Source organism: Camellia sinensis, chromosome 5 (genome assembly GCF_055761805.1).
Source record: "Camellia sinensis isolate YWXY chromosome 5, ASM5576180v1, whole genome shotgun sequence".
NCBI classification, from domain to species: domain Eukaryota; kingdom Viridiplantae; phylum Streptophyta; class Magnoliopsida; order Ericales; family Theaceae; genus Camellia; species Camellia sinensis.
Genome location: NC_138965.1, coordinates 182551929 through 182624017, shown reverse-complemented (window position 1 = coordinate 182624017; position 72089 = coordinate 182551929). Strand labels below are relative to the sequence as shown.

The 72089-nt window shown below is 37.9% G+C and overlaps 1 protein-coding gene across 3 annotated transcripts; it reads right to left on the bottom strand.

Annotated features, from left to right (window-relative positions):
* Window positions 1-32342: 32342 nt before the first annotated feature.
* On the bottom strand, window positions 32343-44226 carry LOC114311521 (mediator of RNA polymerase II transcription subunit 23-like). 3 transcript variants are annotated; one of them, XM_082870653.1, is made up of 12 exons: window positions 44126-44226; window positions 43800-44045; window positions 41834-41983; window positions 41087-41256; window positions 40838-40951; window positions 40634-40759; window positions 38123-38271; window positions 36192-36432; window positions 35334-36102; window positions 34243-34424; window positions 32840-32943; window positions 32343-32725 (listed from the first exon to the last, which is right to left on the bottom strand). In XM_082870653.1, exons 4-12 carry the CDS (start codon window positions 41162-41164, stop codon window positions 32524-32526), a joined length of 1965 nt encoding a protein of 654 aa, XP_082726779.1. In that variant the 5' UTR covers window positions 41165-41256; window positions 41834-41983; window positions 43800-44045; window positions 44126-44226; the 3' UTR covers window positions 32343-32523. The 3 variants fall into 3 exon arrangements, with proteins under 3 accessions (XP_082726779.1, XP_082726781.1, XP_082726780.1); XM_082870655.1 differs by having other exon boundaries at window positions 41834-41887; XM_082870654.1 differs by lacking the exon at window positions 41834-41983.
* Between the last annotated feature and the right edge of the window lie 27863 nt (window positions 44227-72089).

The window sequence follows — 72089 nt, the reverse complement described above, 5'->3', positions numbered from 1 at the left end:
TCTTGACTATTATTAGTCATTATGAAGATTAGTTCTTCATCTGAACTTTCTTCATCACTAGAAATTTCATATAAGATTTCTTCTTCATCATAAATTTCTTCTCCATATATTATTTCAAAATCTTGTTCTTCAAAGACTTTGATCATTTTCTTTGCACTTTTTCCCTTTTTTGAGCATTCGGGTGCATAGTGACCTTCTTCGTTACAAATGTAACATTTACAAGTTTTGTTTTTTGAAACACTTGTTGGTTTCTTTTTTCTAATATACTTTTTCTTTTTTGAAAAAGTTTTGTTCTTCTTCCAAGGTTTCCATTTATATTTTCTACGTTTTTTTGGAAAATCCTTTCCTTTTAGGAAATGTATTCCAACCAATTTTTCAATTTTCTTTTAAAATTTTATCACAACATTTTTGACCGTATTGTGAGTTGGAAATTTGATTTTTTATTTGTTTTTTCGCCTTTGCTTCTAGACACCGATCTGCTATCAGTCTTATAACATAATTAATGCGAAAACCAAGATTATCATATTCTTCCTTCCCTATTTTTTTAAGAAAATCTGGATATGTTTTAATACATTACTCATCCCATGGATTAGGGACAGTTGGTCTCAACTACTGGAATTTGCAAGGGTAAGATATGAAGCAATAACTTATAATGCCCAAAGCTGCCATACACTTCTGTATGCATTTGGTGCCTATTCTAATTGTTTTCATCTGCTCACATCCACCTGACGGATGAATAATCTCTCCTTGAACCACTGGCCCCATGCTGGCGCACTCCTACATACATAGGTCCATAAGTGGCTAGGAAATAGGAGCTGATCCCTGTCTATGTGCACATGTGCGCCTCGCATTTCTTCCCTGATCTATATCTCTAGTCCAGTGCAGCCTTTCCAAAGAGGGAACTTACGATAGGAACAATACTTGTGGTCTGGCTCCCCTATCAATTGGATTCTAATCAAAATATAGTTTTACAACTTTTTTCTAAACATTGGAATTGTTGTGTAAAGTACTGAATTTGGTCGACATCTTGAAATGGTTTTTTAAAGGGTAATTAAAATAACCATATAATATTCTTACTTCGGACCTAGGACAACCACATTTTCTGGTCGCACCTCTACCCTTGGGCTTCGCGGAAAGGAAGGAACATACATACCCTAGCAGTCACATTCGCACTACGGCACCTCCTCCACAGTACATTGTCCAAACCCTAGTTGTGGACTTCGCTGGCAATGCATCATACCTGGAGATAGCAGTACAGATTACCGAACGAGAGTTTTGGGGTTATGATCACGGTATTCTTGTCTACATGGTCCGGGTAGTATGGCGTTGCTTTGGAGTAGAGCTCAGTGGGTGAGAGTTTGAGCCCCTCATGCAGAGTGAGTTCACGGGGTTATTTCATGAGCCTGTTTCCCAGAGCCAATTCTTATGGTGGCCTAATGGTCCCTTCTAAACATCTGACCAGGAGATTTTTGTGACCTGACCATGATTAGTCTAATCCTTCTGTTTCTGTATTAATAGGATTAGACACTAACTCTTGACTGTAGTTTAAGTACGTTGTACTAATACATTTTCTTTTACATAAGTAAAAATGATATATGTACTGTTATAGTATCTTGTGCATCATAGATATGATATTGTGATATGTACTATTATAGTATCTTGTGAATCATAGATAATTAAATGTATACTGAGTGGTCCAAAAAAAAAATAGGAGTCCACTAACCGTTTTCACCTTGTAGTAATGGCTAATGATGGAAATGGAACCAGATTGTCGGTCAACAGTACCGACCCAATGGAGAAAATCATGGAAAGAGCAGTTACCAGTTTTCTGCGAGCCCTACAAACCAACATTAATAGCGAATTGCCTGAACGACGAGAAGAACCAACTACAATAAAACAGTTCCATGACTTAAAACCCACTATATTTACCGGTAGTACGAATCCACTGGTGGTAGAAGCTTGGGTCAGAGATATGGAGAAAATTTTCCGCGCGCTATCTTGCACAGAAAGACAGAAGGTGACTTTCGCCACATCTACCTTCAAAAACGATGCACAAGAATGGTGGCTTCTTACCCTGGAGAAAGAAAATATTTGGACTTGGGCAAGATTCTTGGAGGTATTCTATGAAAAATACTTTCCAGATTCGTTGCAAGAACAAAAGGCAATAGAATTCATACACCTAAGGCAAGGAACCATGACGGTGGCCGAATATGGGAGCAAGTTCACGCAACTGGCTCGATTTGCGACATACATCATCTCCACCAAAGCTCGAAAAGCCAAGAAATTCGAAGCAGGATTGGATACTGAAATCATGGACAGGCTAGAGGTTTTGAAACTACCAACCTATGCAGAGGTGGTGGATCAAGCATGCATTGCAGAAAAATGGATTAAAGCTTTGCGCTTCGAGGAACCAAGCTAAAGAAAACAATTTTGGAAAATAGATAATAGAAGACTCGATGTCAAGCCTCCTAAGAGGGTAAATACGGGCACAACTAGTTCAACTAGTTCAAGCAATCAAGGTCCTACCAATCCCTGAGGTGGCACCATTCCAACTTGCTCTACTTGTGGAATAACTCATTAGGGACAATGTTGTTGAGACACAGGAGCATGCTTTAGATGTAGCTAAGTTGGCCACTTACTGAGAGATTGTCCAAAGCTTGCCAATCCTATAGCCGGTCCCTCTGAACCAATCTGAAAACCCGCGAGTGTGGAAGGACCAAAAATGCCAAGGAAAGGCTTTTGCCCTGGTGCCTGGAAACCCAGAAGTTACTGAGAATGTTGTGTCAGGTACACTTTCTGTTTATGGTCACTTAGCTCATGTTCTCTTTGACTTTGGTTCCACTCATTATTTTGTTGCACCAGACTTTACTTCCAAGTTAATATTAACACCCGAACCCTTAGCATATGTATTGTCTATATCTTTTCCTTCTGGTAATTTTGCCCTTAGTGCTGATGTGTACAAATCTTTTACTGTATCCTTAAAAGGTGAAACCTTACGTGTAGACTTGATTCCCCTCTGCATTAGTACCTTTGATGTAATCTTAGGAATGGATTGGTTAGCTGCTAACCATGCCTTTATTAATTGTGAAGCCAAAAAGGTCTTCCTCCAGTCACCAAGCCAACTCGAGCTTGTATTTGACGGAACTGGAGTCTCTCTCCCTCCATGTGTTATATCCTTCATGACAGCTCGACGGCATCTATGAAAAGGTTGTTGTAGTTGTATTTGTTATGTGATCGATACTCAACAGGAAGCCCCCATACTTGATGTAATCCCTGTGGTTCAAGAATTCCCGGATGTATTTCCTGAAGTCCTACCTGGTACCTTGGTTGAGCGAGAAATCGAATTCACCATTGAAACCCAACCTGGTACACAACTAATCTCAAAAGTCCCTTACCGCATGTCCATGACAGAATTAAAGAAGCTGAAGACTCAACTCTAGGAACTACTGGACAAAGGTTTCATTCGGCCTAGTACCTTACCTTGGGGAGCTCCCGTACTATTCGTAAAGAAAAAGGATGGCACGATGAGATTATACATTGATTACCGAGAGCTGAACAAAGTCACCATAAAAAATTGGTACCCTCTGCCACGAATCGATGACTTGTTTGATCAATTGCAAGGCGCCCAAGTATTCTGAAAAATTGACTTGCGTTCTAGCTACTATCAACTAAAATTCAAAACGAAAAGCATCGAAAGGATTGCCTTCAAAACCAGTTACGGGCACTACGAGTTTCTCGTCATGCCATTTGGTGTCACTAATGCTCCAGCGGCCTTCATGGACCTTATGAATCGAGTGTTCAAACCCTATCTTGACAAGTTCATTATTGTCTTCTTTGACGACATTTTCATATACTCCAAATCGCCAAAAGATTATAAACACCACTTGTGAAGAGTTCTACAGACACTACGTAATCACAAGCTTTATGCCAAGTTAAAGAAATACGAATTTTGGATCATTAGTATACACATCTTCAGTCACGTTATTAACAAAGATGGCATCTCAGTTGACTCCCAAAAGGTTGCAACAATCGTGGATTGGCCACGACCCACAAACATATCCTAGATTTGAAGCTTTTTGGGTCTAGCCGACTATTACCGGCGCTTCGTGGAAGACTTCTCGAAGATAGCATTACCCTTGACCCAGCTAACTCAGAAAAACACACCCTTTGAATAGACGAACAAGCAGGAACGTTGCTTCCAAGAACTGAAAAACAGACTCGTGACGGCTTCTATACTAACACTCCCCACAGAAACAGAAGAGTTCGTAATTTATAGCGATACCTCATATAATGGTTTGGGTTGCGTTCTTATGCAAAATGGGAAAGTCATTGCTTATGCCTCCGGCCAACTAACCACAATCTGGAATTAGTCGCATTAATCTTTGCCCTTAAAATATGGCGTCATTATCTCTACGGAGTAACCTGCGAAATTTACATAGATCACAAGAGTCTCAAATATCTGTTTACACAGAAGGAACTGAATATAAGGCGACGACACTGGCTAGAATTTATGAAGGACGACGATGTGGAGATCCATCACCATCCAGGCAAAGCTAACGTGGTAACAGACGCATTGAGTCGAAAGACGACCAGAAATTTGGCATGTACCCTCGTTCCCCACAGGATCAATGGACTGCTCGCTAACATAATCGTAGAACCCGCGTTGATTGAAGAAATTAAAGTCTACTAATGTGAAGATAAACTTTTGAAGAATAAGTACGAGGAGCAAGGAAGCATGCCCGATCCTGACTTCACGATAAGTAATAAGATGCTAAAATTTCAGAATCGAATCTATATACCCGACATTCCGGAACTCAAGATGAAAATATTGAAAGAAACTTATAGCTCAAGGTTTGCGGTCCACCCTAGCAATACAAAGATGTATCACAATCTAAAGGAACGCTTCTGGTGGACAAGAATGAAGAAAAACATAGCAAGCAACGTCTTCAAATGTTTGCATTGTCAACGGGTTAAAGCAGAACATCAGAGACTTGCAGAAATGTTGCAACCACTCCCTATTCTTGAATGGAAATGGGAGCACATTACTATAGACTTCGTGGTCGGGCTACCATAATCAGTCTTGAAGAATGATGCAATATGGGTTATCGTAGACCGATTGACAAAGTCAGCGCATTTTTTACCAATCAGAATCACGTATTCCCTTACTAAGTTCGCCACTCTATATATTAAGGAAATAATTCGTTTGCACGGCACCCCAGTTTTAATCATATTGATAGAGACCCCCGCTTCGTGTCTCACTTTTGGAACAAATTGCAAGAAGCTTTGAGAACCACTCTGAAGTTTAGCATGACTTATCACCCGCAAACTGATGGGCAATTCGAAAGAATAATCCAGATTTTGGAAGATATATTACGTATGTGTGTGCGCTAGACCTCAAAGGTGATTGGGACGATCACCTATCTTTGGTGGAGTTTGCCTATAATAATAGCTATCATGCAAGCATCAGTATTGCACCATACGAGGCACTGTATGGAAGAAGATGTCGATCACCTCTATGCTGGATGGAAGTTGGAGACAGGAAACTGCTAGGACCCGAGATCATGCAAATAACAAGTGATAAGGTTCAGCTCATCCAACAGTGAATTCGCACTACTCAGAGCTGCCAGAAAAGCTTTGCAGATATACGGAGACGGGACTTAGAATTTCAAATAGGCGATCATGTGTTCCTGAAGATCTCACTAACAAGAGGGGTTATCCGATTTGGAAAATGGGAAAAGTTAAACCCACATTACATCAGGCCATTCGAGATACTCGAAAGGATTGGTCTTGTTGCATATCGCTTTGCGCTTCCACCCGAACTGTCCAATGTCCACAACATGTTTCACGTTTCGATGCTTCGTTAATATCTTTGAGATCCAAAACATGTTGTCGATTATAAGAACCTGGGGGTTCAAGAAGACCTCTCTTATGAAGAACAACCTGTGCAGATTATTGATCGTCATGATCAGATCCTTCGAAACAAGACTATACCTCTTGTGAAAGTCTTATGGAGAAACCATCGTGTCGAAGAAGCAACATGGGAAACTTAAAGCCAAATGCGAGCCAAATACCCACACCTTTTCAAAAACCAAGGTACGTCAAGTTTGGGGACAAACTTCTTTTGAGAAGAGGAGAAATGTGACACCTGAATTTTTAAACGAGGTCGACCTGCAAATAGACGGGTCGCCCCATGAGTCGATCAACTGTCGGGTGAGCTGCCTGACAAGACTCTTTGAATCACCCCAGCCTTCTAATAGGTTCGAGATAAGATGATCTCTTGGGGACTCAAAACAAAATAACTCCATAAGGTTTGTCATTTCGTACAACACAGGAAAACTTAGCCCAGAAATATTTATAACACTGTTTACTTATATTAGACAATTTAATTTTTTTTTTTTTTTTGGGGAAAACACATACCATAATATCAAATAATAATATGAAGTTAAATTTATTAGTAGTATTCTTATATATTTTTTTGGTCACAAATAATTATTTCAAATAATGTGAAGAATTGTACAGAACAAGTTAGAAAAATATACTAATTTCATTTTGATAAAAAAATCATTGCTTTGATACCACATTGTCACAATCCAAACTCGGTACCCAAAAGTTTGGTGTCGCAACAAAATAAAAATAAAATAATTCTCAAATTCCAGTAATAGTAACGTAACGGATAAATTAAATAAATTAAAATAAAATAATTGGGTACCAAAAGTTTATTAAAAAGAAACAAAAATAGTCATTTGCGCTTTTATTTTATTACAAAAGTCCAGTAAAAAATACAGATAGTACACAAAAAAAAGAAGAAGAGAAAACACTGTGATTTATCCCTCATCTTGATTATGCTAAATCTCGTCATCTGAAAGGGGTAACAGTTATAAACACATAGCAGAGTGAGAAATATCACATTGTGAGTATAGAGGCACAAAATAGCCATATTTTATGCTAAAACATTAACATAATTTAAGTTGAATAAACAAATCATTTACGTGGCAGAAACCGAAATATAGAAATTACGTAAATGAATATAACCACAGTACAGAATAGAACATAACAGGGGTCACTGGAGTGACAATCAGAACATGGGTCAATGGATCCATGACAAACAGAGGACCACAAAGTGACCAAACAGAGACCAATGGTTATTTAAGTCCCCCAAAACATGAGACTCCCGTGGTGGTACTTACAAAAAATAATTATTTACAAGATCTTCGTCAAATACTTTCTAAAATTTAAATAACATATCCATAGGTTTTAATTTATGCAAATAGGGATCAGAAAATAATCTACATAATTGAAACATTAATATAAGTACAAAACATAAATTATATAAAAATAAATTATGGTAACTCAAAATATTTGTCAAATATATTATAATGACTCAAGACATATAAAAAATATATTATAATAATTCAAGATATAATATAACTTATCTTAATTTTTAACCCTTACTAAAAAAAAAAATTTCCCGATCCCTCCAAGTTTCACCCTGAACGTTTACTTTCTTTCCTTTTTGTTTTGTTTCTAATGCCCTTGCTCCTACGTTTTTCACCTCTTCCCCTTTATACTTGGCTCATGTGCTTGCCCTACAAGCAAAATCTCCCCTACTTAATTACTATACAGATGTCATCATTCCAATTTCCACAGGTGGCATTCTCAAGTGCCTTAAATCCCATCTCCCTAACACGTGGCTTAATACGCCATTGTGCCACCAGTAAGTCTATAAATTAGATACTATCCTTTGCTATTTTCGCACATATATTTTTATACTTGCTTTGAATTAGCCCCTAATAATATTATGTTTTGGTTGCAACCATACCTTTAATGTAGATTTCATTTTGATACGTAAAATTATAGAATCAAATGTTTTATTTTAATTAATTTTTATTTATTTATTATTATTTTGTTTCAATTCTAAAGGCTATGATTTCTAAAATTACATATAATTATATGTTAAGTTCACATCTAAAAATCTCACCACTCAATTATAAAATATCACTCACCGCTTACTGATTTTATTTTATTTTTTTTATATAACAAGGAATTTGCAGTATTGAATTAAATTTAAAAATTCGAGTCCAGGACAAGAGTATTATATATTATACAAGATACTTAAATGAAATACTGTACTACGAAGTGCACAAATAAATCAGTCCCATATATATTTATGGGTAAATTACAAACACACCTCTTAAGGTTTACTTAAATTACAAATTACCTCTTTTAGTTTTAGAAATTACATTATGCCTCCTAAAGTTTCTAATTTCATAACAAATAGGTTATTTTATTAATAAATTATCAAATTAATTAACAATTTTTAATAATGTTAAAATTTTATTTCAATTAATAATTCAGATAATTTTATTATTGTATAGGTGAACAGTTACAAATTTTACTTTTTCAATCAATTCTGTTAAATAAAAAATTATGATAGGGAGGTATTTATAATTTTTCAAATCATAAAAAATAATTTATATTTTAAACAAATTTCAAGAGATATATTTATAATTTATCTTATATTTATTGATGTAGACTGCATTATTTTATACTTAAAAATAAAATTATATATAGACCCTTTGCAAACGATCCAAGTGAACATAGCCAACTCGAAATTATGACTGATGTGTACAACCACTATATACTGTAGCCAACTCGAAATTATGGCTGCTCACATGCTGATGTGTACAACCAGATAGTGTTAGTAGCCAATCACAAGACACATATACAATCATTGATAGCATAAAAGTACACGCACATCAAAGGGGATTTACATCCCAAGCCTCTTTGGATAATTCAAGTCATTTATATTGTAAAATTCATCAAATAGATTAATCATGTAAAAAATTACGTTGATTGGATATCTGTAACCCTATAACAAAAACATATTTATTTTTATAAAAATTAACTGTTAAAATAACTTTTATAAATTTTTAAAAGCAATTATGACCTAATCATAAGGTTATAAATATCTGATTATTGATTTTTTATATGAATAATATTTTTGACAAATTTTACAATATGAACAATTTAAATAATCAAAAAACACTTTGAACGACGTTCCACAAAGAGACAGCTAGCAGCATGCCAGATCCCATCAAAGAGGTGTTTTAGATGGCATTTTTTGGTTTTTTTTTTATTATTTTATTTTAGACTTTAGTGTATTTGTTTAAAAAAAAATCAAAAAGTTTTAGATTTTTAAATTCAGTTTGACAAGATGAACTGGAAAATTATAATTTTTTTTTTAAAAATCCAAAAAAATAGAAAAGACAAAAGTAAAACAAAATAAACAATTTTTGGGGCTTATTTTTGTCTTGAGTGATTTTTTTTTAAAAAAAATATATACTTTTTAAGATTCATGACGGACAAGAAAATTAAATTTTTTTACATAATTTTGAATAAAAATCACTAAAGACAAAAATAGGAGGAGGTCTTTCTTTTTGTTTTTGCGCCTGGTCCAAAGCCTACATGCAATTCACTTGTGACCCTCCCAAAAATTGGGAAATGTATGTATGGGAAAGTTACGAAAGAAGAAGAATTCTTTTTGGTCCAAGCAAATCAATAAGTGCTATTATGGTCCATATTGGACATTACTATATAATGTCCCCTTGAGCGGCCATAATTTCATGAATAATATTAGAGATCATGAAAAAAATATTATGAAAATGATGATGAAAGATTCTCTACTTTTAGATTATACATACAATATGTTAGGTTTTATTCTTGACAATCCCGTTTGACAAAACTCCTTTCAGTTGTATTTCTTTTCGCACTTTTATTTCAGTAAGGCTATGAGTGTTTAGATGCGAATCCAACCCGAATTGTGCCATTCAGAGAAGTTTGTGATGCTAATGCTTTCAAGATTGCCACTTCGCTGATTATGACGGGGATCGAGCTGCCCGGTCAGCTCGCGGGGGTCTAGGGGGCAGCGCCCCTTGGCGGGTCCGGGGAAGCGCCACGGCGGGGTCAAGGGGCAGCGCCCCCGAAGCAAAATGCAAAAATGCATTCAAAATTGTCTGTCCGCTCGAGCGGACATACCCGCGCTCGAGCGGAGAATCCCTGGTTCCAGCAGTTTGTCAGGTCTGTATAAATATTGGAAGGTGTGATTTCGCGCTCGAGCGGGCTTTCTGGCGCTCGAGCGGATCTCTGTTATATCACGCGCATATTTTGCTGAAGCCGCTCGAGCGAGCTGTTGGGCGCTCGAGCGGAGATCGCGGGACAGATTCTATAAATTCGCGTGTTGGGTCAGATTTTAGGATTACTACTCCAGATCTACTTTTTGGGTTCTAGGGTTTATATCTGGGGATACTTTGGGAGTTTTCTTTGATGTTTTTGAGAAGAGTTCTTCAACTCATGGTTTAAAGAGAGTACATCAAAGGTTTTGTTTTCTATACAAAATAGAGAGTTGTTCTTCGGTGGATTCTAAAGAATTCGAGCCTGAAGCTTTGGTGGATTCCGGGGTGGCTCATCGTAAAGACAATTCCGAGGTGAAGACGGGTTGGAAGAGGCACATAGAGGTTGGTTCAATTAGGCGTGGATTCGCTAGGTAATTGAGAGTATACCTGTGTAATTCCTTTAAATCTTCTTAGTGGATTGTTTTGTGACTGTTGCCCGTGGTTTTTTGATCACAGTTGGAGGTGTCCAATTGTGGTTTTTTTCCACGTAAAATCGTTGTGTCTCTTTGTCTTGATTGTTTGATTGTTTGATTGAGATTGTTATATTCTGCTTAAAATTGATACATAATCACAAATCAACATCTAGGAGATTTCTAGATTTTTCACAATAAAACACCACACACTAATTAAAGGATGAAAAATCTTCATAATACATTTCATAATATTTTTTTCATAATCTCTAATATTATTCTAATTCCATGGCAAATCCAACCATGAATTCGACGAATGAATGGTCTTCTGGCCTCTTCGACTGCTTTTCCGATGCTTCCTCGTGTATGTTCATATTTTATTCCATAGTGAAACACTAATTTATGTATTCTCTGCTTATTGAGGTTCATATCTTAGTGTTTGGTTAGCATCATCAGATGTTTCTGTTTTGTTTTACATCAATTAATTGGTTGGTAGTTTACTAATGAAAATGGACTATTTTGTGAAAATGGTTATAATCAAAGCTGATTGCTTATAAGTTGCTTTTTGTGAGAAAGGAAAGTGGGTCATAATCTGGGAAGTGGATTACAACCCACTTCCAAAAACTCCTAATAAAATTGTTTATGTCTCTAACAATTTAAAAAATAAAAATAAAAAGAAGAAGAAGAAGAGAGAGAGAGAGAGAGTGAGTGAGAGAGAGAGAGAGATAGAGACAACATGCTACTCTTATGATGAATCTTGTACAAGTTGTCTGACAATTTGGTGTCCATGCGTTACTTTTGGACGGATTGCTAAAATCGTAGACGAGGGTGAAACTTGTAAGTTTGCTTCTAGTTGTAACAATTTTGTGTTAATAGGGAAGTGCAAAGAGTGAGCTCAAGGTGTTGTGTTGGTGTCTCATGTTTATTTATTTTAATTTTACAGTATGTTGTGCAAGTGGAGCAGGTTATCTACTACTCTATGGTTGGGCACACATTTGTGCACCCCTCTATTCTTGTGGATATCGATTCAATTGTGAAAAATACGCCTTATGCCAAGAATACCGTGAGTTTCAAAATCATGGATTCGACATATCAACTGGTTAAACAATCCCTTCTCTCTCTCTCTCAAACAATTTTTTTAATATAATCATTTATCAAACCTGTTTGATACAATAACTTATTTCAAATTAAAAGTTGATAAAGCACAAGTTAAAAACACCAATTTCTCTACTTTTAAACAGTCAACTTTTTTAGCTTATTATTTAAGTTATTTTTATCTTTATAAATTATAAGCAAAAAATATACTAAATAGTCTTGTACAAATTTCAAAAAAAAAAAGAAAGAATAAGCTATTAGCAACCTCATAAGCTGCACTAAACATGACCATCTACCGAATCTCTTGAATTTGTTATATTAGGATGGAAAGGAAATGTGCAGAAACAAACTCGTGGAGTAGCAATGACACCCACTGTGGAGGGAGACATGAAGGGCTAGCTTCACAAACAAACCTACTCATATCACTATGATTATCAATAGATGTCTTGAACTCTGGATGATGATTTGAAGTCTATTTTTTTAAGGCAATGAGTGAAAGTACTAGCATATATAGATGTAATTTATCTTAGTGGTTGTGTAGTTCTGCACTGTGTTCGTGAATGATGGAACAATGTATGCTTGTTATCTTCTACTTCGTATTGATTTATTGTATTTTTCTTCTGTGCTATGATGCTGTTTCGTTCCATGTGTTTTTGGTATTGATGTATGACTTTGATGTACTATTCCATTGTTTTCATTAATACAAGTTTGTTTTGCTGATTAAAAAAAATGTAGAATTGTGCCTGTCTCTTTTGTTGCTTGCTTTATTTATGGTATAGATTTTTGGAGAATTTACGTGTAGGTCCTAATAAGTGGACTTATTGTCCAATATGTCTTATGATAATTAGTGACATTTTTCATTAAACACTATTAAAAAAACGTCACTAATTGTTAATTTTCAGTGACAATATGAAAATTGTCACAAAAAATGTAACAAATTATAAGTTTTAGCGACAGTTTAAAAAAATCGTCACAAAAAATGTCATTAATTCACAACTTTTAGTGGCAATTTAAAAAATTTGTTAGAGAAAAAAGTCACTAATTGTAAGTTTTAGCGACAATTTATAAAAATCATGACAAAAAAAATCACTAATTGTTAATTTTTAGCGACATATGTAAAAAATAATTACAAAAAAATTATTTTTAGCAATGATTTTACCAAGACTTATTTTCAATAGGACTTGATGAGAATTAAATCCAATTATTAAGATCTATTGGTAGTTTACCTTAGATTTTTATGTTTTCTACATTACCTTGATACCAAATAAAGACATTTTTCTAAGGTTGGTCCAACACCCTTTGTCCAAGAAATTCAGTGTAATGCATTTTCAGACTGTGTGTGGACCTTAGGGAAACTTAAAACATCAAAAGAAACAAAATTTTGTTCAGCCTTAATGATACTGTGTTAAGGAAAATGCCACTTTGCACCTACAAAAATATCTCAAAGAAAACCTTTTTCATGTGGACATTTTCTCCCAAGATAGAGGATGAACAGAGAGGGCAAGCACCAATTTTGATTTGTTAAAATTGAAGGACCCGAACCGATTCATCACATTATGGGTGATTTTGATAATTCAAGTAAATGGATGTGGATACATTTTTCATAGTCTGACTAAGTTCGGAAGAATGGTAAATGGGAGGTCACCTAACCAAACCTAATCCACAAACACCTATTGTTTGGTAAAGATGTGGTGATAAACTTCTAGTCAAAAAAATGAATGGCAATATATTGACAGTTTTTTTTTTTTTTTAAATTTTTTTAAAGGGGGAATTATTTAACAGTGGAGCAGATAAAAAAAAATTCAAAAGCATGGAAGGTGCAAGTGATTTTGTGATCGGTGTGAGTGAAAAGCTCTATGTTTGTGTAATTTCTTTTTTTCTTTTTTTTTTTCCAGTCTTATTGATAAGTAATTCTTTAAACATGACAAATTGCTTATTATTATTATTTTTTTTGGTTAACATATTACAAAATCATGTTAGGAAATTCTACTATACACATCTCCCATCGTAAGCTTTATACTTTGTGTTAAAATAATGACATTTTATTAATTAATAATTACAGTTATTTATGAAATACTAAAATTCAGCCTTATTTTTATCATAAAAATGAAGAAAAAAAAATTAGGCCCAAATTAATATATATTTTATAGATTTAACAATATATTTATCAGATGGACACACATCCACTAGTTTAATTTATGTTTGGCTGGACACAAATTTAATAATGGATGTAAATTTAGTTTTGTAAAGGGGTAAAAAAATTAAATCATATTTTCTCTCAATATTATTACGGGTGATTCTACTTACACCACTATTTAACCTCTTTACACTCTCCATCTCATTATACCATTAAAAAAAATTGTAATTCTCATTACACCTCCAATATATTACCAAAACTAATCCTAAATTAACTATTTTATCTCTTTACACCACTAATTTTGGTAACACAGTGTTAAATAATTTACATTATTCCGGTGTTTTGCTGCGGAAAAAATAAAATTTCTCCAACATTTTGTTGCTATACATTTACAGAGCCACTTTCTTTCAAAAAATGATTTTTTAATTTGTGGTGGGCCTGTTCGGTAATACAACGCTAATTAATTTGAATTATTTCAGTACCATGTTACCGGAAAATATTTTTTTCCCAGCATTATGTTGCCATCCAATTAGATGATAACAAGAAATTCATTTGGGCCACTTGTGAAGTGTCTGTTCAATGATACATTGTTATACAAATGAGATTACTCTAGTGTCATGTTGCCAAACTACAATAGAATTGTCTAGGCCCCTGTTGTTGTACATTGAAAGATTTACGTTTTCCTTGAAACATCAATAAAAAAAATTCATGAATCAAATACGTATCCATAAAGTCATACATAAAAAGTATTCATAAAATTATTTATAAAAACATCAAGTGTACGAATATCCATAAATTATCCATAAAATCTATCATTATTTGCATCCATCAATCAAACATGTTATCACAATTCGTTTTGGTAATTTGTAGGTAATTTTTACCCCTTAATAGAAATAGACATCCACACTTTTTAGAACATGTCAACCTCAATCGTTCCCCATTAATCTTCTTGTTATCTCTATAATAACCACTTTTTTCACAAGCAAGTGTAAGTATTAGTTTTCTACCATTACCTCTCGCATCTGATGTCTTTATAACAATGACAAATCTAGTCTTTTTCCCAACATCAGAAGCCCATTTAATTAATACTTCACGACTACTAAAAATCTAAAGATAATAAATACATTTATACGTCAAATTATTAATAAAACTCAATACAAATTAAAAATAAGAAAAAATCATATTCATAAAAAAAATTTAACAAATCTCTTCTGTAATGAATTCATGATTAGAGTGTACTAATATTGTAGTATTTGTGTTGTTGCAATGAGTATAATCCTACCAGGCAAAAAAATATAAAAATATAAAAAAAAATAAAACTGAAAATATATGGTAATGAAAAACCGAACAAATTAAAAAAATTCGGTTTGGGATTATTGAAAATGTATCTTTTATTCAGTAGTTGGTTACCAGACTTATATTTTTTGTTCGGCAATGTGATGCCGGACTATTTTATTTTGTTCAATTTCGAACCACTGAACGAAATTCGAACACCAATCTAGAAAAACGAAACAAAAACCTACCAAATAAATTAAAAAAACTCACAATTTCACTTTTTTGATGGTTCTTCACCACCGTTTCTTCATCCATTGCTTTCTTTAATGACCAAAATACTATGATCCTCACTTTTTGAAAAGAGAAGTGTAAGAGAAAAGAAAAATTAAGAAAAGAAAAGAGGAGTAGGGATTGAAGACCAAGGGGTGTAAAGAGATAACAAAATATATTTAATTTTAGTGTTTTGTCCTTAAAGGTAATTTCAAACATAGATAAAATTGGGAAGAAAAAAAAAACTCATATGAAGAGTGTAAAGAAATAAAGTAGTGGTGTAAATAGAATCATCATTTCCTAAATATTCCAATGGTCCACCAAATTTAGGGACTGGCAACTAGACTAAACTACACTTTTGGGTAATTGCCTGCACAAGAGAAATATATATATATATATATATACCAGTGTAAAAAGACCCGTGCAAGACATGAGCTATTATAACAGTATGATTAATAGGGCTATTCAAAAATCCGTTCAAACCAGTAATCCAGACCGAACCAGACCGAATTGTACAATTTGGTTTGATTCTATTAAGAATTGGTTCGGTTTCGGTTTAAGAAATATGAAAATCGTAAAAACGGTTCAGTTAATGAATTTTATGAAAAAACCACGGTTCAAACCGAACCGAACTAAATTTTAAAAGATATCTATATAATATCAAGTTTTATTTTTATTAATTGATTTTTTGTAATTTTAATGATATTATGATGATATAGATATGTAATGTTGAGTAATGCCTCAATATTATTAGTTTTTATCATGAGTTAATTGTAATTAGTTTGAGTAATTATTTTGCTAATATTAACAATTTATTCTTGTAAATAGAAATTTTTGGAACCGTGAATCAAAGCGAAACCGAACCGCTATTTCGATTTGGTTTTGGTCCGGTTTTACAAGTGTAATGGTCTAGTCTGGTTCTCAAAATCACGAAACCGTTAGGATTGGTTCGGTTCTTGGATTTTCTCAAAACCAAACCAATCTGGACCGTTTACACCCCTACCAATCTGGACCGTTTACACCCCTATTGATTAAGTTTTATGTTTTGATAATTTTTTAAAAATTAGAATATTATTATATGAAATTAAATAGAATAAATCATTAGATATATGATAGAATTATGTGGTATGATATGTATCATTTTTGATTTGTTATACATCTAATGATACAAACTCCAATTCTATTACCATAACATTTTGGATGAATTATGAGTCTTTAACATTTCTTCTGAATTTACAAAAAAAAAAAAAAAAAAAAAATTGTATATATTCTTTCTCAATAGATAAATATAAAACAAATACTAAGATAATTCTCCCATCTGAAAAAAAACTATTAAGATAATTCACTGAACTAATAAAGAAACAGAAGAAAATACATAAATATATACAAATAACTAATTTTATTAATATATAAATCATACTCGCATAACAAATAATCAATTTTTTTAATAAGTAAATCAACAATTTTTAATGATATGAAAAATACTTTTCAGTTAACAATTTTGTTAATAAATAAATCATTAAGTCAATTAATAATTTTTAATGATATGAGAAATATTTTTCAATAAATAATGTTGATACTTTACTATGGCATAGGAGAATAGTTTTTTTTTTTTCTCCCTAAGTATTGTGTTAAATTAAAATTTATAACAAACAATAGTTGTAATTTTTAATATTATAGGACCGATTCATATTTTAAACAAATCTTATGGGTGTATTTGTAATTTGTGAAAAATAAAAGATTCATATTTCATAATGAGTGTTGCTATTAACACCTCATAAATTATTTTGGACCCTCCAATTTTTAGCCTTTTTTTTATTACAACAATAACCTCAAATAAAATTACTATAAATGACATTATTAGTTTTGGGACATCCCATCTCACAATTAAACCTACAAACCCACTACATCATGAATTAGAATTTATAAGAACACCCACTTCCATCACCACTCATCCATCTTTCCCAGATCCCCTCTTCAAAACCTATCCACTCTCAAAACTTTGAAAATCCTTTGGCGACAATATTTCGATGGTAACGGTAGCATCCATTTGATTACCTACACTTTTCCGACCATGACAATGAGTTGAAATTTTTCTAACAACCACAATGCCATAAAACGAGAGGAATACAACAATAAAAGCTTAGAGGAGGTTCATTGCTTTGATGTTGTTTTTAACTCAGAGGAAATTGACATTTACAAGGATAAATTTCTTGAAAAAAATGACAAAAATAATAAATAGGTTCGTCATTTTTTTGGGACTGAACTCATGAACATATGACCGAAATTCAAAAATACAAACTCAAACATTGTTTATTTGTTCAGGAACCAGTAACCGAACATTGATTTTGAACTTTTTGTGATCTGGAATGAGCCCAGAATGAAGAAAATTCACAGAACTGAACCATTTTAAGAACTGAGAATCGGAGATTTTAATCTACGAGAAGTGATTGTATAATAAGTTAAGATAAGTAAAGTTGGTGACAACCAAAGACAAGTTTTGTATTGAAACGTCCCCCGAAAGATTATTATGGCTTAAATCAAGAGTTTGGATTTGAGAACAATGAAAAATATCATATAAGAAGTTAGTTAAACTGGTAGAGACAATATTTTTTTTTTTCTTCTTTTTCTTCTTCTTCTTCTTCATGAATTTTGAAAAGGATGAAACTTTTTGTTAGGTTTTATTTCTTGGCAATCCCGTTTGACAAAACTCCTTTGAGTTGTAATTTTATTCGCATTTTTTTTTATTTCAGTGAGGCTATGAGTTTATTAGATGCGAATCCAACCCGAATTGTGCCGTTCAGAGAAGTTTGTGGTGTTAATGCTTTCAAGATTGCCACTTCGCTGATTATTACGGGGGTCGAGTTGCCCGGTCAGCTCGCGGCCGAAGCAAATTGCAAAATTGCATTCAAAATTGCATGTCCGCCCATGTTTGCTCGAGCCAAGGTTTTCTCGCTCGAGCCAAGGAGTTCTAGCTCGAGCCAAGGATTGCGTCCATACAAAAACCTGAAAGAGTGTATTTCTCGCTCGAGCCAAGGATCCGTCGCTCGAGCCAAGGCACTAGTAGAAATCATGAAAAATACACTACTCGCTCGAGCCAGCAAAGCTTCGCTCGAGCGAGACTATAGCGATCCCGGTTCTTTCTCCTTTGGTTGTAGTATCTGGACTTAGTTCCGTGGATTTCGGTTGTTGTTTTGAACTTGTTTCTGTCCTTCAATTCTTTAAATTTGAGTTATAGAATGTTTTGGACTTGTTCGTTCCAGGTTGGGTGTGATTGGGAGCAGGTGGTTGCTGCCCAGGTTTTTAGTCCTTCGCTCGAGCGAGCTGTTTGTCGCTCGAGCGAGCGTGGAGTTTTGTGTCTGGTGGGTCGAGCCAGGGTGGATTCGCTCGAGCGAGCATTGCATCTGGAACTAGGACCTGAACACTGGAATTCTTGGCTCGAGCGAGCTTGTCTTCGCTCGAGCGAGTCTATCGTATTTCAGTAGGCAGCAGCGGGGAAAAAGATCATTTTTCTCCCTCTTTCATTCTTGAAACCCTAGCAGCCGAGAGTCTCTCTCTCTAAACTTATTATCTCTCTAAATTTCATCTCCTTCTAGTATGAATCCATCCTAGGTCCTTTGTTAAAACGGTAGAGGGTGTCGAGGGCTTCGTCTTAATCGGAAAAATTGAGGATTTGGAGCACTTTGATTTCGGGTCATCATCTCCTTTTGAGTTCTCCTTTGAGGTAGGGATTCTCCTTGGTCTTTTTCAATACTACGTCTATAGATAGACATGTGGTAATTTTTGTATTGCATGAAAACCATTTCTTGTTGGATTTTGGTATAAATTCATGAGGTTGAACTTTGGGTAAATTGTTGGATTTAGATCTATTATCAATAGATATGTTTTGGGGCTAATTGGGTATTAATTAGCATGTTGTTGTTGTAAGGAGAGGAAACCCTAATATTTATTTGGTTTAATAACTCAATAGAGGGGTTTTGATCATTGGGTAAATACTTGGGTATTTTGGGTTTTGAATGAAGCCATTGTCGTTCGTTGTAGATGATTAAACCTTTTTATCAATATTGGGAGAAGGGGAGGGAAATCCTATTTTAGTGATTATGATTTAATTTGTATAATTAAATTGGAATGGCTTGGAGATGAATGTAGTAGATTAAAACGAGCTTTGGCTTTATTGTCCTTAGATTTGATTTTGTGAAAAACAAAAGGAATAAAACCGGTTTTGAAAAATAAAGAGAGTTGGTTTTGTGAAATGGGAAAGGTACTTGAAATGAGTATGAATGTTGGATTGTTGTATCTTATACTACTATGTTAGTATTGGTGATAAGTTGATGATCTCATGATATTTGAGTCTGTTAATAGATGTACAATATACATGCATCTAGAGGTTCTGTCCTTGGTCATCGGTGAAGGATGACATGGTTGTGTCGAATTGTTGTGTATACATTACACCTATGTGTTTATCTACTTCAACTTGATGTTAGATTCTTGTTGGTTATGTATATGCATTATACATGTTGGATATGCCTTGTTGCATGGTTGTTGTTGGCGTTATATGCCGCGCTTATAATCAAAGGTACCGTTACCTTCCAGCTGGCGCCTGGAGAACTGTATGCGCTAATAATAGAAGGCACCATACCCTTCCAGCTAGCGCCTGGTAAACTGGTATTTTGGCTTACTACGCACATAGCTAGTAGAGCGAAGTTGGTTGTAGTTATTTCAGTATATCTTTGGCTTACTAAGCGCATAGCTAGTTGAGCTGGGTGGAATTGTTGTTGTTTAGTTGTAACTGAAAATATCATAGATTTGATGGGTTCCAGTTCGGAGAACCGAGTTACTCCATTGATTGATTGTATACATGTGGGTGGGTTGTAAATCTATATATTTACAAGGTTATGCATGTATAGGTTTAATAGTAGTGGAAAGGAACCAAAGTGTCTTTTGGTCTTTTGGGAAGTGTGAAGGAGGATGAATGTTTTAACGATAAACATGATTTGAAAAGGTACATCTGTGTATGTATAGGAAGTGGAAGAGAGTATTGGGCTTAGTGAGATTATTTTCCTAAGTAATTGTTAATGTTATGAAAGAATGGGAATGGGGATTAATGAAAAGAATAAGGAAAGATGAATCGCTTATAGCGTTGAATGAAACGGTTGTTTTCAAGGAAAGTTTATATATATATATTTTGTATGAACTGTCATATTACTATTCTAGTACGAGAATGAGTGTGCATGATCATAGCTATCTGTAAGTTGTTATTGTTGAGGATCATGTTGAGATCCCTACTGGACTTTATGTTCATCCCACGTTGTTGAATCTTTTTCAGGTGTTTAGCAGGTTGTACTACAGGAATTGGATTTTCTTATTTGTTGGCCATGGGGCCTCTTGTTGTTGGCGGACACCATATGTGTAAAGGGTTACACCCCTTCATTTGTTTACTTAAAGGTTGTAAGCCCAAGGGCAATTTATTGAGTATGTTCATGTAACATTTACTTTGCATACGAATGAGAGTATTTAAATTCATTTCTACGGATTGAATGTATGAGTTTATTTCCGCATGTTATCTCTGGAATTGAATTAAGTTAATGAATTTGGTAATGGTTTCGAGTATTAAAAAGTGGGGCGTGACAACTTGGTATCAGAGCTGCCGGGTTTGAATACCTTGAGCTCGTGGGAAGTGGTTTTTACCACAGTGGGTTTACTACGTGTAGTGCGGACGTTGCATATAGATACCATGAGAATTAGGACTTATGTGTTGCATTTATGTGAGCATGGGATTCAGTCTCCTGGATAGTATTCATAGCCGGTGAACTTGCTTTGAGGTCCTTTTGGAAACACGCCTGATCAACGTGGTTTCTGATAGGAATTCCTTGAGAGTTCCGGGATGAGTGGCTATCTTTGTGGACTTAATTCGATTATGTGTTTACATGTTTAGATGATAATATGCAGTAGAGATGTAAATTTTGAGACTAAGTGTGTCTTGTGACTTAACAGTAGTGGAGTGTGCCTCGGAGAAGGCTATAGTGTTTTGCACTAAGTGTAATTTACTTTGTGCTTTATAGGATGTCTACACGAGGGAGTAGAGGACGGTTGAGTAGTAGGAACGCCGGGAGAGGCACAGCAGTTCCTTTAGTACCTGCCGTTGCAGCATCGGCTGTCGGTGAGGATGTCGCACGTGAGATTGTGAGAGCAATGCAAGACGCCCTAGCTCGTACTGAGGGCGGCAGCGGGCATGCTCTCAAGCTTACTAAGGAGTTCTTTCGCTCCGGTCCACCTGAGTTTGTGGGGGAGGCTAAACCGCTGGAGGCAGAGAGTTGGTTGGAACAAATTACCAAGACTCTTGATATGCTCAGAGTCGAAGATGAGGAGTTAAGGGTTTCTTTGGCGACCTTTCAGTTGAAGAGTGATGCGAGTTATTGGTGGAAGAATGCTAAGAATAATGTGGGTAGCACGTGGGTTGCTTTTACCGAGGCCTTTTGGGCCAAATATTTCCCTCCTTCTGCTCGGGAAAGGTTGAGGGATCAGTTTTTGGAGTTGCGTCAGGATGACACTCCTGTGGCACAGTTTGAGATGCGGTTTGATAGTTTGTCGAGGTTTGCTCCAGAGTTGGTGACAACAGAGGAGCGTCGTTGTTTTGAGTTCGAAAAGCGGTTATGTTTTGTTATTCGGGAAAAGGTAGCTGGATCCTTGTGGAAGGATTACTATACTTTAGTTGAGGCAGCGGCCCATGTGGAGGCCTTGATTGCTAGTGATGATGGGGTTAAGGAGGAGACCATCTCGGTCAGTCATGTGGTTCCTAAGCGCTCTAGGCTCAGTAAGGGGTGGAGGCGGAAACATTCTTAGTCGGGAGCTGGTTTCTTTTCTTCGCCAGGGGTTTTGGATCCTTCTGTTGGGATTTCCGGGGAGGGACATGTTTCATCCCAGTCTCAGAGTAGGGGGTCTGGTGGTTGTTTCGTTTGTGGCCAGCAGGGCCATGGTAGACGTTTTTGCCCTTTGCGTGTGAACTCTGCAAGTGTTTCAAAACCTAGTCAGCCTCAGTCGTACCCGTCCAGTCGGGGGCGGTATCGGTACCAGAAACGGGCAGGCCAGGCTTCGGGAGCCTCGCGAGGGGCGACTTATTAGTTAGCCCTACAGTGTTACCCTTGAGAGGGACTTTTTGTATGTTGGCCGGTGGTGTATCATGGTTATTGATTTTGTTGTGGACCGGTGTACTGTTGGATGCTGAGGCATCATGATTATGTATCGCATTTTTATGCATAGTATTGTTTGTTTAATCCTCATGTATTGGGGAGTATGTATGGAATTTCGAACTCTCTATTTTATGTAGTGAGAAGTTGTTAATGGGGTCAATGATCCTAGTGTTGTTGCTTGCTTGGTACCTGTTTGTGGTTTTGTGTTTTGGGCCTTGCTAGTTAGCGAGTCCGTAGTGACCCCATCGGTTGTATATTAGTAGTGTTTGTGTTATGTTTGGTGATCAATTGTTGATTTTGGTTTGTGAGTGAATGCTGGCAGCATTCTTAAGAGGAAAGACAGTTTGTGTTCTAGAATAACGAGAATGGCGTTGGCCAAAATTGTCCTTCGTGATTGAGTGATTCAATTTTTGGAGATCCGGTGAGATTCTAAAATTTGAGGTTTGTGTAAAAGAACTCCGTGTTGGGAGTTAGTGATTTAAGTGGTACATCTGTGGGTGGATTACTGAATGTGGGGTTATTGAGTTGTTTAGTCAGCTTGTTGGTATTGGGTTTTGGTTTGACTTTGTCACCTTGAGGTTAGTCTCGTTGTTGTAGACTTTGTGTACTGATTAGGGAGATTGGAACTAATCGAGCATGTTATGCCGTTGAATCTGATGATTGTTAGAATACATTAATTTATGTATTGATTGATTGTGTATAGAACCTTTGTGTTTATATGCATTGCTTGTGTATGGGAGGAGATGGGGGATGTACTCCACGGTTTAGGGGAAGATGGGGGATGTACCTCTAAACCGGTTAATGGTTAAAGGAAGATGGGGAATGGATTCAGGGATGCAGCTCTTATGCTCTTCCAATGTAGTAGTGATATAGCTCATATGCTTATCCTTGAAAGAATGATATAGTTTTTATACTTATCAGTTGATGTGATGATATAGCTAATATGCTTCTCTATTGTAAAGTGAGAAATGTTTTATATGAGTTATTGTCTCATTTAAATTGTTGGTCGGATTTTGAACCATATTTATGATTTTAAATTGGTTAAGTAAAAGGAGGCGGAACGAAATTGCAAAACCATGAATTTCTTAAGCCTTATGTGTTGTCAGTACTGTTATGGTTTCTATTAACTATCATTATAGAAATGTTATGCTTTGTGTTGGTTTTGGTATCACTGTATGAGTGATGGTTGTTGCTAGTAGTATGTTAAAAAAATTTGGAAAACAAAATTTTTCCTGGTGTTTGGGCCACCTAAGGGCGTTGTTGAGAAATTGATTTAATTCAAGGGTTTTGAGAAATTCCAAATGAATCTTTTTGGTAAATAAACTATGGATGATTTTTGTGTTTGGATAACACCGTATTTGTGAAAAAAATATTTACAAAACTGTTGAGTTTCGCATGGAAAATGAAGGATTTATTTTGGAATGTTAACATTGAGAATTTGACTATCTTTGAGAAATGTCTCTTGAGCAAGAAAATGTTTTCTTATTATTTACTCACAAGGTTTGGTTGTTAAGGTTTTCGCACCTAAGTGTTGTCGTTTGGAACGTATTCCCTTAGTGAGTCACTTCCTTGGTAAGAGTGGCTTGACGGTTTGTAGTGAGAGCGGTTTTACTCCTAGTATTGGAGGGTGTTGGCGCATCTTTAATTTCGGGGACGAAATTCTTTAAGGGGGGAAGGTTATAGCGATCCCGGTTCTTTCTCCTTTGGTTGTAGTATCTGGACTTAGTTCCGTGGATTTCGGTTGTTGTTTTGAACTTGTTTCTGTCCTTCAATTCTTTAAATTTGAGTTATAGAATGTTTTGGACTTGTTCGTTCCAGGTTGGGTGTGATTGGGAGCAGGTGGTTGCTGCCCAGGTTTTTAGTCCTTCGCTCGAGCGAGCTGTTTGTCGCTCGAGCGAGCGTGGAGTTTTGTGTCTGGTGGGTCGAGCCAGGGTGGATTCGCTCGAGCGAGCATTGCATCTGGAACTAGGACCTGAACACTGGAATTCTTGGCTCGAGCGAGCTTGTCTTCGCTCGAGCGAGTCTATCGTATTTCAGTAGGCAGCAGCGGGGAAAAAGATCATTTTTCTCCCTCTTTCATTCTTGAAACCCTAGCAGCCGAGAGTCTCTCTCTCTAAACTTATTATCTCTCTAAATTTCATCTCCTTCTAGTATGAATCCATCCTAGGTCCTTTGTTAAAACGGTAGAGGGTGTCGAGGGCTTCGTCTTAATCGGAAAAATTGAGGATTTGGAGCACTTTGATTTCGGGTCATCATCTCCTTTTGAGTTCTCCTTTGAGGTAGGGATTCTCCTTGGTCTTTTTCAATACTACGTCTATAGATAGACATGTGGTAATTTTTGTATTGCATGAAAACCATTTCTTGTTGGATTTTGGTATAAATTCATGAGGTTGAACTTTGGGTAAATTGTTAGATTTAGATCTATTATCAATAGATGTGTTTTGGGGCTAATTGGGTATTAATTATCATGTTGTTGTTGTAAGGAGAGGAAACCCTAATATTTATTTGGTTTAATAACTCAATAGAGGGGTTTTGATCATTGGGTAAATACTTGGGTATTTTGGGTTTTGAATGAAGCCATTGTTGTTCGTTGTAGATGATTAAACCTTTTTATCAATATTGGGAGAAGGGGAGGGAAATCCTATTTTAGTGATTATGATTTAATTTGTATAATTAAATTGGAATGGCTTGGAGATGAATGTAGTAGATTAAAACGAGCTTTGGCTTTATTGTCCTTAGATTTGATTTTGTGAAAAACAAAAGGAATAAAACCGGTTTTGAAAAATAAAGAGAGTTGGTTTTGTGAAATGGGAAAGGTACTTGAAATGAGTATGAATGTTGGATTGTTGTATCTTATACTACTATGTTAGTATTGGTGATAAGTTGATGATCTCATGATATTTGAGTCTGTTAATAGATGTACAATATACATGCATCTAGAGGTTCTATCCTTGGTCATCGGTGGAGGATGACATGGTTGTGTCGAATTGTTGTGTATACATTACACCTATGTGTTTATCTACTTTAACTTGATGTTAGATTCTTGTTGGTTATGTATATGCATTATACATGTTGGATATGCCTTGTTGCATGGTTGTTGTTGGCGTTATATGCCGCGCTTATAATCAAAGGTACCGTTACCTTCCAGCTGGCGCCTGGAGAACTGTATGCGCTAATAATAGAAGGCACCATACCCTTCCAGCTAGCGCCTGGTAAACTGGTATTTTGGCTTACTACGCACATAGCTAGTAGAGCGAAGTTGGTTGTAGTTATTTCAGTATATCTTTGGCTTACTAAGCGCATAGCTAGTTGAGCTGGGTGGAATTGTTGTTGTTTAGTTGTAACTGAAAATATCATAGATTTGATGGGTTCCAGTTCGGAGAACCGAGTTACTCCATTGATTGATTGTATACATGTGGGTGGGTTGTAAATCTATATATTTACAAGGTTATGCATGTATAGGTTTAATAGTAGTGGAAAGGAACCAAAGTGTCTTTTGGTCTTTTGGGAAGTGTGAAGGAGGATGAATGTTTTAACGATAAACATGATTTGAAAAGGTACATCTGTGTATGTATAGGAAGTGGAAGAGAGTATTGGGCTTAGTGAGATTATTTTCCTAAGTAATTGTTAATGTTATGAAAGAATGGGAATGGGGATTAATGAAAAGAATAAGGAAAGATGAATCGCTTATAGCGTTGAATGAAACGGTTGTTTTCAAGGAAAGTTTATATATATATATTTTGTATGAACTGTCATATTACTATTCTAGTACGAGAATGAGTGTGCATGATCATAGCTATCTGTAAGTTGTTATTGTTGAGGATCATGTTGAGATCCCTACTGGACTTTATGTTCATCCCACGTTGTTGAATCTTTTTCAGGTGTTTAGCAGGTTGTACTACAGGAATTGGATTTTCTTATTTGTTGGCCATGGGGCCTCTTGTTGTTGGCGGACACCATATGTGTAAAGGGTTACACCCCTTCATTTGTTTACTTAAAGGTTGTAAGCCCAAGGGCAATTTATTGAGTATGTTCATGTAACATTTACTTTGCATACGAATGAGAGTATTTAAATTCATTTCTACGGATTGAATGTATGAGTTTATTTCCGCATGTTATCTCTGGAATTGAATTAAGTTAATGAATTTGGTAATGGTTTCGAGTATTAAAAAGTGGAGCGTGACAGAGACTCAGAATCCGGATTTCTCAAGGAGTTTGTTTTCTTCCCAATCTAGGATTACTTTTGGTTCTCTATAAATACTTGGTTTTCTCCCAAAAACTAAGGTATTGATTGAACTCCTCCAGATCTTCTTTTTGGTTCTTAAGGATTATATCTGGGGATATTTTGTTAGTTTTCTTTGATGTTTTTATTGAGTATTCAACTCATGATTTAAAGAGAGTACATCAAAGGTTTGGTTTGTTATACACAAAAGAGAGAGTTGTTCTTCGGTGGAGTCTGAAGAATTCGAGCCTGAAACTTCGATGGATCCTGGAGTGGCTCTTTGGAAAGACAATTCCGAGGTGAAGATGGGGTTGGAAGAGGCACATAGAGGTTGGTTCAATTAGGCGTTATGGATTCGTTAGGTAATTGAGAGTATACCTGTGTAATTCCTTTAAATCTTCTTAGTGGATTGTTCTTGTGGCTGTTGCCCGTGGTTTTTTTTATCACAATTGGAGATGTCCAATTGTGGTTTTTCCACGTAAAATCGCTTGTGTCTCTTTGTCTTGATTGTTTGATTGGGATTGTTATATTCCGCTTAAAATTGATACATAATCACAAATCAACATCTAGGGGATTTCTAGATTTTTCACTTTTCTTCTCAATGAGTTTTGTTAGGATATTTTGAAAGGGAAGGTTTTTTAGGGATTTGGGGTGTGGAGGAGGGGGTATGCATTCAATGAATGGAATATTTAAAGATAATTTTGGTATAATTTGGGAGGAGAAAAGAAATTTTAAGAGTTTCAAAATTTATAAGTGGGGTCCAAAATAATTTTTAAGTTTTTCATAATTGACCAAGAATGTATGCGTAATTACGGAAAAAACCTGTTTCATAATTGACCAAGAATGTTTGTGTAATTACGAAAAAAACCTATTGCATAATTGACAAAGAATGTTTGCGTAATTACAAAAAAACCTTCACTCAACATATAGACCACCATTAGTAAATTATTCAAAATAAAATGGTAAAATCAGAAAGGAAAAAAAAATACGAATATCAAACAGGTAAGCGATTCTTATATATATTGATATATACATAAAATATAAAATAAAATAATTGGAGGATTGCCTACTGACTACCTCTTTCGTAGCAGTAGCCTTTTGCACTAGTTATATTGGATATAAATTGGTAGAAATGCGTATGGATTTGTAGTTCAGATGCTAAGGATTTCTACGCTATGTAACGTGTAATATTATCTACCCTACAAAAAAGGAAAATTATTCAATACTCCCGGAGCACCACGTGTCCATACTCCAAACCAATCAGCAATTAGTTAGCCCCATGTTGTCCCCCCATGTCCAACATAAATCGTGGGCCCTTGTGTCTCTCCACCAATCAAAACCTTATGGAGCACCACGTGTCCATACTCCGGGAGTACTGAATAATCACCCAACAAAAAAAGTTAACTAGAAATTCTCTTAAAGAGTCATGATTGGTCTACAAATCCCAAAAAAGCACAAGAAAAATAGTTCACAACTTATTGATGCATTATGTGTCATGTAAAATAAATTGATAGAGAGAGAGAGAGCAAGTGAATAAATGTGTATATTGAATTTGTTGTGTGTTTACAAAGGGAGCTTAGCTCTCTATTTATAGCTGATATTGGATGCGAGGCATGCCATGCGAGACGCGAGGCACCGAAAGGCAAGGCTAAAGCTTTAGCCGAAAGTGAACAAACAAAATGATAACAATGAACGGATACAATGCTAATAAACAATACTAAAGTAATGCTATAAACAATGCTATACAAAGTATAATAATATACTAACATTGTTATACCCATTTGCAGCCATTTGCAGCCAATGGCAGACTTGCCAGGAGGAAGATCAACAATGTCCCAAGTATGAGTTTTGGCTAAAGCCTGCAATTCAGTAGTCATAGCTTGCTGCCAAAGAGGATTAGAGCGAGCCTCACGATAGGAGGTCGGTTCATAAGTAGAAAAAGCAGTAGAACCAACAATAAAGTCACGAAGACGAGTAGAAGGTTGTGTTACCCGGCGTGGTCTAGCAGACGGAGGAGGAGCCAGAGGAAGAGACTCAGCAGGAGGGGAGGAGTCCGAGGAAGGAAGAGCAGGACCATCAGAGGGAGCAGGAGCATGGGACAGTCCAGCAGGCAAGGCGATCTCGAGAGAAGTTGGCGTGGGTGGGGGAGGAAGATCATCAGAAAATAGATCGGTGGAAGGATCAGTAAAAAACAGAGAGGGGGAGGGAACAGACAAACGGAAGAGAGAGAGAGAGAGGAAAACATTTTGTGTTCCCAAAAGACCACATGACGAGAGATACGAAGTCGTTGGGAGAGAGGATCCCAACAACGATACCCTTTATGTTCAATACCATAGCCCAAGAAGCAACAAAGGCGGGAACGAGGTTCAAGTTTGGTACGTTCATGAGGTTGGAGAAGAACAAAACAGGCAGAGCCAAAGACCCGAAGGGTGGTGTAAGGAGGACGGGTGCCGTGCAGACGCTCATAAGGAGTGTGATTATGAATGACAGGTGTAGGGATACAATTGATAGTGTAAGCAGCAGTGAGAGCTGCCTCTCCCCAAAAATGTTCCGGACAAGAGGAAGATAGAAGAAGAGCACGAGTAGTGTCGAGAATATGCCGATGTTTCCGTTCAGCACGTCCATTTTGTTGAGACGTACCGGGACAGGAACGATGAGGTTGAGTACCATGACTCTGAAAGAAGGAAAGAAAGTCAAAATCTTTATATTCCATGGCATTGTCGGAGCGAAAAATCTTAATAGTTTTAGAAAATTGTGTGTTAACCATTGCAGCAAAATTGTAATAAAGTTGTTTGAGCTCAGAGCGACTTTTCATAAGGAACAACCATGTAAAACGGGAAAAATCATCAATAAAAACAACAAAGTAGCGGGCTCCGCCCATAGTGGGAGTAGGAGAGGGTCCCCAAATATCAGAATGGATGAGATCAAATGGTGCAAGAGAAACAGAGTCACTTTTATTAAACGACAAAGCAGGTTGTTTAGCAAGTTGACAGGACACACAATCTAAAGCATCAGAACTGACAGGACCTAAATGACCACTAGAAATTAAAGTTTTTAAACAACCAGCAGAAAGATGGCCTAAACGACAGTGCCAAAGCTGAAAAGGAGATAAACGAGGAGCAGTGGTAGTAGTGGCAGGAGCTGTGATCTGAGAGGAATCCGGAACATGAAGATGGATAAGTTCGTAGAGGCGTCCATGCTTACGGCCTATCTCAAGGGTTTGCCCCGTCCGAGGGTCCTGCACCAAACAACCAGTAGGAGAAAAGGTAACAGTTAGACCATGCTCACATAATTGACTAATGGAGATAAGATTTAAAGTGAGAGCAGGCATAAGATATACATGAGATAAAGATAAGTGAGAGGTGGAAACAGAACCAACATGACTCACAGACAGAAGAGACCCATCAGCAGTATGGATAGAAGGAACATGAGGAGTAACAGAGATAGGAGTAAAAATAGTAGAGTCAAAGGCCATGTGATTACAACAAGCGGAGTCAAAGTACCAGGAAGTGTTACCTGCGGTGACAGACAAGGCAGGAGAGGAAGGAGTACCAGATTTTTGCAAAAAATGTTGAAACATGGCTTCGACATCTGTGTGAGAGAAGACTGGAGCGGAAGGATCTATAGGGACAAGGGAAGGTACATCCTCGGAGGCAGCAGCAGCAGTGCGGTGAGCAGGGAGTGATTTAAACGGAGGCCCAGAACGATGTGAGGTGCTGCGGGAAAAATGCTCGGGGGAAGGACCATTGCGAGAAGCACGGGTGGGATTGCGGAAGCAATCTTGCTGGAGATGACCAGGACCAGTCTTGTTGCAAAACCGACAGAGGCGAACAGGACAATTAACCAAAAGATGAGTCGACGGAAGACTGCGATTGTGACAGTAGTTGCAGAAGGTTGACTTCTGTGGTGAAGGTGGGGAAGGAGAACTCTTAGTCTGGGGAGTAGCAAGAACAGAGTCCACAGGGTGCGGATGGAGAGTACCAAACCGAGTTTCCTCTGACAGGAGTTCAGAAATTGCTTGCTCAAGAGTGGGTAAAGGAGTGCGATGGAGGAGAGAAGCTCGTACGGGCTCAAAACGGGAAGTAAGAGCCATGAGAAACTGAACCAAGCGATGTTGATCACGGTAAGTAGTAAACAAGGCAGCATCCTTAGTACAATCCCATGGAGGTTCAGAAAGAGCGAGTTGATCCCAAACAGAATACATTTGGGACAAGAAATCATTAATGGTCTGAGTTGTTTCTTGGCGCATACGGTGAAGGTGACTCAGAAGCTGATATTGGTGAGCAAGGCCAGTAGTCTGATAGCGTTCTTGTAAAAAATCCCAGATGTCCTTGGCGGGCGAGGAAGCAGAGTCAATTTGGAACCGACCAAACTGAAGGCTGATAGATGTGATAGAGGTATTGCGAAACCAGGTAATGATCTGATAGTTTTTACTATCCCAATCCTCCAGACGATCGATATATTTGGCAGCGGAGTCCGTGGTGGCAGCGGATTCGGTGGTTGCATGGATGGGTTTGCACACATCCCCAGTGATGATGCGCCAAAGTTTCTTTCCTTTGAGAAATCCAGACATAGCTTGTGCCCATAAGACATAGTTAGTCCCGTCAAGAACAACGGAAATAGGGTGGTTAGAGGAGTCGAGACGATCCATGAGGGAAAAATCATACTTTCGAGGTAGAATTTAAAAAATCCGAGGGTACCAGTGAATTCAGAAGGTCGAAATCAGTGGGAAAAGAGTGACCGGACCAAAAAATTGGACCAGAAAGGCACTAAATGGGCTGGTCAAAGTGGCTGGTTAAAATTCGGTCGGCGCACGTTAGCAGAGAGTGCGCGGCGCACAATAGCAGCAGACAGCAGGCGGCGCACGAAAGCAGAGAGGTGCGCGGCGCACGTTAGCAGAGAGGTGCGCGGCGCACAATAGCAGAGGACAGCAGGCGGCGCACGAAAGCAGTAGGGCTGACGTCGGCTGACGCAGAAACACGCGGCTCACGTTAGCAGAGAAGGCCGCGGCGCACAGTAGCACGGGACAGTGCAGAGGCGCGTAGAGCGCGTTGGAGAACGAGGAGGCGCGTGGCCTTAACTTCTGGAGGCGCGTGGAGGCGCGTGTGATGTTGTCTGGTGATGAATTTGGTGGCGATGGATTCGTCGTGAGGAGACGAAGAGATTGGTGTGGTTGAATAGGGAAGACAGAGAAGGTCGAGAGATGCAACAATCTGTCTAAATGTGATGCTCTGATACCATGTAAAATAAATTGATAGAGAGAGAGAGCAAGTGAATAAATGTGTATATTGAATTTGTTGTGTGTTTACAAAGGGAGCTTAGCTCTCTATTTATAGCTGATATTGGATGCGAGGCATGCCATGCGAGACGTGAGGCACCGAAAGGCAAGGCTAAAGCTTTAGCCGAAAGTGAACAAACAAAATGATAACAATGAACGGATACAATGCTAATAAACAATACTAAAGTAATGCTATAAACAATGCTATACAAAGTATAATAATATACTAACATGTCACATTACTCATTTGCTATTACAAAATGCTACCAAATGCCTCTTCTAGACGGCAACTTTACCAATACATTGCAAGTTATGCGCTAGAAATACAGATCGATAATGCTTAACTTGTAACTTAAAAACATTATTTAATAGAAAAACACGAGAAACAGTTGGCATATATGTTATCTGTATGGACCATTCCTATTCATACCTTCATTCCCCATTCTGTTCTTATAAATCGGTAAACCCCATTTGCTATAAAGGATTTTGAACCAGCTTTGGGTGAGTAGCAGCATAGATGGAAGAATTGATATCGGTTTTTAGATGGGAAAGTAGATGCTGTACATCTGGACGTAAATTTTCCAATGCTCTTCCACAGAGTGCCAAAACTTCATACCTTGGTTTACTGTTAGCCTGCACAGGTCCTCCTTGCCCTTCATAATGGACAACATGATAGCTGTTGGGCATAAACAAATCAAACATATGTAAGAAAGGTCGTGTGGATGGTAAATGGATAAATTTGAAATTTTATGCGATAGGATTGGTTCAAAGACGAGAAGCAAGATCTTACATGAAGTCAATGAGATCAGCTATATCCGACGCTTCAACAGGAGTTGATAGCTGTGAGTTCTTCCCGAACACATCGACCATTATATTTAAAAGCAATGACAGAGTCTGGAGGTCATTTTAAGAATATTACAACCATAACATATTCAAAAGATGTAATTAAGCAATCAATTTAAGATGTTAGGCCCAGAAGATACCAAAACTTTTGGTGTTCTATGATTCACCAACGATCACGGTTCTTAGAATCTTACTATTCACAATACAATTCGGTACGAATTTTGACCAAAACAATTTCATACGTGTTGTTGGATCTTAAACTGTATGAATCTTATGGCTCAATTGCGTTTAACTATGATTCTTTATGATTCAGCATGATTTGCTACTATTCAATGTGATTCACTACAATTCAACTCTATTTGCGTAACACATAAAACAATGTTGTTTTTACAAAATAAAAGAGAGATAAATTAATTATATTAATGTACATGGTTTTATATCTATATACATATTTATGATTTAGTTATATTAAAATTTATTTCATTTCAAACGTGTACTTTTACATCTACATACATATATAAAATCATATATTATGTTAAATAGAGTGAATTTTACGATTCACGATTCATTATTTTAGCAAAACGATTTATGATTTGATTCATACTTACAACAATGCCTACGATTAATGACTTTTTCCCATGGTCTATTGAAAGGTCTCCATTCCTACGGTGGTTTGGTCAATGAACGCATCTTGGGCCAGATTGACTAATCTAGCCCTTAAGGACGCCTTGACATTGTTGGGTGCTTTGCTTTAGAGGAGTTGGATCCAGGCTAAGAACTAAGGCCTCGTTTGGAGACTAGCCGGTTTAGCCAAAAAGCTAAAAAGTTACTAAATTAGCCAAAAAGCCAAAGATTATTTTTTCTCTATACTTTTTGCACATCTTTTCGTAAAAAGTCAAAAAGTCATCCCAAACATACTAGTTTTTTTTAACTCATATCTTAGCCAAATAGCCAAAAAGTTACTAAATTAGTCTGTTCCCAAACGAGGCCTAAGGCTAGTTTTATATTAACACATTCGAATCATAGAGGATGGTTTAAACAAAGTCATCTTTATTACATAGAGGAAGTGAGTACTAGATCTCAGAGCAAGACAAGAATATATGCACTTTAGCATGGTGAAAAACTATTAAGTCACTATAAGTTGTGAAGAGATTGTAAGAATTCTCTCACTGATGCTTGGAAATATTAGAGGTTAGTTACAACTACACCTATCAGTCTGACATAAGACCTACCATTGCCTATGTAGCAAGTGTAATGAGGTTAAATCAGAATGGAAATAAAATTCATTGTTGAATACCAGATACTGAAATTCAAAGAATTAAACTAGAAATGAATCAGTAATTTTCTGACCTTATTGAAAAGAGCATGTGCATTGGCCAATCGTGGAAGCAACGGACCCATAATACGGAATACTATTCTCAACACTGCAACTGATGTAACTGGCCTGAGATGCTTTATGATAAGGTGTGTTCCTTCTAGCCATTCTTGTGGAAGATTACTAAAGAAAGAGTGAAGCAGGGCCACAATGTTACCTAGCAAAAAAATGATCACATTACAGGATCGAGGGTCAATAAAAAAAACATAATGTAAGAAACAATTAGTCCTTAAAACTTGAAATGGTTCAAGGTGATGAATGTTTAGCTGATCAGTTTGAAAAGAACTAGACCACGGCTACCTCAAAGCAAGTAAAACATTGTTTGTTAGCTTAGATAATACGCTATGAACTGAAACAATTTGACTTTCATTATTACTCTGCTTCAATCCTAGAGAAGTTATAACTCACTGCTATATGTTTTAGCAGAAGGTTTGAGCTATAAATTGTGTTCATGTGAGCAAAAGTTTATGATCAGGCAATTAAAAACTAATTAGTTGTCCCAAGCACACAAAAAAAATGTTCTCGTACTGTGTTCTACTTTATTCGATTTGCCATTGAAAAGAAAATGACTTCGAGGCAGCTCCATTACCCCCAACAGTGAATGAAAGCAATAGATTTATATATTGCTTATACATACAGAAAAATGAAATGGCTAGACAGCACCCTCATCATTAGAGGATGAAAAGAAAAAAGCAAAATAAATATAGAGATAAAATATCAGCACCAAAGACATGGTAAAATCAAGGTTGTTAAAATCGGGATCCTAGGTAGGATCGGTGAGAGGATCTCGTGGATTGGGTCGCAGGATCGGATTGAGAATCGTAAGATCCTACATTCTATTAAAAAAAAGATAAAAATATAAATTAGAATGATACATATTAAAAATAAGGTGAAAAATCACAAAATCTACAATCCTACTTGTGATCCTATTGTAACATTAATCCTACAACGATCTGGATCATTTGTATGAATCCTACAATCCGGAACGCGATTTTGGACTGTATCGCGATTTTAATAACCATGGGTAAAATTTATCAATACAAAACCAAAGTTATCAAGTACATACCAATGGCTGTTGAGGTATTGTCTTGGGCAGCCCATGTTGGATCAAGCAAAGCATAACCAACAGCAGAGTCTAGTTTTCCAAGTGACCTCTTCCCATCAGTAAGCCACCAACTCTCTTTTATTAGACGTGATGCCTCCATATAGAGTGGTATGTGAAAATCTGTAGGGAGTTGAGCCAATAAAAGACCGCAAGCTTGGATGAGCAAACAAGACAACTGCTGGCATGTATAGCCACTTCGCGAAACAAAGTTAGAGGTGTTAATTCCTGAGACAGAAGGAGTTGGTCTACTTGCATTCAAGGAATCAGTGCTTCCTCCTGAAGGGGAAGTTGGTAAAACAGAACCTTGCCCAACACCATTAGGAGCACCATGCAGACCATTGCTAGATTGGATTAGTGTTGGTTGTATGTGCACAACAATTTGAACTAGTGATGATACAATCTGGGATGCAGATACAGGAAGAGAGAGTATTTCTATGACTGCTGTTTCAAGCATCAGCTGAGTATGTGACCCTGGATCTTGGATTTGATAGAATGCTTTCTGGCCTTCGGAAGCATTTGTTGGTCCGGGCTGAGAAGTCGCTGAATTCTTGTGTGTACGGAGGGAATTACTTGAAGCATCCCCCAGTGAGACAGTTTTTGAGCTATTATTTAAAGGAGGAATAACATTATTCACAATACCTAATAAAAGCGTTGCAAAGTAGTCCAATGGCGGGCAATTTGCAGCATTTGATGAGTTAATATGCTGGGGAAATGACTCAGAAAATGGGATCTGAAACACAACAAGAAGGAACAAATGAGGCAGCAGCAACGATCAAAGTAGAGAGGGGTAGGGGGAGGGGGAAAGAGATTCACCATTACCTTTTTAAGATCCAGTACATTCAGTATTCGGAGAATAACCTTTCCTGGAAGATGACCATAGAAATATGAAAGTATATCACGAACAAATGTAAAATTTAGGGGGTAATAGTGAAGAAATGTGGAAAACAACTGCAGAACTCTGTCAGCGAAGTCTGTGGCATCATTTTCAATAAGTCTATAGATGATTAAGGGGATGACTGGAAGCAAACGTGCAGTGATATCATCAAAGAATGTGGGATGCCTGTGTGGTGCAAGATGAGAAAAACAAGAGTCAATACAGTGCAGGCAATCAAATCAAATGAAATTGCACAGTTTACAAAGATAGAGCAAAAAAATAATCTAGATAGAAAGAAATATATGCATTAACGAAAATAATGGGAAAAAGGGATCTCATGACTACATTTATGAGAACCCAGAAGAGGAACAGGAATTTATTCAGTCACTTCAAAATGGCTACGTCAATGCTTTCATGGAGACAATGGCAATTTTACATCTCTTTCCCTGAAAAATGGTGCTCAGTTTAATAAACTTAAGTGGTGTCACATACAAGTCCATCACAAAAATGCTTTCAACCCAACTATATACCAAACAATTTGATTATATGTCCTCAAGGTGCTTTGTACATGGTGGTTGGATATTGACAAGCCATGAAAGTATATTTTAATCTTTGGGATTGGAGGAATAGATATTAAAATCTTCAAACCTATGATCTTAGATATCCATTGGAACATGTGCAAGTGGGCAAAAACTTATCAGCTATACACATCCATGATGATGCCCATATGGACTTAGCAGTGAAGAGAATTGAAAATATTGCTCATAACGTAAAATCTAATATACTTTACTATGACTTAAAATAAATATATAATTTTGATGAACATCTCAAGAGTGGTGAAATTCCAATTTGGTTCAAGGAAGATGCCATCCTTTAATATTTCTGTCCCTTGATTATTAATAGTTAAAATCTGAGTTCAAAACTGAATGCCTGAATGGCAAAGTTATACAAAAAAATGAGTACAATTCTAATGGATGTGAAGATGGCCTTCCTTCATGGTGATCTAGAAGAGAAAATTTACATGAAGCAACCACAAGGTTTGACAACAATGATTACTACAAAAAAATGAATGGTTTGAATTACATGGCTTGTGTCCATGCCATGAAGACTTTTTTGCATGGGAAAAAGTATCTGCGATTTATTGCAAAATTTGAATCGCCCCAAGGAGTATGACACCTATGTTGATTGGTCTGAGGATTCGGTTGTGATGAGCAGTGGCTCTCGCTTAGTTTGGAATCGATATTGCTACTACCCCAGTAATCTAAAAGAACATTATGCATATTTTGTTCCATACTTTTTGCAAGTTTATTTGTTCATTCCTTCAGCATGTCTTCTCCTCTAAACATCTCCAGGAGTGTCAAAGTGACAGCATTCTATTGTATGGAGAGATAGTCATGGAAGTAACAGTTGCTATATGTTGAATATAACCAAAATATGATCTCACAGTCATTGTATTGAAATACGATAAAGAGAGAAAAAAAAAAAGTTTTCTTTGTGTATTGTTTATGTTTTATCTGTTAATTTTCATAGAATATCGTGAATGAGTCTCACTCATTAAGTTTTAACTTGCAACTTGAGTGCAGAACCTTCATCTTATCAAACAATATGTTCTAGATATTCTTGTAAGGTATGTTGCAGTTTGCAAGATGTCAGTTCTTCCAAGAGAGATGATTTGCAAGATCTTTCTGCTGTTCAACAGATTGAATAATCCAAAGGAAAACCAGTGCTTCTTTATTTATTTAGTTTTGTTTAATTACTGTAGGTTGTCATGAATAAATCTCACTCATTAACTTACACAGTGCATAACCTTGACCATAACAAACAAATTATGTTCTACAGATTTTTGCAAGCTATGTTACAGTTTATAGGACGTCACCTTTCCTTCCAAGAGAGATGATTTCCAAAAGCCTTTTGCACTTCAACACGCTTGAACATGCCAGAGGCAAGCCAGTGCTCAGGTGGGCCATGATTCATGAGGTGAAATTTTACTCTCTGTTGAAGTTCTTGCCTCTCAAGTAGATTGATCTGCAAAATTAGATTACTATACCATTTTAAAATCAATAACAATATAAAGGCAACTCTCTCGAAATATGTAAAGATGCAAACCACAAGTATCCATTGTCTTAGTTTTACTACTGGAGAAATTTTAAATGAATCTTGAGAAAAAGTTTATATCAAAGCAAACTTCTCTGCTATCATATCTGGCCAAATCACATTCCAATTCATTTGAAAAAAATAAGCATTGAAACCATCATGCCCTAGAGATTTGTCTGGTTTGATGCCAAATATGGCAGCCTTTATTTCCTCAACAGTTAATGGTTTCACAAGAAGACCTTGCTGATCATGCTGGAGTTGAGGGAGACCAAAACTATTAAGAACAAGTCAGCCTTCCCTTTTTGTGCAAATTCAGATCCCAACAATTGCTTGTAATATATAACGATTTCCTCCTTTACTAGTTTAGGATCCTCTAATGCATCTCCATTCAAAGCTCTATGCTTAAGATTTTACTCCTCAGCCTATGATTGCACATGTTCTGGTGGAAAACTTGGTATTTTGATCACCCAACCTAAGCCAATTAATCCTAGCCTTCTGTTTTTTAACAGATACTTCTGCTAGGGTGAATTCTGCATCAAGGAATTAGCATCTAAGCTCTTTATCTGAAAATGTGGCTTGAAATTGCTCCAAATTTTGCCTTGCCTCCACCACTCTAGTTGAGATGTTGGAACAATGATCTTTGTTGAGCTGCCTAAGAATAAGCTTAAGCCTTTTGAGCTTGGCTTGGAACTTCACCATAGGTGATCCCTGCTGTGGCTACATCCATGAATCCTCCAAAAGCTTAAAGAACTTTCCATTTTTCAACCAATAGATCTTTAGTCTCAAATAGTTCTCATCTTTCACTGTTCATCCATGCTGATTCCATCACCAGTGCAAACTTCACCCAGATCATTCACAAAATTAAAGTGAAATTGTGGTGGCCTGTTACCCTTCATGGTGGACGCATTGAATTTGGGGGATTGGAGAAAGTGCAAAGTTTTTTGAGTAATGCTACGTATCATGAAAAAAATACCATGAAAATGATTATGAAAGATTCTCCACCATTAGATTACACATACAAAAAAACACCACACACTAATCAAAGGAAGAGAAATCTTCATGGAAGATTTCATGATATTTTTTTATGATTCCTAACATTACTCAAGTTTTTTTTTTTTTATCATGGGCATACTTTGAGTTTGTTCTTAAAATTCTATTGATAATGGCGGTAGTTGATTTGAAGTCTTGAAGGGTTGGAGAAGATGGAAGGATAAGTGACTTCCTTGTCCATGGTGTGAAAAGCAACAGACCAGAGAGAGAGAAGATGTGGGGCTTGGTCCTCGCCTCCTTGAAAGTCACTTTGTAGGACATTTTGTCCATTTTTATTTATTTTCTGTGACAACAACTGTTAGAATGTGTCCTACATCGCCTAGAATTGCCGTGTCTGTACTGGTTATAAGGCTCCAGTTTCCCTCTCCTTAATACCAGGATTTTAAGGAGAAATGTGGTCTGGGCTTTTCAATTTGGTATCAGAGCTTAGTTCGGCCCGTGATTGGTGTGCCGTTTGTCCAGATACTGTATGTTGTGGTCCAGGAGGGTGCGTTGGAATGTATCCTACATCGCCTGGAATTGCTCCATATATGATGCTAGTTATAAGGTTCCAGTTTCCATCTCTTCAATACTTGGGTTTTAAGGAGAAGTGTGGGTTGGACTTTTCAATCTAGGTGATGTGGGACACATTCCAACACATCCTGCTGGTGCACAACATATAGTAGCCAGACAAATGGTACACCAATCATAGGACCAATCAAACTCTAATACCAAATTGAAAAGCCCAACTCACACTTCTCTTTAAAATCTAGGTATTAAGGAGAGCGAAACTGAAGTCTTATAACCAGCAAAGATGTGGCAATTCCAAGTAATGTGGGACACTGATTCCCTGGCAATGGACCACCCTTAAAATTATCAAAAAGGAGAAAAAAAAATTATTACACTAATGCCATATGATGACCTTAATTGGAGAACGAAGAAAAATAAAATACTGAAAATATTGTACACTACAATGCTGGTTCATCTAATTTCCCCATTGAATCATTGTTCTCCTGTTTTCGATCCATACTCCCTCCAACAAAAATGAATTTTGGACAAGAAACTTTAGCACTAATGCAACACATCAGAAATAAGGGACATGAAGAAATCATTGCAACATCATTAATGAGACACAAAATCTATATCAAACTTATCCAACATACAAGTGAATCAACATACTGCAATCATTTGATAGAGATACTAATACATACATAAAAGACAACCCACTTTAGAAGACCTAATAAGTAATGCTAAATAAACGTACCACAATTCGCAAAGCATGGGGATCATCATCACGGTCAATAAGTGCTAAAAGCAAAATATCCAAGGGAAGCAACTCATTGGTCCAAACAAAATATGCAAGGTTTCTGGAAGCTTTTAATATAAGCTCCTGAAAAATACAACACCGATGATTATTTTGAGAGAGAGGAAGGAGAAGAAAAATAAAAAGGAGGGTACAATGCCAAACCTGCAAGGAATGTCCATGTTGTAGCTCCAAATGAATGTGATGAAGAAGGACATCCACCATTTTATATATATTCGCTGTCACTTCTTCAGGAGAAAATTCTCTTAAGACACATCCCTGAATTTCATCATCCACACAGGAAAAGATTAAATAGCAAAGTTTTTGCAAGAGAAACATCAAAAACTAAAATGATGGCAAGGAAGGAAAATATTTTCTAGTGAATTGGGGGAAAAAAAGGCAGCGTGAATTTACCAGGTTCGCACTGTTAATGTTCTCAGGATGGCCACGCATCAGTACCCATGCACCAGCACAAAGATAACCTCGGTGCATTGGAAACTGTGACTGATGTAAGTCATGGCATAAGTAGGATCAGCTGATGGTGAAAGAAGCTGAGTGCACTGCTTAATCACAGTAGTTTCTGACTGCCAAAATGAAATGACAGTATGTGAGTAAGTGAAGTTTTTTTTTTTATAATTTAAAAACCTGCGGCGAATTCAAACTAACAAACATTATGATGTAGGACAGCACTGGATTTTGAATAGGTTATTTGATGGCCTAAACAGTGAGTTATTTAGGGTTTTAATAAGTAAATTGAAGGCTAATAGGGAAGGGAAGAGATTAGGGTTGGTTCTGTAAGTTTCTGAAGAACATTGTATATTCAACTTGTATCTCAATTACATCAAGACCTTAGTTTATATAAACCTAACACCTAAACCAAAAAGGAAATACAAAACCATGCCTAATATATACACAAACATGCCTAATATATACAATTATATTCTCACATGGGAGATTGGATAAGGTTTTGAATAGGTGTGATCATAACAATTCACTACAAAATTAGTCATGCAAGAACCCAATGGCATCCAAAAATTGAAGATGAAGAACAAAGCACGTTTATCACAATTCACAATAATAAGAGGAAGTGTAAGAACTCCTTGATTCTATTTTTCTGCAGCATGAAAATCCATCCAAGAGTAGTCAAACAATAGGGAATACCTAAATTCATAACCTTCAACACATCAATCCTCCCATCATCGAAAGCATAAAATTCTACAAGCTTCAAGAACACGATCAACAGCCTTCTTCAAATTAAATTGCATGAGATATAGAAGATTTCTTTTTTGACTCTGGAATACAAGCATTCGCCTACAATGAGCACATCATTTTTTTTATTTTTTATTTATAGGTAAGTTAAGAAGACTCAAACTTCAGTCTCTTTATTAGGAGAAGACAGCCTAAGCCATCAGGGTATTCTGTGTGGGGCAAGAAATTTTCTAGATTTTAAGAAAACATTTCAGAAATTTGACATCCCCTGTAAGAAAGAAAAAATTGGTAAAGATTTTGAAGACTCGTAAAAGGCTAGAAGATGATGTTATGAAGTCATGGCGCCTTTACAAACAATTGTGATCTTTTTCTCCACACCTCATCTCTATCCCCTTCAGAATAGGGTTTATCACCTTTTATAATTTAAACCTATCAGGATTCAGAGCTTTATTTACTTCAAAATTAATAATCTCTTCTTCAGGCAATGAACAAGACAAGGAGGCTAGTTCATAACCCAGCAGAAGAGAGGGAAATACCAAATTCTTCCGTAGCATCTACACCTTCTCTCATCCCTATGAAGTGTTAGCTTTCATCCTTGAATTCCCCATCCACATTCTGCAGATGACTTCAGCAGAATTTTCTTTTTTTTTTTTTTTTTTTAATAAGTTGTAACAAAACTTTATTAAAGAAGCATCAAGATGACGCAATAAATACAAAAATCCCCAAAGGGGCAAGAATCACCCACTAACCAATGACCTCATCCAAAAAATCTAAAAAACCAAACGTGTCTGGATCAATTTTCCTCTCTAACCAACTATACAAAACTACAAGTAAACGACTCTCAAGCCAACTACCAGTATGATAAGTCTCTTCAAACGTACGCCTATTACGCTCCAACTACACTAGCCACATCAAATAGAATGGAACCAAAGACCACACGCACCGCCTTCGACGGCCCACCCGAGCCCCACCGCAACTCCACAACATGTCCACCACCACCCTCCGTGGCTGAGCCCAAACAATCCCAAAAAGGGAACAAACAAATCCCCACAAACAGAACGTCACAGGACAGTGCAACAACAAATGATCCACAGACTCTACATCTTGACAACACATACAGCACCGATTTACTAGAACATGACTACGTCACATCAAATTATTTAGAGTAAGATTTTGGCCCCAGGCCGCTGCCCACATAAAGAAAACCACCTTAGACGGGACCTCCGGCACCTAAATACTCTTCCAAGGAAAATCCAGTCTCACCTCCCCCACCATACTCCAATAGAATGATGAAACCAAAAAACACCCTTAAGCTTCCACAACCTTCCACGCCAACACATCCTCCCACACCCCAGTCACACCCAACCCATATAGATATACCCATAACTCCACCAACTGATCAACCTTACAGTCCTGGACCTGTCGTCATAACTGAATATCCCAAACCACCCCATCCCCACCCCCCAAATAAGATGCCACCATCGCCTCCTTATCCACCACAACAATGAAAATCAAAGGAAAGCGATCCTTTAACAAAACCACACCAAAACACCTATCCTTCCAGAACCGCACCCTTAGCCCAGTACCCACCCGAAACCCCACCCTTTCCCAAAACACCCTGCTCTCCAACCAAATCCCCTTCCATAACACACAACCATGAGAACCAAGCACATCCCTTGACCTCCATCCCTCCCGAGCTAAACCATACTTACCAGCCACCACCTTTCTCCATAAACGCTCTGGCTCCCAAGCAAAGCGCCACAACCATTTCCCTAACAAAGCTTGGTTAAAAGTCAACAAACTCCTCACCCCTAGCCCTCCAGCCACGTTCAGTTGGCAAATCCAACCAATAACATATGAAGAACATAAAACTGGAAAATTTAAGAAAATTCATATCAAAGTGAAGCATGTTATGAACCTGCTGCCATTTTTGGATTGCCAGTCCTCTTGTATCCATCCGCCCATTCAAGGCATCACGAAGAATAGAAGGGAAGTAGCGTAGAGTCTTTTCTGACCATGTATGCTGACTGATTGACAATATCTGTTCCAACATGTTTGGAAGATAGAGCATCTGATCAGCCTTAGCAATCCCACGTGTCTTAATGATGATGGCAAGGGTTGTTATGGTTATACAATTCAAGGTTTCTGTGAATTCAGTAGGACCCTGAAAAGAAATATACACACTTGAATTTTAATTCCCAGTAGCAATGAATGAATTTGTAATTTTAAGTCCATATTTCTTACCTTCCCTTCCTTCTTCACAACAAAAAACTCTCACAAAGAAAAAATAAGATTCATGCACAAGTTTTCAGCCAATCTAAAAATGCGATGATCTCCATGTTTCCCTTTTAGCGTGGAAATTATTTTCGTTATATCATACATCAAGTTCTTGCTTTTGCCTTGGTACCTACAAAGCAAAAAAATAGGTAAGTTAATATTTTTCAATGTTGTTACATTAATTTTGCATATACTTAACTAGATTTTCAACTTAATGTCAAAGTTCCGTGGCAACTGAAAGCCAATGGATTCTAGACAGAAAGATTGAAATACAAATATTTGATTGCCATGACGGTTCTCAATCTTCTTTTGGTTTCAACATGCTCAAATGGAAACTTTTTCATTCAAAGCCGAGAAGTTTTACCAGATTGACTAGACATTCAATTACCCGTAGAGTGAAAGCAAACGGTAGTTTAGAATTTCAAGCACCAAAAGAGAAGGTCCAGGCTTGTTCAAAATGGCTGCATTCCTCTGTGACAGATGCTAAAAGGAATTGCAATATTATGGCACTTTTCCATTAGTAAGCAAAAGCATTTCACATAAAATAAGGGAAAAAGTGAGACAAGTAACTTCTTGGCCAAGAATAATGTCATCTTACTGAGACTAACAGAAATATAGAAGTGTGATATTGACAAAGCAAGGTGAGTCCAAAATGCCTAATCATAAGAGACACAAATTGGCTGATCCTCTCAAAAATAAAGAGAGAAGCCAAACACACAAATGGGAAAGACCCATGAGTGCAATGCTCTCACTACAGAAATCAAAAAAAAAAACATCTGCTAATGATTTTTATTATATTTCTTGAAGGATTATAGTCAGGAACTGATGGAGATAAGAACAACTGCAGAACAATATAAAGGCTGCACAAAAGCAATCTACAGAAATTTGCAATCAATGATCCCTTTAAGTAGTGAGAAGATTGTATTGGCAGATTAAATTTTCTGAAATTCCATCTGGAGATTACAGAAAAAAAATATGGTTTGTAACTCCTAAGGAACCTAATAAAGATTAGGTTTGATTTGCAAGATGAAGGGTCATCAAAGATAAAAAGACGAAGTAAGAGAGGAAAAGAAATAGAGAAATGTAGGTTTTCTTGTCAACCTATTTATCTAGACCTCAATTTTTGTGTATCTAGGTTTCTTGTCCCAACTCTTATTTAAAATATCTATGCCCTTGTCAAATTTTGTACCATTTTGTGCAGTTTACATATGAACTCTCAATATCTGTATTCTGTATTTTCTGAATTTTATTGTGTAACATAAGCATTAATCATTAAAATTCACTGAAAAATATTATATACATAATATATATGTATTGATATTCTAGTAAGTGAAATGATATCCATAACAATAACGCATTATTTTACATGACAAATTAGGTGTCAATGCTTTACATCTAGGATCAATTATTACAAAATTAGGATATAGAAAATAAAGGAGGGATAATCATTTGAGATGGTGTGACAAAATGCAATAGAGATCAAACAATGCGCCCGTAAGAATTCAGGTTTGAGAGTGCCAAAAGACAAAGGGGTAGGCTGAGAAGAACATAGGTTGAGTTGGTTCCAAAAGAAATGATTAACTTCAACTTGACTGAAGATATGGTTTTTAAAAGAAAAAATTAGAGAAAAATTATACAATAAGTAAACCCCAATTAATTGGGGGTCAGGCATGTTGTGAATTTCATTCCATTGTACATGTCAAAAATCAAACAAGTGTGAGGGACACTAATTTTAGATTTAGCATATAGCTATAACATATATAAGGATCCCACTAAGTATGGTACACTATTTTATTCTCTTTCACTTCTCTCTTCTCACTCTCTGCCTCCCATCTATGTTCCTTATTACTTGAGAATCTAACAAGAAATTGGGACCAAGGCTTCTTGAGTTAAGATTTATGTGAATTTCATTTGAAAGTGCACTGAAAGCTTCTGTTTTTTATGTTTATGAGCTTGGGATATTCTTTTTTTTTTAAGTCAGGGATGACACATAGTTGAGTAACGTGATTTGGAAAACTTGAATTCGTCTGCTTCTCTTATGAGAAATTATAACCAAGTGTACAACTGTCGACTCTAGTTCTAATAAAATTGAATTAATTTAATCTGTCTACTTGTCTAAAATTGGTCGACTGAGAGCTTTTAGAAATCGGGCATTTCCTCAACCCAGCAAAGGTTTGAAGCTCAGTTCTTGACCTGATTGGCTCAAACAATCTAAAGAGAAGAGAATGAAATTTCTATCTGGGGATATTCAAATTTTCAAAAACCATAATTGAGGCTGATTGACAGATTGGATGCTTCAACACCTGATCCAGCTAGATCCTTCAAAATATTAGAGTAGTAATCATCATGTTTGGTTCCACTTTTTGAACTCAATTTTTAGGAAAATTTAGAATTTTTGTTTGGTGAACTCCAAAAATACAAAAAAAAAATTCTAAAAATCCAATTTTCCAAGCCATTTGGGAAAAAGAAATTATGTCTTCTTTATGCCAAGTGATTAGATGTTTTCTGGAGGAACTTTTGAATTTAATTTTAACAACCAAACAATGGTCACTTTTTCAAAAACAAATTCTGAAAATTAACTCAAAAACTGAAACCAAACATGGGGAATATTTTTTGAGAATAGTACGTTTATTTAATCACCTAAAAAAAAAAATGGAATAAGGTAGGGAGGAAGAAGAAAGAAGCAAAACAGTTACAATCTCTAAAAGAAATGATGCTGCACCTTCTCAGTTCGGTATGCAGTAAAACCAACCTTTCAAAGGCTTTAAAACCTTAATAACAACAAATCTGAACCTTTTAATCACGATAATCTCAACCATTAATTAAAATCAGAATTTGCAAAGAAAAAACAGAAGGCCTAGAAATAGAAGTTGTCAACTGAAATGAAATTAATTCACTAAATTAATCTGAATAATAAATTCAAACACTTCTTAATTCTGAATTTTGTTAAGTCATCAATTGTCTCAAAAGCTTAAGTTGTTAGAAAGTAGGCCTAAACAATGCATATCAAGCTATCTAACACTCCCGTCATGTGCAATCCATCATACATGTGGAAAGGCATACAGGCTGAAATGAACAACAAATGACAGAGAACAAAAATAGATTTCGAGACCTAAAACCCAGGGCCTCTTGGAACCAAAGCACTAATACCATGTTATGTCATTGATTGTTCCAAAAGCTTAAATTGTCAGGAAACAGGTAACAATGTATATCAAGCCATCAAACAAACAAAGTATAATAGACACAAATCAATTAAACAGTTAGAAGATACTCTTAGGAACAATTTCACATGGACCAAAATGGCTTTTTGATTGGAGTTCAAAGCCTTAACTTTAGGCTCCGCAGAGAGTCAGTCTTTTCTAAAAAAAAAAAATAAATTTAAAAAAAAAATAAAATCCAGAGCTTGATGTTATCTCTCAGCAGCTACTTGGTTTGATGCAGGAAGGAGAACTCCAAATCATTACAGATTCACTTTATGCAAAGTAGCTAGTGGAACTGTGGAAGCACAGTCAAAGAACAATGGAGACCAACAGTCAGATCATGATAAAAAACTACACAGTCATCCTTCAAACTACAGGAAAGCAGGCATCCCTTGTACAGGTTACAGATTAATGGGTCCTGCATCTAATTTTTCCAGTCTCCAGAGAAACCATATTCACTTCCCAAACACTAATTAATCAATCAATGCAATGAAAATAACTCAAGAAATATTACAAGTCTACAGAAGTATTAAAACAAAAAGAAGGGGGGAGAAAATTACACTTAAATGTGATCGAAACATTGAATGAGGTGCAAGGAGCAGCAATCTAACATATGTCTCAACCATAGCAATGTTAGGCACAACCTGCATTAAAATTAAACATATATATATATAAATCCAGAACTTTGGTAACTATCTAAATGGACTCACATTAGATAAAGTGCAAATCAAACAACCCTTGCACCCAATCATTCGTTGAAAAAGTAACTAGTACAACGAACACAATTAATTGTATGAAAAAGGAAGTAACTAAATGAAGAATATTATATGAAAAGCAGAATTAATGCAATTTAATCAAATCAATGAAATCATAATTGATGCAGTACTCACGATTCATTCGTACTTACTATAGAAACTCACAATATGCTTTATGAAGTATTTTCCGATACCATCGTTAGCCTCCTAACTTAATAAAAATAGATAGTTAACAATTTATTAGATCAATGATAGACCATTAAAACAACTTTAGCCTAATGAAGCAAATGACATGCCTAGGAAGTTCCGAAAATATTACAAGAGACGGGGCAAATCAGATTCCAAGGCCAATATAGCTATTTGGCAAGATTCTACTTTAGAACTTGCCTAGGGTATTGGCTAATTTTATGCTTGATGCTATTTTTGATGTATTTCTTTTAGTTTTTACAGTAAAGTGGACTGCTGTTAGCACCTTAAGACTTGGACACTCAGCTTGGCATGTGGTGGCACGTTGCACCTATGTCAAGGTCCAAGCAAGGCATGAGGGAGGCATGCTATAGCGATCCCGGGTTTACCCTTGTTGTATAGTGATCCGGACATGTGTCCGTGGATGTTGGTAGTGGTTTATTATCTTGTTTACATCCTTTCTTACTTTGTATTTGAGTTATAGGATGTGTTGAGCGGGTTTGTTACAGGTTGGTTGAGTTTAGAAACCAAAACTAGTTGCCCAGATTTTTGGCCTGTACGCTCGAGCGGAGGTGTTGGCGCTCGAGCGGATAATACACCCATCCAGTATTTGTTGTGCAGTGTTGTGAGCTCGAGCGTAGGGATTGGGAGCTCGAGCGGAGGCCTGGTTCTGCAAAAGTGCTGGGCGAGTGCATTCTGCGCTCGAGCGGGAGGTTGGCCGCTCGAGCGGAAGTCTGTGAGTGGCCGCTCGAGCGGGGTGTTTTACGCTCGAGCGGAGACCTGGGTTAAAGTCCCGAATTTGTGACTTTCCAAATCACTTTTTCACTTTCCCTTCTCTCTCTTACTTTTCCAAAAACACCATTGTTGAGTCTCTCACTCTAGACTCTACCTTCTCTCTAGGTTTTGATCTAGTAGGAGTGATTTACTCACCTTTGGCCTTTACAAAAAGGTTGTTGATCGTCGAGGGCTACATTTTAATCTGAAAATCACGGGTTTTGGAGCACGTTGGGTTTTGTAGTCTTCTCCCTTGGAGCTCCGAATTTGAGGTAGGGATAACCTACTCCTCTCTATGGGTTTTGTCTTTAAATTTTGGTATTTTGAGATGTTGGGCTTGGTTTGGTAAATTTGTGAAAGTTTGGGGCTTTTGTGTAATTTTACAAAAGTTGGGGTTTTATTTATAATAAACCTAGATGCATGTTTGGCATAGAAAAATAGAATGATTGTTGAATCATTGATGAAAATGGGACCTAAGGGTTGAAATGGTAATTATGGGAAATGGCCTAATTACATTGTTTAATTAATTGGGATAATTAATTGGTGAGAAATGAGGAAATGAAATGTTGATTGAATATCCATTTGTGCATTTATTTTCTGTTTTAGAAATAACTGCTTTGGGCTATCGGTGGAGGATAGTCGAGATTGTTGTAGACAATGCATGATGATTAGGTAAACGGAAACTAATCAATGGAATGTGTCATGGAACTTGACGGTTGATAGAATACATTAATTGTGTGTATTGTGTGATTGTATATAGAACCAATGTGTTTATATACGTTATGTGTAGAGGAGGAGATAGGGGATGTACTCCGCGGTTTAGGGGAAGATAGGGGATGTACCTCTAAACCGGATAGGTATTGGGAGGAGATAGGGGATGAACTCCGTAGACAGAGCTCATATGCTTGTCTAGAGAAGTGAAGATAGAGCTCATATGCTTATCTTTGTGAAGTGTGGATACAGCTTGTATGCTTATCTGTGGATATTGTTGATATACATATCTGTTGAGAATGTGGATATAGCTTTTACGCTTATCTGAATGTAAGATATAGTTTTTATACATATCTGTGGAAATGATGATAGAGCTAGCATGCTTATCTGTTGAAAAGGGGAAAATGAAGAGTAATTGGGACTTGTAAGTCGTTGACATAAATATGTAATTTATGTGATTGTATCAGTGTTGACCAACTATCAATTGCTAATGTTTTAGTCATTGTCCATGGTTGGTTTAGTGTATTTCTACTGGGCTGTGGCTCACCTTATATGGGAATATCATTTTCAGGTACAGGAAGCATGCCACCTCCAAGGACATAGCTGGGAGGCTAGTGGCGGGCATAGTTCTGTCGTTTTACTTTTGATGTATTACATGTAATTTCAAGCCAAGGGCTTAATGTGTAATCGAGTTAGAACTCTTTGTTGTAACCAAGTGTTAACTTGGAAAGCTGTAAGCCCGTAGGGCATTTTGTTATGAGGTTAACATGTAATACTTATTTCCTGAAATTCTAATGAATGAAAGGAATGCGGTTAGTTTAAATGTAAATGCATGTCTTATCTGATGGGTTTATTGTTATTATTTTGAGGGCGTTACAACTTGGTATCAGAGCGTACCGGGTTCGAATACTTTGGGTACGTGGGAAGTGATTAGTATCACAATGGGTTTGTCTCGCTTGGTAGAGACTTAGATGTAGTATCATATGCTATGTGCTTAATTGATAACATGCTTATGTGACTATGTGGGTATGGGATTTAATTTCTAGGATGTTGATTGGACCCTTGAGTTTCTGGGAGTCTTGTTGGAAAAGCACTTGATCAATGCTGTTTCTAACCGGAACTCTAGTAACGCCTCGGGACTATTATTATCCGGAAATGAAGTTCGTAAGTGCTTATGTGTTTATGTGCTTATGTGGAGTGAATTACACTTGTCCATGCATTAGGACGTGAGTGTTTAGTTTCGGCACATTTATGAATGTGCTAACGTTCTGTGTTGCCTTTATTAGGATGTCAGGACGAGGAAGAGGTGCTAGGCGTGGTAGACCTGCGAGGCAGGAAGTACCGTTACAGGGTGAGATTCCGGCAGTGCAGGAGGGAGTTGGGCAGGCCAATGTGGCTGAGCCAGTAGGTCAGCAGGCTATGGGTGCCTTGGCCAGAGAGATACCAGGAGCTTTAGGTATTCTTAGAGCTGGGAATCAGGCAGCTGAGACAGGGCCTTCCTTCTTGAAGAGGGAGTTCTTTCGGTGTAATCCGGACGAGTTTATCGGGGATCCTAAAGAGCCGCTTAAGGCAGATGAATGGCTCGAACAGACAACGAAGACGTTTGAGATGCTTGGCATCGAGGACGGAGCACTGAAAGTGACCTTGGCATCCTTCCAACTGAAGGGAGATGCGGGTCAATGGTGGAAATACGAGAAAGCACGTGTTGGTGGTACTTGGGAGGCGTTTGTGAATGCTTTTCAGGAGAGATTTTTATCAGCAGCAGCTAGGGAAAAGCTGAGGGATCAGTTTAGCCGGCTTAATCAGCAGGGCTTGTCAGTGGCCGAGTTTGAGGCTACTTTTACCAGTCTGTCTAGGTTTGCACCTGAACTGGTGGCGTCTGAGGAACGCCGTTGTTATGAGTTTGAGCGGAAGTTGAGGCGGGGCCTCAAGTTGAGAATTGGTGGGTCTTACATTCGAGAGTATAGACACCTGGTAGATGCTGCAGCTCATATGGAGCTTATGATGCAGGAGGAGGATGAGGGTCAGAGAGGCTCCAAGAGGAGCCAGGATAGTCAGAGTGATGGCAGGAGGCAGAGGGGTTCTAACCCTCAGCAGTCTCAGGGTGCAGTCTCTAGATCGACCTTTCCAGTGCCGAGTGTAGGCTCGGGGAGAGGCAGTCAGAGGGATTTCACCTGTTACAAGTGTGGCCAGCTGGGTCACAAGGTTTCTGTTTGCCCGCAGAAGGGTGGGGGTCAGAAAGCTGCTTCTTCTTCAGCTAGACCGCCGAGTCAGAGTTTGGGCAGGGGGCAGCTCCTGACTTGTTATCAGTGTGGACAACCTGGGCACATGAAGAGGTTTTGCCCACAGTTGAGTGCCACTTCGGGAGCGTCTGGTTCTAGGCAGACGCAGGGTTTTCAGCCAGCTCAGTCTGTGCAGGCCTCGAGGGCCAATCCGGGAGCTTCGTCATCCCAGTCTGTGCAGCAGTCTTTTGCTCCGAGAGGTGAGCAGGTAGACCAGGGGCCTACGGGGCGCGTGTATGCTGTTACCGCGCAGGATTTAGTACCGGCTCCATCAGTAGTGAGAGGTACTTTTCTGTTTTGCAACTCAGTTGCTAATGTGTTGATAGACACGGGTGCATCTCATTCTTTTGTATCTGCTGCATTTGCATCTGTTTTGGAATTGGAGTTAGCACAGTTAGCATCTCCTATTTGTGTGGTATCGCCTTTGGGTGGTGAGTTGATTCTGAAACAGGGTGTTAGAGGATGTGATATAGAGGTCGCCGACTATAGGCCTTTTCCGTTTGTTGTCATGCCCATGAAGGGTTTTGATGTTATTTTGGGTATGGACTGGTTATCGTCATACTGGGCTGTTATTGATTGCTACCGCCAGAGGGTTACATTGTGTACCTTGAGCGGGGAGTGGTTCCATTTCTTGGGAGACCGGGTTGGTAGTGTTTTGCCACCGGGGTATGATTCGCGAGGGCGAAGTGAGCTTAGTAGTCTACTTGCTAGCTTTGAGAGTGGTGAGAGTGGTGAGACCCAGGTTGTATTACCGAGGGTGGTTTGTGAGTATTCGGATGTCTTTCCCGAAGATCTTGTTAGTTTGCCACCTCACCGAGAGATAGAGTTCTCTATTGATTTAGTGCCTGGTACGGCGCCGATTTCTATGGCACCTTACCGTTTTGCTCCAGCAGAGTTGGTTGAGTTGAAAGTTCAGCTCCAGGAATTGCTAGATAAGGGCTTTGTTCGCCCTAGTGTTTCACCGTGGGGAGCACCGGCACTCTTTGTTAAAAAGAAAGATGGTGCCTTGAGATTGTGTATAGACTACCGGAAGTTGAATCGGGCTACGGTTAAAAATAAGTACCCTATGCCCCGTATAGATGATTTGTTTGACCAGTTGAAGGGTTCCCGTTGTTTCTCTAAGATAGACTTGAGATCGGGTTACCATCAGTTGAGGGTCAGGGAGGAAGATATTCCTAAGACGGCATTCCGTACGCGGTATGGCCATTATGAGTTTTTGGTGATGCCATTCGGACTTACCAATGCACCGGCAGTCTTTATGGACTTGATGAACCGGATTTTCCGGGAGTTCTTAGACCGATTTGTGGTCGTCTTCGTGGACGACATTCTTATCTATTCGCCTTCTGAGGAAGAGCACGAGGAGCACTTAAGAGTGGTGCTTGAATTACTTAGAGCCCATAGGCTGTATGCCAAGTTTGGGAAGTGTGAGTTCTGGCTGAGGGAAGTCAAATTCTTAGGCCACGTGGTATCCGGGGAAGGGGTGTCTGTTGATACATCCAAGGTTGAGGCAGTGCAAGATTGGGCACAGCCTAAGAGTGTGTTTGAGATCCGCAGTTTTCTGGGATTGGCTGGGTATTACCGTCGGTTTGTGAAAGATTTCTCCAGGTTAGCGTCACCGTTGACTAGACTGACTCAGAAGGGAGTCAAGTTTGTGTGGAGTGAGACTTGTGAAAAGTCGTTCCAAGAGCTGAAAGTTAGGTTGACCACCGCTCCGGTGTTGATTATACCGGAGAGAGGGTTGGGTTATGCGGTTTATTGTGATGCTTCACGAGAGGGTTTGGGTTGTGTGTTGATGCAAGAGGGAAAAGTGGTAGCTTATGGCTCACGTCAGTTGAAAATACACGAGAAGAATTACCCCACACACGACCTAGAGTTAGCAGCTGTGATCTTTGCCTTGAAAATCTGGAGGCACTACCTTTATGGTGAGAGGTTCGAGGTATTCTCGGATCACAAGAGTTTGAAGTATCTGTTTACACAGAGAGACTTGAATCTGAGGCAGAGGAGATGGATGGAGTTCATCGAGGATTATAATTTTGAGTTGCATTATCATCCGGGAAAGGCCAATGTTGTGGCCGATGCCCTTAGTAGGAAAACCATTAGTGATGTAGCTTGTATAGCCATCCGGGAATGGGTGATGTTGGGAGCACTTGGCGAGTTTGATTTGCTACTGGGCGAATCTGTTGAGGCTGCGGCCTTGTTTTCTGTTGTGGTGCAGCCTACACTTGTGACTAGAGTGTTAGAGGCACAGAGAGGTGACCTTGAGGTAGAATCCCTCCGAGAGAAGATCTCCAGTGGGAAAGTTGAGAAGGGTTTGACGGTGTATCCCGACCTGAGTGTGAGATACCGAGACCGTTTGTTTGTACCGGAGGCTTGCCGTGAGGAAGTACTCCGAGAGTTTCACCATTCGCGCCTTGCGGTGCATCCGGGAGGTACTAAGATGTATCAGGATTTGGGTCGCCAGTTTTGGTGGCGGGGTATGAAAAGAGATGTGGCTGTTTTCGTATCGAAGTGCCTTACTTGCCAGCAAGTGAAGGCCGAGCATCAGAGGCCAGCGGGTTTGTTGCAACCTTTGCCTATTGCCGAGTGGAAGTGGGAGCATGTCACTATGGACTTCGTTGTAGGTCTTCCGAAGACTCAGCGGGGTAGTGATGCTATTTGGGTGGTTGTAGACCGGTTGACTAAGTCGGCGCACTTTATTTCTATGCGCGTGAGAGATTCGGTAGATCATCTTGCCGATTTGTATATTCGGGATGTAGTGAGATTGCACGGGGTCCCAATGACGATCGTCTCAGATAGAGATCCTCGTTTTACTGCTAGGTTGTGGCAGAGTTTGCAGAGTGCCTTGGGCACTAAGTTGACCTTTAGTACGGCTTATCATCCTCAGACTGACGGGCAGTCCGAGCGTACTATTCAGATCCTCGAGGATATGCTTCGGGGTTGTGTCCTGGATTTCAGTGGGACGTGGGAGAGGCACTTGCCATTGGTAGAGTTTGCCTACAACAATAGTTTTCAGTCTAGCATTGGTATGGCACCGTTTGAGGCCTTGTATGGCCGACCGTGCAGGTCTCCAGTGTGTTGGGCCGAGGTGGGTGATGCACCTTTGTTGGGTCCGGAGTTGGTTAGGGAGACGACGGAGAAAGTTGAGCTTATCCGTAGGAGGCTTGTTACAGCCCAGAGTCGACAAAAGAGTTATGCCGACCGTAGGAGGAGGCCTTTGGCGTTTGAGGTAGGTGATCATATCTTTCTGAAGATATCACCTAGGCGAGGTCTGATGAGGTTTGGGAAGAGTGGGAAGTTATCCCTTCGGTTTTTTTGGTCCTTTTGAGATCCTTGAGAGGATTGGTGAGGTTGCTTATCGGTTAGCCTTACCGCCGCAGTTGTCCGGAGTGCATGACGTGTTTCATGTGAGTATGCTTCGGAAGTATGAGCCAGATCCATCACATGTGTTGGATTGGACTGATTTAGAGGTAGATGAGGATGCCTCGTATGAGGAGAGACCGGTTCGGGTCTTGGATAGGCGGGATCAGGTCCTGCGTGGCAAGACCATTCCTTTGGTGAAAGTCTTGTGGAAACATCACGGAGTGGAGGAAGCCACTTGGGAACGTGAGTTGGAAGTCCGTGAGAAATATCCGGACTTGTTTGTTGATGTGTGATCTTGTATTTAAATTTTCCGTTTTGTTGAACTTAAGAGCTTTTATATATGTCTTAAGTTGTGAAACATTGAAAATGTTTGGTTTATTGAAAGTATGTTTTGGAACTTGCCTCATATGGAAGTTGAATGTAACATTATATCTGTTGAATATATTGTTGAAATTGGAAGGATAGTGCATAATGTTGATGCATGTTGAAAGTACATATGTTGTTTACATATTGTGATTTGTCTCTTGTTTAAGGGATGGGATGACCGGTAATGGGTCGAATTGTTGACTGTTCAAGTGTAACACTGTTTAAAATGGAGGAAAGCTTGTTTTGCAACTTGTGCTTAATTTCGGGGGCGAAATTCTTTAAGGGGGGGAGGTTATAGCGATCCCGGGTTTACCCTTGTTGTATAGTGATCCGGACATGTGTCCGTGGATGTTGGTAGTGGTTTATTATCTTGTTTACATCCTTTCTTACTTTGTATTTGAGTTATAGGATGTGTTGAGCGGGTTTGTTACAGGTTGGTTGAGTTTAGAAACCAAAACTAGTTGCCCAGATTTTTGGCCTGTACGCTCGAGCGGAGGTGTTGGCGCTCGAGCGGATAATACACCCATCCAGTATTTGTTGTGCAGTGTTGTGAGCTCGAGCGTAGGGATTGGGAGCTCGAGCGGAGGCCTGGTTCTGCAAAAGTGCTGGGCGAGTGCATTCTGCGCTCGAGCGGGAGGTTGGCCGCTCGAGCGGAAGTCTGTGAGTGGCCGCTCGAGCGGGGTGTTTTACGCTCGAGCGGAGACCTGGGTTAAAGTCCCGAATTTGTGACTTTCCAAATCACTTTTTCACTTTCTCTTCTCTCTCTTACTTTTCCAAAAACACCATTGTTGAGTCTCTCACTCTAGACTCTACCTTCTCTCTAGGTTTTGATCTAGTAGGAGTGATTTACTCACCTTTGGCCTTTACAAAAAGGTTGTTGATCGTCGAGGGCTACATTTTAATCTGAAAATCACGGGTTTTGGAGCACGTTGGGTTTTGTAGTCTTCTCCCTTGGAGCTCCGAATTTGAGGTAGGGATAACCTACTCCTCTCTATGGGTTTTGTCTTTAAATTTTGGTATTTTGAGATGTTGGGCTTGGTTTGGTAAATTTGTGAAAGTTTGGGGCTTTTGTGTAATTTTACAAAAGTTGGGGTTTTATTTATAATAAACCTAGATGCATGTTTGGCATAGAAAAATAGAATGATTGTTGAATCATTGATGAAAATGGGACCTAAGGGTTGAAATGGTAATTATGGGAAATGGCCTAATTACATTGTTTAATTAATTGGGATAATTAATTGGTGAGAAATGAGGAAATGAAATGTTGATTGAATATCCATTTGTGCATTTATTTTCTGTTTTAGAAATAACTGCTTTGGGCTATCGGTGGAGGATAGTCGAGATTGTTGTAGACAATGCATGATGATTAGGTAAACGGAAACTAATCAATGGAATGTGTCATGGAACTTGACGGTTGATAGAATACATTAATTGTGTGTATTGTGTGATTGTATATAGAACCAATGTGTTTATATACGTTATGTGTAGAGGAGGAGATAGGGGATGTACTCCGCGGTTTAGGGGAAGATAGGGGATGTACCTCTAAACCGGATAGGTATTGGGAGGAGATAGGGGATGAACTCCGTAGACAGAGCTCATATGCTTGTCTAGAGAAGTGAAGATAGAGCTCATATGCTTATCTTTGTGAAGTGTGGATACAGCTTGTATGCTTATCTGTGGATATTGTTGATATACATATCTGTTGAGAATGTGGATATAGCTTTTACGCTTATCTGAATGTAAGATATAGTTTTTATACATATCTGTGGAAATGATGATAGAGCTAGCATGCTTATCTGTTGAAAAGGGGAAAATGAAGAGTAATTGGGACTTGTAAGTCGTTGACATAAATATGTAATTTATGTGATTGTATCAGTGTTGACCAACTATCAATTGCTAATGTTTTAGTCATTGTCCATGGTTGGTTTAGTGTATTTCTACTGGGCTGTGGCTCACCTTATATGGGAATATCATTTTCAGGTACAGGAAGCATGCCACCTCCAAGGACATAGCTGGGAGGCTAGTAGCGGGCATAGTTCTGTCGTTTTACTTTTGATGTATTACATGTAATTTCAAGCCAAGGGCTTAATGTGTAATCGAGTTAGAACTCTTTGTTGTAACCAAGTGTTAACTTGGAAAGCTGTAAGCTCGTAGGGCATTTTGTTATGAGGTTAACATGTAATACTTATTTCCTGAAATTCTAATGAATGAAAGGAATGCGGTTAGTTTAAATGTAAATGCATGTCTTATCTGATGGGTTTATTGTTATTATTTTGAGGGCGTTACACATGCCTAAGTCAAGGTAACAATGTGGCAGTGGCAATGCCACCAGACCCAAAGGCGAGTAATGTTTCATGTGGGCAAATGAACAGCTATACTTAGCTCGAATGCTGCTGGCAGTATAGACTTGTTGGGTCAAACAGATCAGTGGGCATGACACTTTGTGGCAGACCAAGACTTACAATTTCGTGGGTTAACTCAGGAGGGTTCAGAAGGCTCAAATGGATAGGCAGTTCATAGCAGTTCCTTGGCATGATGCAAAGCTGACAGACAGGGCAGTTTACAGCAGTTATGCTTGCAAAAAGTCAGGACAAAGCCTGCTAGAATTGAGGAACTGGTCCAAGACAGTTCCAGGCAGTTTCCAACAGTTACAATCTGCAGCAGCCTTGTTGGTTTGAATTTGCCCTAGCAGTTGGGGTGTCAACTACTCACAACTGATTTGTAAAATGCTTATAATTGCTCAGGCATAGAGGGATTTAGACAGATCATGTTATCTGTACGAATACTCTTGTATCCTTGTATTATTTGGTGATAATAAAGGTTGGGAACGGTTCCTGTAATTTACTTGTGTATGTTTGCTTGCTTACAAAACTTATAGTGGGTAATTCATTCATGCTTGGCTGAGACTAAGTACTGTAACTTAGTGCCATTACAGGTTGGAAATTTAAAACGAAAATTGACCCTGTAACACATAATGATATATTGTGTATATGATGACAAGCTTGATTTAGTTCAGATTTGATACAACCCATGTCATACATTTTTGCTTAGGGTCCAAGAATTATTTGAGCACCAATTTGGTTGATCCCCAAGTGCTCTTGACCACCAAATTGGGCCCCAATAAATATATATGATGTATTAGTTGTTGGAACTTGGAAGTGATGAATGAATGAACATTACCTCAGTCTATTTTCTTTTGTGTGATGCATCATCCCTTAGGTGTGACTGCCTAGGCCTCCCCCCCTCTTCTTCTTTCCCTACATTCACTTAATTTCTCCCAGAACTTTCTCTGCAATCAAAAATGTTGCTTTTTGCTTTTCGTTCTCATAGTTTTTTTTTTTTTTCAATTTTCAACTCATATGAGCTCTATACTACACAATAAACCCCTTGTCTACCCTATCCAATTCATACACAATCTACTTCCCAGCCAAACCTAATCTTAAACTCTTCAAAATAACCCAAACCAGCAATAGAGTTTGTACCCTGTCTTTTCAAACCACACACAATTCATACACAATCTACTTCCCAACCAAATCTAATCTTAAACTCGTCGAAGTGAATGTTTAGAGACATGAACAAAACACACAACCAAAAAAATATTGGTGAAAAGGAAGATATAGAAGAATTATTATGAAGAAGCTCAAGAGGAGTCTTCAACTAAAGAACACTGGATGCATATGATTAATAAGATAGCAAAAAGTAAGAAATGTCTCACTCCAAAAGGATTTAGGGATATTCGTGGTAAACAAGAGAAATCGAGCTAACTCAAGAAAATAATGATTCTTACGTTCAGCAGCTCTATTTTGTTCAGAAACTAGTTTAACTTTACATCAATTACACCAGTGGCATCGGCGTTTGGGCTGCCCGCCCTTTGGTGTTTTAGAGAAGCTATTTCCTAACTCAGTTAAACATTGCCAGAGGAACAGTTTTGTCTGGGATGCATGTGAATTTGCAAAACATAAAAGCTTTGTTTATCCACATCTTAGTTGGGAGCATTTTCCTAAATAAGTTAAAATAGTAAGTCAATTTTCAAACTAAGCCTAGTTTTGAAAGAATTCTTAAAATAGGCTAAATCGCGGTTGTGAACCACGATTTCAACACATATACGCCTCTCTCGCGTGGAAGTGGGGAAATCTTAAAATCGTGGTTACAAAACACGTTTTTGATTAATAAATCGCGGTTACAAAACGCGCTTTTAATTAATTTTTTTTCCCTTTGAACTCGCTGTTACAAACCACAATTTTATCCAAAAAAAAATTTGTTCTGAATTCGCTATTTCTAACCATGATTTTATCAAAAAACATTTTTCTTCTGAACTCGCATTTCCTAACCACGATTTTATCAAAAAAAATTTCTTCTGAACTTGCTTTTCCTAACCACGATTTTATCAAAAAATATTTTTCTTTTGAACTCGCTCTTTCGAACCACGCTTTTTTGGCAAAATTTTTTTTCTTCTGAAATCATGATTATGAACCATGCTTTTAGAGTAAATTTTTTTTTTTTGGTTTTTTTTTTTTTTTGTTTCTGTTGTCATTGTTTTGGTGATAATGTATTTCAGAATAATTTTTTGGGTTACAATTATTTTACTAAAACCGTTCTCATGTTAATTTTTTTTTTCTTTTCTTTTGGGTTAGAATGTGCAATTCAGCATTTTTTTTTGGCTTGACTAAAGTAAATTTATTTTGTTTTTTCTTATGTTTGTTTTGGGTTAGAAGGTAATAATGTAATTCATAAATTTTTTGAGCTTTAGTAAAGCCGTTTTGATGTAAATTTTTATTTTATTTTATTTTTTCTTTGTTTTGGGTTAGAAAGTGTTATTCAGTAATTTGTTTGGACTTTAATAAAGCCGTTTTCATTTAAATATATATATTTTTTCTTTTGTCTTTGTTTTGGGTTAGAAGGTGATAAGGTAATTCATAAATTTCTTTTCGCTTTACTAAAGCCATTTTCATGTGAAGTTTTTTATTTTTTTCTCTTGTCTTTGTTTTGGGTTAGAATGTGTTATTCAGAAATTTGTTTTAGCTTTGCTAAAGCCGTTTTCATGTAAATAAATTTTTTTTTCCTGTTGTCTTTGTTTTGGGTTAGAAGGTGATAATGTAATTCATAAATTTCTTTTCGCTTTACTAAAGCCGTTTTCATGTAAAGTTTTTTATTTTTTATTTTTTTCTCTTGTCTTTGTTTTGGGTTAGAATGTGTTATTCAGAAATTTATTTTGGCTTTACTAAAGCCGTTTTCATTTAAATAAATTTTTTTTTTCTGTTGTCTTTGTTTTGGGTTAGAAGGTGATAATGTAATTCATAAAACCTTGAGGAAAAAACACATAAGTCTCCCACAAAAATACATAGGTAGTACAGACATAAGTCTCGGACAACAATACATTGTGGATACCATGAACTGAACACACAATACATAGATAAACATAACAGTTAGATAGACAAATATTAGCCAGACAATCTGACAAACTCATTACGGAAACACTTACTCTAACACAGACATTACATATTAATGCATGACCTAATATTGCCGAAGTGTAGACATTAACACCTAATTCGCGCTTAAATCGGTAGGTGGCTCAGAGTCTGAATAATCCGAAAGCTCAGCATCAGAGACAAGTTCAGGATCCTCCATGATACCCTTGATAGCCGCAACATTTGGTTCTGTTCTGTTCTTCTGGGCATCCTTCTTAACTATGTGTAGCTGCATATCGAGGGCTAACCTACGGCCCATTTGAGAAATCTCACGTTGTAGTCTTTCACATAGTCGATCAACATTATCAGGATCTTCCTTTTGGATCTCAACAGAACGTGCTTTTGGCACCTTCAGTCGATTTTGGATCTCAACAGAACGTGCTTTTGGCACCTTCAGTTGATTTTCCCGACATAATCTTTCCATTTGCACTCGCTCTATAAATAGTGCGGGCCACTTCAGAAGTCTAGCGTTTGCTAAACCATATCCTGTTTGATTATCTGATAGATCCTCCACCAAACCACATGGATCTCGATAGTACTTGGGCATGACAAAATGTCGCTTCCCAAACCTATCATGATAAGCACAAGAGGCATCTAACAAATGAAATGGTGTTTCATCTTCAGCATCGCCACTTCGTCTTCTCCCTCCTCGTCGTGAACTGTCACCCCTTTGCAAGTTCCTACCACCTCTGCGATTCCCACTCCCTCCTATGAACCATGTAGCCATGCTAATTTTTTAAAACAAATGAATGATAATTTCGTAGGGCGAAATGAGTTGTAAGGTTGTGTCTTCACCTTTAGTTGTTTATATAGTTGGTTATGAATGGCTTTAGAAAGATGCCTCTGCATGACAATCCCACATATACGAACAAGGTATGAGTTGTCACTAGAATGAAAAAACAGAGTAAAGCAAATACTGTGTACCAAGTCATGTGACTTGACAATCCATCTGCATATACCGACAAAGTAAGGGCATGCTCACTGTAAGGTAAATCAGTGAATTCAGTGTTGGCATGTGACTTTCTGAATTGAGAATCCCACATATATCAATAAGAGATGAGTTGTCACTGTAATAAAAAAATCGAGCAAAAAATTGAGAAAACCAAAGCATGTGCACCAAGTCACATGACTTGGCAATCCATCTGCATATACGGACAAAATAAGGGCATGCTCACTGTAAGGTAAATCAGTGAATTCACTGTTGCCATGTGAATTTCTGCATTGAGAATCCCACATATATTAATTACAAATGAGTTGTCACTGTAATAAAAAAATCGAGAAAAAAATTGAGAAAACCAAAGCCTATGCACCAAGTCACATGACTTGACAATCCATCTGCATATACGGACAAAATAAGGGCATGCTCACTATAAGGTAAATCAGTGAATTCACTGTTGCCATGTAACTTTCTGCATTGAGAATCCCACATATATTAATTACAAATGAGTTGTCACTGTAATAAAAAAATCGAGCAAAAAATTGAGAAAACCAAAGCCTATGCACCAAGTCACATGACTTGACAATCCATCTGCATATACGGACAAAATAAGGGCATGCTCACTATAAGGTAAATCAGTGAATTCACTGTTGCCATGTGACTTTCTGCATTGAGAATCCCACATATATTAATTACAAATGAGTTGTCACTGTAATAAAAAAATCGAGCAAAAAATTGAGAAAACCAAAGCCTATGCACCAAGTCACATGACTTGACAATCCATCTGCATATACCGACAAAATAAGGGCATGCTCACTGTAAGGTAAATCAGTGAATTCACTGTTGCCATGTGACTTTCTGAATTGAGAATCCCACATTTATCAAATTGGTGTTGAGGTAAATCTGTTTGTGTATAATTAATTGTAAATAGTGATTTTGACAAGCAAATCAAGTAAAACCAATTGGGTTTTAAATTTAGTTCCCCAACTGGACCAACCACTTGGCTTTGAGCTTGTTTGTCTAGCCCCCCAAGTTCAGTTATCTGTCAACCCCCAATTCCTTACCACAGTCATCATTTTGACTGGACTTCCAGGAATTGGAAGGTGACTCTTTCTTCTTTCCCGATGGAGATTGAAATTCGTTACGTACAGGATCCCTATTTCACGAGCCCCAGTTAAGGGAAGCTTTTCACCGAGCTACCTGTTCTGTTTTATGTGTTGTTCAAGGCGGTAGTTCGTTTGTATGAACTTTATTTAGTTCCCCAACTGGACCAACCACTTGGCTTTGAGCTTGTTTGTCCAGCCCCCCAAGTTTAGTTATCTGTCAACCCCCCATTCCTTACCACATTCATCATTGTGACTGGACTTCCAAGAATTGGAAGGCGACTCTTTCTTCTTTCCCGATGGAGATTGAAATTCTTTACGTACAGAATCCCTATTTCACGAACCCCAGTTAAGGGAAGCTTTTCACCGAGCTACCTGTTCTGTTTTATGTGTTTTAAGTATTTACATCATTCAACATACATTAATCCATTCATTAATCCAGAACATTCATTAACTCATTGCAATTCAATAAAGAAAGTCATGAACTAATAAATGTGCAGTTATAAATGTAGTTATTTCATAAACTTCAAGTTCATAAAACAAATACTTGAAAAACATCCATACGTTAGATGAACAACAACATTGTCTTACACTCTAGTAGCGAAGATATGAGACAACATACAAACATATATGACAGATAAAGGTGTTTGATTTCTCATTCCTCATCTGACATGTAGTAGTCAGAGAGATATTTTTCATTGTTTAAGACATTATTTCACTCAATCACTATCAAATCTCTGTTGCTTGCTTCTGCCATTTCGGTGGCTAGCTGAAGCATGAAATGTCGACATCTCCGCATCAACATTCTATTGTTCTCCTTCTTAATTCTGCTAACTGCTTGTTCATAGTCACTCACATTTCATCTAGCCATGGTCAATGAACGACGATGAGGTACCGGTGCCCCAAAGTTACGTAGATCATTAAACAATCCTTCTTGCTCCGTTACCCTGAACGCCCATTCTGCTCGGATACCAGCATAATAATCCTTCGGACTCGAGTACTTTTCGCTCTTGTAGTCGTAAGTAAATGGAGGTAGTAGCCACACTTTCAGATTTCTTTGCTGGTGTGAACTTCCTGCACCTCTTGAAGACATTGTTCATAAAATAAACAAACAAATAATAATAGTAATTGTAGATATATGACTATTGTTATGCCTTGAACAAACATCATACTGGGGGTCGCTATTTATAGACATCATACTGAGGGTTAACTAGAGATGATCTAGTGACGATAATGCATGCTGGGGCACTATGGAATAAGTGATACCCGTGATATTATTTTTTAGCTTTTCATTTCATGCAATCCTGAGTACCCGTGACTTTGTGTACCTGTGATGTAGTCACGGACGTGGTTGTCAGATAAAATCATAATTGTAGGCCAGAGGATGACAATGCAATCCCTTCATATTGGAGCAGTGAGTTGTCAAATAAAACAAAGCAGTGAGTTGTCAAATAAAACAACATGCAGTGAGTTGTCACATCGCCACATGAAACTATTTTTTCATGCTTACTTTTTTAATACATAAGTAGTCACTTGGAATTGACGATTTCAGTACAAATTGGTGTTTTCAACAAATTATAAATGAAATTAAACGCTTAAATTTTCTTTGTTTTAAAGTAATATTATTTGTAAACAGCCTATATTTTATCTTATTTTCACTTAGTGAACTTCACAGTCATCCCATTTTCTCATCTTTGCATTTTTTGCTTCTTTTTATATTCGGTAAATTACACTTTACTCCTTCAGTCCATCACATAATTGTTTATCAACACTATTGCCATGTGGTCGTATTGATGTGCCATGTGGTCGCAAAGTCAGAAAGTCACATGCATTACTGCATCACTGCACAAAGTGACATGCATCACTGCATTATTGCACAAAGTCACATGCATCACTGCATCGCTGCACAAAGTCAGATGCAGCACTGCATCGCTGCACAAAGTCACATAGCATCTGAGGAAAAAACAAAGCATCCAAATTATTACATCTGTTCAAGTCATTGGCGAGCATCACTGACAAATGTTGGACGTATCACTGCGTCGAGCTACAATTTATTATCGTACCATACCTACTGTGCCCTTGTGAATTATGCAATCCATTAAAATTTTGAGGGGGTGTCATAACAAAATAACATTAAATTAATAAATATGTCAATACACCTAAAAAGTAAAACAAATTTGTGAATAAATATTTCAAAAAATTTAAAAATATTTTAAAGATTTTTAAATTGTGAGTTCACATTTATTTTTTAAAAAAAATTTCAGGCAAAGAAATTTGACTGATTCAGACGTTTAGTCGGGTGATCAGCTTGGTTTTTATTTTATTATTATTTTTTTATGTTTTACTTTTTGTTTTGGAATAATAGTAAATTATGGAATTCATAAAAGTCGAAGTGACAACTCCTATCAAGTTGATGCATAGTTGTTCAGGTCATAAAAGTTGACATGACAATTCTGATGCATAGTTGTTTACAATAATTTCATACATACAGCTACCATGTGTATATATGGTATAAATATTGCATCATACCACAACAAAGTTTTACAGCTATTTCGAGCGATATCATCATGAGATATACGGTGGTTGATCTGTATTCAGCAATGGGTCGGTATTGGGTTGCAGATGGAGATGAATTTGAATACCCAATAAATCCAAATTTGCGTTACTCACGTGCCACCGTCAATACCATGAGAGCTGAGTGGGAATTTCGCAAAACTCGAGCAAATGTTCTCGTTGAGCTATGTCGTAAAGTTAATCTTAAATTTCCTCACCGGTTAGCCATGCGTATGCCAACTGACACTCCATAGTTGTTGCAAAGGGCATTGCATCGTATCCGCGACGAGGTTAATCGCATGACCCAACGTTTGCAAAGGTCCGGACTAATGAAGACCGCAAATGAGCGTACCGAAGATGGGTTAATGGATGATGCACACCAGTACTATGCCTGGAGCATGGATGTTATGTATGAATCTGATATTGAGATGTCAGATGATGATGATAATGAATGAAATTGTTTAGATGAACGCCCAAACCATTTCTGTAATGCATGCAATTTTTAATGCTTATCCACGACTTATCAATGAAGGGAGATATTTCAATTGCTTTCGAATAGTTCTTGTAATTCTACCTTTACTTTCTCTCCGTTATTGTTATTTTGAAGAACGCTACTTCAACTAAACTTTCATGATTTCATGCATTATTGATGTGGAATATAATAATGATACTTAATGAAGTACATGTTCATATAACAAATAGTTGAAATACACGTTTAAGCTATATGAACAACAAATATATATGTCTACATTTTGTTTGGTTATCATTGGTTTGTACATGAAAAGAAGACAGTGAATGCAATCATTCAGAAAAGTGAAAGAAAAGGGAAAACAAAATTATGTGTTTGTTTAGATATTTGTTTTGTTTCCTGTTTACTCATATTTTTCTCCACAACTATCCATTATGCAATGTTTACATTTTTTTCCCATATTTTTTTTGTATAAAATTTTTAGTAACCTGTAGCAACACAAGTGGTCCTCCAATCTCGCTCAATAATAAAATCCTATCAATTCTTATCCTTTTTTTCCTGTTTTCCTTTTCATTTTTATGGAAATCATCAAAACAAGTAAGAATAAAAAATTGTAAAATTATATTTTTCGAATAAATAAGTATGACATATTTACATCATCTGTACAAGTTTGATTTACAAAAACTATAACAAAAACTATAAATAAAATAAACTATACACTCCACATCACACCCGCTAATGCCCTAACCTGCCCCCAGTCCCACAATCCCGACTGTGGGCCTCCCTCCTCGGTCTCCTGCGGTAGACTCTCTGAATATCTGGCTCCCCCAATCGTAAATGCGTATCCTGTGGAGCCTGTGGGTGTGACCCCCCCTCTACTGCATGTGATGCCCCTGATCCTGTCTATGGCGGAAGATCGGATACTGCTGTGAGCTGTGAAACTCCATCATCTGGTGCAACTGTATCACAATCTGCAGCTGGCGCTCGACCTCTGCCTCTGTCTGCACCCCGACCTCGGCCGCGACGTCCGCCACGACCAAAACCTCGGCCTCTCCCGCGCGCTCTGGGTGGGGGCTCAATATGGGCCTCAGCGTTAACGTGGGAGATGTCAGTGAGAACTGCATCATGTGTACTCATGGTCGCGGTCGAACTGTCTGGTGGTGGTAACTGGGTGGGTGGGGTAACAACGTCATGCATGTATCGGGGTGGTGTCCAATCAGGGTCAGGCACATAAGGTATGCCAGTATGCTGCGTAGGAAGTACGTCGAGGGAATCTGCAGATATGTATGGGGTAGTATGTGGTGGGGTGACTGATGTCGAAGGAGCTGATGTGGCAGGCGCTGAAGTGGAAGGCGCTGACGTAGACGGCGCTGATGTGTCTGGAGCAGCTGTTGAAGTGTGTACACCTTAGTGGCCGTAATGCAAACGATCTCCTCGATGGGCAAGCTGGAATGCCTGGTACAATAACTCCCGGATCTCTGCAACGGCCTGCAAGGCATGCTGCCCATCACGTCTCAAATGGGCGTCCTCAGCCAAGTGAAACGACCTCCCAGCTCCAGCCACCTGAACAAACATTCAGACGTATTATTAGGCTACAGTTGACTGAAAGTAAATAAAGTATGATTTTAATAATTATCTGAAACATAATATAATACTCACCAATGCCTCAAGATAAGGGCCAACTCCCTGATATCCAGACTCAGACACGTGGCTCGGATTCCCGACTAGTAGGTGTGTATGTCGCCGATACCACAACTTGTAAGGGTCGGAAGAGGGGATCACCTCATTGCTGTAGTCAGCCTGTACAATACTATCCCGGCGGGCATCCCATAACTGTATATATCGCATATAAAACAGATGCCAGTCAGTGCCAGCTCGGCCACGCCTATCAGTGACGTGCAACTGCCACTCAGTGTCGAACCGATCCGGCACGGATTGCACCCGATCAAACTATCGGAGGACACGATAGGGGAGATGCCACTCAACCACGTCAAAACAAATAAGTGGCACTCTCGCCATCCATATCTCCTGACCCAGTTGGCAGTAGTTGGGGAGCGTACCGAGGACCCCAGCGTAAGGCTGCCAGATAAACTACAATGACGATAAATAAATTAAATTTTGCTCGTGAACTCAAAACATATACAATGAAGAAGACAACTAAAACGCAATCAAAAAATTTCATACCTCGCCCTCAATCATCCGGTCTAGCTGGTTTCTATAAACTACCACTACGTGGGTCGAGACGACCTCGTGGCCCATGTCAACCCTCCACCGGCTACCTCGTGGTCCGGTGGGCAACTGCATGTCCCCTTCACCCATAGGCAGCTCACCAGGACCAACCAGTTGCCGCCTAGACGGGGTAATGCGAATCAATCTCTCCCATGCCCAAATCTGCAATAGTTTGAACACATTTACAATACTGATATATGGCATACAATATGAATTGACATGTAATAAAATTGTTACTAACCTGTAGCAACACAAGTGGTCCTCCAATCTCCCTCGTACCCACTTGAGCTGCTCGACATAGCATCCTATACAACCATGCCAGAGCCGCGCTACCCCAGCTGTACTGCCCAATCTCCTCAATGTCTCTCAGCAATGGCAAGTACATCAGCTTGACCAGGTTCTGTGACTTATCAGGGAGAAGTACCCCCCCAATAAGCCACAGAATATATGCTCGGGTATGCTGCTGTACCAACTCATCTGGAGCATGATCTGGAAGATGAGCAAAGTGCTCGGCCAGCCACCTCACCCTCACTCTACCTGCCTGTAAATCTGCTGGTGTAGGTGCTACTCCCAATAGCTCAGCACATAGGGCTACCCACTGCTCCGTCGCGACAGATGGGTCAACTCCAGTAACTGCTCGACCATCAATCCGAAGACCATATAGGACGGATACGTCCTACAACGTGATGGTGGCCTCCCCGATCGGGAAATGGAATGTATGAGTCTCTGTGCACCACCTCTCGATGAGAGCAGTAATGAGTGCGTGGTCCAGTCGAATATGCCCGATACGATACATACCATAGAATCCCGCGCGTAATAGATACTGCAAGACTCTATGGTCCAACGGATGCTCCCACAATCCAGAATCTGCCCGACGGCATGTCAACACGGTGCGTGCCTCATCCTGCACAACAGAATGACCAATTTAACTAATAACATTATCACGAAATATACAACAGAATGCAATGTATTTTAATTGTAGGCGTAAAGTCCAACAAACATTATTGCATATCGGACGGTCCCACATCCTGTCAGCCCGATGTGCCTGTCTGAACAGTGAAACCTCCTCAGGTACATGTGCCATGAAGCCTGTATAACTGAAATATTAAATCATCCATATCAAAATCTCATTTAATCATAACATAATAACAGAGAAAACTGTAATTATTGATTTTGTACTTAACGATGTAAAATACAATGAAGTAAATGTTATGGGTTCGAGAAAAGACAAATTTATGTGCCACTTAGACGGAAGCAATTCGAAATTAATGATTACATTTATGGCATATTTGATAAAACTTAAATATTGATTTTGCAATGCTAAAAGTTTGAATAAGTTATAAATTTTGCAAAATACATATACAATTTTGTAATTGTGAACAATGACTGCAGCATTCTAATTTTTAAAATTTTAATTTATAATAGGTTAATTTTTTTAAAATTTGTAAAATTTTTAAATTATAAAATGTGAACAATGATTGAAGCATTCGATATTTAATTTATTCAAAAATATGAAATTTTGAAATGATAGAAGAACTACGTGATTAAGTATAGAATCATGTAATACACATTTTCAATCAAGTACACGGTGAAAAACTAGTACACATTTTCAATAAATTATACAAGTTTGAATAAATTATACATATTTTCAATTTTGCATTACACATTTTTGAATCAAGTACACATTTTGTAATACACATTTTAAATGTACGACCCCGTTTACAAATACAGAATTTAAAAATACATAATTAAATTATCTATTACAAATGAAGAATTTCAAAATGATATATTACAACATGTAAGTATTACATAGTCTTCATCGACCAAGTCGCGCCGGACATGTTCGCCTGTCATGACCTGTCTGGTGGCACTCACTGCAACGAGTTGTCAAACGCCTGTCTGATATATCCATCTCATTCGGAATACGAGCCATAGATGTACGACCCTGTTTTACTTCTCGCAGACGAACTTCATTAGGCAATAAGGTCCACTGCGGATCATCCCAATAATCTTGATGCGGTATTAGATTGAATTTAGTTTCCCAAACCCTCATGTATACAGGAAGCCTATATATTGGATCAACGTATTGGAATGGATTGTCACTGCATTCAGACATTACAGCGAGCATATGGGAACATGGATAGTGTCTTATCTCATATTTCCCACAACTGCACGTGGGTTGATTCATCCGCACAATCTGTCTATTGCGACCTCGTCCACGGTGAAAAGATGTTTGCACCTTAAATACACGGCGGGGCCTATAAGACAATATTGATACAAACTAATCAAGTTCATGTTTTTAGGTGTAATTAACTTAACAACATAATAATAACAATTTTTTCACATTACAAACTAACCTGTCATACGATATCAACTTGAAAGTATTTCCCCTTGCGATACCCTCCTCCATAGTTCTTTGCATCTCTCTAGGGTATTGGAACTCATTGCGTACATCTGTTTCAGCTTGGGCTCCCATCTCGTCAAAATATTTGACGAGTTATCGAAATGTAAATTCAACCATAGCTGAAATAGGTAAATTCCTTGCACCTTTCAAGACGCTGTTGAAGCACTCTGCATCATTACTGGTCAATATCCCCCAGCGATATCCACCGTCATATGCAAGGGCCCAGTCCTCAGGATTCATCTTATGGACCCAATTGATGGCTTCGTGGTTAATAGCCTGTATCTGATCTAAGTAACCATTACACTTTCGTCGTTGATCAGTACTCCCTGCTTTCCACAGAAATTGTTTGAGCTCCTTATTTCTGAAATGTGTGTTAAAGTTACTGCAAACATGTCGAAGGCAGTGCCGATGATATCCAACAAATTGGAGCGACGGATTCAGCCAATGCCGCCTCACAGCAGGTAAAATACTCTCAGCTCGATCAGATATCAAAGTCACTCCCTGTCGGTCCATGACAATATGTTCCTTGATATTTTGAATGAAGAACGACCAAGACTCCAAACTCTCCCTGTCGACAACAGCGAATGCAAGCGGTAATATTTTGCCATTGGCAGTGACAATCATTGCTACAAGCAACACACCAGTGTATTTACCGTATAAGAATGTACCATCTATAGTTATAACAGGCCTACAATATCTAAAGCCATCGATGACGGGTTTGAAAGACCAGAAAACAAAGTGGAAGACGGGCATAATGGTTGTATGCCCAGTATATCTGTGCTTCTATGTCACGATGGTGCCAGGATTCGATGTTTGTAATGCATGCATGAATTTAGGCAACTACCTATATGATTCATCCCAATCACCGAATACCATTTTAATTGCCTTTGCCCTTGCATGCCACGCCTTCTTGTATGATATACTATAGTTCATGGTCTTTTTTATATCTTCGATGACATTCTTAATCGGCATATCAGGTTCATTCTGCATACGACAATCAAATATGAGTTGGATTATCTGGATGTGAACACTATAAACAAACAAATATGTATATATATGTAAACATTTATTTTTTATACTAACCGCAACTTATCCCAAAATATGAGAAGCAATGTAACTGGAGCTAATATTAGT

Excerpts from the sequence above, each read along its gene's own strand:
- LOC114311521 (XM_082870653.1), bottom strand. The coding sequence starts at position 41,164 with ATGCACCGAGGTTATCTTTGTGCTGGTGCATGGGTACTGATGCGTGGC. Across the intron at positions 36,103-36,191 it reads ATGTACTGGATCTTAAAAAG|ATCCCATTTTCTGAGTCATT; the intron begins GTAATGGTGAAT and ends GTTGTGTTTCAG. Across the intron at positions 34,425-35,333 it reads CAATACCTCAACAGCCATTG|GTAACATTGTGGCCCTGCTT; the intron begins GTATGTACTTGA and ends TTTTTTTGCTAG.